The sequence below is a fragment of the Maylandia zebra genome, linkage group LG17 (genome assembly GCF_041146795.1).
Source record: "Maylandia zebra isolate NMK-2024a linkage group LG17, Mzebra_GT3a, whole genome shotgun sequence".
Classification (NCBI taxonomy): domain Eukaryota; kingdom Metazoa; phylum Chordata; class Actinopteri; order Cichliformes; family Cichlidae; genus Maylandia; species Maylandia zebra.
In genome coordinates, this window is record NC_135183.1 from 2,712,437 (window position 1) to 2,783,880 (window position 71,444).

A 71,444-nucleotide genomic window follows, 5' to 3' on the forward strand; every position below is an offset into this window, starting at 1 on the left:
AAATAATTAAGACTATAACGTCAGAGTCATATAAGTGTGAGATTATGTTCACAGATAAAAACCACTAATAAGAATAAACTATAGCACACAGCTAAAGCAGAGTAAAGCTGTAAAGCTGAACCATCAAACACAGTGATGGAAAACATTGACAGCACAGGACAACGCAAAACAACCAGACACATTAGAACATTAGGACAACTCACTAGAAGCAAGGCGAGAATTTAACTGGTAGAAAAAGCAAGTTCAAACAGATATGTTTTAAGCCGTGATTTAAAAGATTGAATAGAATCAGACGCCCGGATGCCAATCGGGAGACTGTTCCACAGCTCAGGTGCAGCTAGAGCGAACGCTCGATCACCTCTAGACTTCAAGCGAGATCTGGGCTGAACCAACAATGACTGTGAGGAAGATCTTAAGGCCCTCGTAGGAAGATATGAATTTAAGAGTTCCTTAAGATAACTTGGCCCTGTGTTATTGGTAATTTTAAAAGTAAACAACAGAATTTTAAATTGAATACGAAATTTCACAGGCAACCAGTGCAGATCGGCAAGGACGGGAGTGATGTGAGCAAACTTCCTAGTTTTAGTTAGAATGCGTGCAGCGGCATTCTGGACTGTCTGTAATCTATGTAAAAGGGTAGAGTGGAGACCATAATAAAGTGAATTACAGTAATCTAGTCGTGACGTAACAAAGGCATGGATAAGCTTTTCCAAGTCATTGTGCGGGATGTAATGTTTGGCCCTGGAAATAAGGCGAAGTTGGTAGAAACTAGATCTGACGACAGCAGATACTTGTTTGTCAAGTTTAAATGAGCTGTCAAGTAGCACACCCAGATTCCTAACAGTGTCAGGGAAAGAGCTAGTGAGAAAACCAAAAGCATCATGAAGTTTGGCACGAAGAGCGTCACTGCCAAAGATCATAATTTCAGTTTTCTTATCGTTAAGGATAAGAAAATTTGCCAGAAGCCATTGCTTGACCTCACACATGCACTCTCGAAAGTTACTCACGGACATAGCTAGATCATCATTCAGCTCAAAATAGATCTGGATGTCATCGGCATAATAGTGAAAGGCAATGTGGTATTTCTCGAAAATGACACTTAAAGGAAGCATATACAGTGAGAACAGGGTAGGGCCTAGCACAGATCCCTGGGGAACACCACAGCAAACAGGTACAGCGGAGGAGGAGGAGGTAGCCAAGTGAACCGAAGAGAGCCGATCGGAGAGGTAAGATTTAAACCAATCCAAGGCAGTGCCCTTGATGCCTACAGTGTGCTCTAGTCTCGCCAATAGTATGTTATGGTCAACCATGTCAAATGCCGATGAAAGATCCAATAGCACTAGGACAGAGGGGCGTCCATTGTCAGCCATTAGTAAAAGGTCGTTAAAAACTCGAAGCAGTGCTGATTCAGTGCTATGGTGTTGTTTAAAGGCCGATTGATATTTATCATTAATGTTATTCTCATCCAGGTAGGTCTGAAGTTGAAGCAGAACTACCTTCTCAAGAATTTTAGCCACAAAGGGAAGTTTGGAAATCGGCCTATAATTGGCATAATCATTTTGATCGAGATTACTTTTTTTAAGAACAGGTTGGATTATGGCATGTTTAAGAGCTGATGGTACATAGCCGGACAGCAAGGAGGAGTTCAATATGGACAGAAGACAAGGTCCAATTGTACTAAAACAATCCTTGACTATACGGGATGGAAGAACATCATGTACAAGATTAGTATTATTGAGTTTCTCAATTAGATGCTTCAGAGTAGAGAGAGAAACAGGTTCAAATTGACAAAAAGTAGTGGAACAATCGGGGGTGGGCATACGGTCGGTCACCAAAGGAAGGGTAGATTTAAGAGATGCGACTTTATCCAAAAAATAACTTGAAAATTTTTCACAAAGGCCCGGGGAGCATGGCAGAGGCATAAAGGGGCAGGGGTTTACCACAGAGTTGAAAATTTTGAATAAAATTCGAGGCCTGTAAGGCCAAAAATAGAGAAGCTTACACTACAGCCAGAGCAGATCTATCATGGGCCATCAAAGACGCAAAGCGGCAGTATGCACATAAGATCAACACACATTTCACAAGTACAAAGGACACTCGGCGCACGTGGCACGGCATCCAAACAATCACGGGCTACAAGCCAACACCTCCAGCATGCAGCAGTGATCCCTCTCTGCCAGACCAACTAAATGACTTCCTTGCACGTTTTGAGACAGAGAACAAAGAGCCAGAAAGGAAGATGCCCCCCTCACCCAATGACCAAGTACTTTGTCTGTCCACAGCAGATGTCAGGATGACACTTCACAGAGTAAACCTGCGAAGGGCTGCAGGACCTGACAACATACCTGGCCAGGTGCTTCGGGAGTGTGCTGACCAGCTCGCAGGCATCCTCACGAACATCCTAAACACCAGAGGTGTGGACTCGAGTCACATGACTTGGACTCGAGTCAGACTCGAGTCATTAATTTTATGACTTTAGACTTGACTTGAAAAAATGTTCTAAGACTTGTGACTTGACTTGGACTTTTACACCAATGACTTGGGACTTGAATTGGACTTGAACCGGTTTACTTGAAAAGACTTGATATTTCACCCCAAATATAAAATTTAACATGCATATTATATAGAGATTGAAAATGTGACGTCATTCAGGGGTAAAACCGCAACGGATTCTGGGAACTCATGGCAAGAGGTACTAGCGCACGCAGGCTTTCAATTGAAATCAGTCACACAGTGATAAAAAGAAACACAAAAATGGCAAGAAGCTGTTGTATTATTAACTGCAATAGCCGGTCGCATGACAGCCACGGGAAGCCGACGGGTAAAGAGATCGGTTGTTATCGGATTACGTCGTTGAAGAGAAATTGTTCAGCCATGTTTCCGAAGTAACAAAGACGCGATGGATGGCCTGGATTGCAGCCATTCAAAGATCAAATATAACGTCCCAGAACACTCCAGCTCACAGGTTAGTCTGCTCCAAGCATTTACATGAAGGTCAGTCTGCTGTTGTAGTTAATACGTCATTTTCATAACATAATTGGTGATATAGGTTACAAGCAAGTCTGGCGCTGAACAGAAATTGTCGCGCTATGCTCCTTTGTTTATTGTGCATAAATAGTGAATTGTCCTGACACAATATTGTGTTTCGCTTCTGTTATTATGGTACATTGACAAAAACATATACTTTTATTCACAGGATAAAACAGGTTCTTTGTATCACTAATTGCCCAGTACGATTACAGCATACAGTATTATTGTCACTGCTACATTTCTGTGATGCTACCAGAAATTATTTCCACTGCTAATGAATTACCATTGAGCTCAAAGGTCCTATTAATAAACGGTTAACGAATGTGTATTTATGACGACGATTTGTGAGACTGGTAAACTTATGATACGTACGATGGTCTTTCGTTCTACACGGTGCATTTCAAGGTCCTGCACCCATCCGTCGGTAAACTGTACCTGGGCTTGTTGCAGTGACCTGAAGTTACTAAACTTCATGAGTGTATGCACTCACTCCAAGAACCGTATGATTATAAATATGCTACGATGAGATAGCTGACTTCATCTAACTAGCAAATGTTGTCCAGGCTACGTTGGTGATGCAGTTTTTTTTAATATGTATGATATTTTTGTCATGTGATTTTAAAGCCGGTCCTACAACCGCATCCAAGAATAACATGCAGCTTATCTCAGAACTGTCGGTGAAAATTATTCTTGGAGCTAGGTTTAATTGAGCTGCATTTTAAAGAGGTGCAATTTCACAATTTGTGTATATTTTCTAAGTTCACTATTTTGTCATGTGTTGAGAAAAACACAGATTTAAAAATTACATGGTCTAATATTTACATTTAGCATAACTGCAACATGCTTTTTTCGTTTTTTGTTTTTTTTTAAAGACTCGAAAGGACTTGAAATTCAAAATTTCAGACTTGTGACTTTACTCGGACTTTTACACCAGTGACTTGAGACTCGACTCTGACTTGCCTGACATTACTTGAGACTTGACTTGAGACTTGAGGATAAAGACTTGAGACTTACTTGAGACTTGCAAAACAATGACTTGGTCCCACCTCTGCTAAACACATCACTGAGCCCAGCTGTGGTACCTGCATGCCTCAAAACCACAAATCATCCCAGTGCCAAAGAAGTCCACTGTGTCCTGCCTCAATGACTACCGGCCGGTGGCACTTACGCCCATCATCATTAAGTGCTTTGAGAGGCTGGTATTGAGGCACATGAAAACTCAGCTTCCACTGAATCTGGACCCGCTACAGTTTGCTCATCACCAAAACCGCTCCACAGATGATGCCATCTCATCTGCTCTTCACCTTTCTCTCTCCCATCTCGACAAAAGGACACTTATGTCAGAATGCTGTTTATTGACTTCAGCTCAGCATTCAACACAGTCATTCCCCAGGAGCTGGTAAAGAAGTTGGACTCACAAGGAATAAACACCTCCCACTGCATTTGGATCTTGGACTTCCTAACTGACAGGCCATAGTCTGTCTTCATAGGAAATAAAACCTCCAAAGTCGTCAGACTGAGCACAGGATCGCCGCAGGGCTGTGTGCTTGGTCCACTGCTGTTCACCCTGCTAACACATGACTGTACTGCACAGTACAGCTCATTTTTACCGAAACATAGCATGTTATTTATTTGTAATTCCTAGTTATACATCTCTTGAAGATATATCCTTTATATATTTATAAATGCACCATGGGGGGCTTAGGGTGAAACAGCATTTCGGTACACTGCATACTGTGTATACTACTGTACTGACAATAAAGCTCTTGAATCTGAAGTAAGCCTGCAGTGTGAGAGCGAAGTCCTCTAATAGGGTGATATGGTACTACAAGGTCATTAAGATAAGATGGGGCCTGATTATTTAAGACCTTGTATGTGAGGAGCAGGATTTTGAATTCTGGATTTAACAGGAAGCCAAAACAGGAGAAATATGCTCTCTCTTTCTAGTCCCTGTCAGGACTCTTGCTGCAGCATTTTGGATTAGCTGAAGGCTTTTCAGTGAGTTTTTAGGACTTCCTGATAATAATGAATTACAGTAGTCCAGCCTGGAAGTAATAAATGCACGAACTAGTTTTTCAGCATCACTCTGAGACGGGATATTTCTAACTTTAGAGATGTTGCGCAAATGGAAGAAAGCGGTCTTACATATTTGTTTAATATGTGCATTGAAGGACATGTCCTGGTCAAAAATGACTCCAAGGTTCCTCACAGCGTTACTGGAGGCCAAGGTAATGCCATCCAGAGTAAGAATCTGCTTAGATACCATATTTCTAAGATTTTCAGGGCCGAGTAAAATAACCTCAGTTTTATCTGAATTAAAGAGCAGAAAGTTAGCATCCATCCAGGTCTTTATGTCTTTAAGACATTCCTGCAGTTTAACTAAATGGTGTGTGTTATCTGGCTTCATGGACAGATAGAGCTGGGTGTCATCAGCATAGCAGTGAAAATGTATGCTATGTCTTCTAATGATGCTGCCTAAGGGAAGCATGTATAATGTAAACAGAATTGGTCCTAGCACTGAACCCTGTGGAACTCCATAATTAACCTCAGTGTTAAGCTTGAACATGAACAAACTGTAAATGACTTGTGGTTCAAACTAGCCTACCATCTATTACCATTAGTTCATCTATAAATTCAGCATCAAAAGTAACAAATTCTTGACTTTGACATAATTATGACATTTACGGGTCAATGTGAAGCACTTCTGTTTGAACTGAGGTGGAAAATGGGTGCAGCTACTCTGCTGTACAGGAGGAGGTGTTGTTGCATTGTGCATCTCCCATAGTGGGATTTATAATAAAAGAACACCAGAGGTCTGGACCCTGTTAAACTGATGAATATATAACACCATCATAATCTCATGTAAGCTTGTCTACTATGTGCAATGATCACAAAGCAAAGAGCCAAAACAGTGACAGGAAAGCCAGTAGCTGTGCTGAATAAAACTTGCAAAAATAAAAAACTGAATCCAAACAGTCTCAGCGAATCAAGAGTTTATGAAAGGATGGCAGGTGAATGATACAGAAGTAAATATCTGACAGCATTCTAGTAGTTATGCATGTTGTTGCTGAATCACTTAAGATGTAATCACAATAAAACAATAAATTATTTTCCCACGTGAATTTTTCATTGTTGACATAATGCTGATCAGTTTTTACATTGTTTTATGCGACAGAAGAGGAAAGACTACAACCACTAGCAAAAACATTTCAGGATGGTCCCATAGTCAGTCACGACCCACAGATTGCCACGATCATAGCTCACATGGTTGATGCGAGAGGGCATTGGTATTTTGGTCCAGCTCGTGCCTTGTGGAGTGCTGCTGTCGATGCCTTGTCTGTAGAGAGAAGACATTGATACTTAAATCATTGGATCTGTTTTATTTGTGCAATTGAGGGTTTGGCCTCAGCTCCTCGCCATATTATCTATCCTGAGTTAAGAGTTGTAAGTCTCATGGTTGCTCGGTCTGGTGACCCAAATATAATGTTTTTGATTACTTCATGTTCTGTGATTTGGGGGTTTCTCGTGGTCTAGTCTGTTGCATTTCTAGCTCCTTTGGTTATTCCTTAGTATTGTTGGTGATTTCTAGACTTTAGATTTTGTTAATGTTCTGTGTTACATCTAGTTATCTAGGTTTCTATGTTCGTGTATTTCCTGTTTTACTTTGGTAGTCTCATGTCCTGTGTTAGAGTTTTCTTTTTTGCTTCCTTCCTGTCTCGTGTGTCAGATTAGGTTAAGCTGTGTCTCTCTTCTGTATTTATTGTGTGTTTTCCTTTGTTCTTTGTCGGGTCGTCTGCATTTCCTCTGCTCTTCTTCACTCCACATTTTCAGGTTTCATGTTTTCTAGTTCAATGTTTCATGTTCACCTTTTCCCAGTTTAGGTTTTGTTAGATTCCTTTCTGCCATTTGTTTTGTAATATTTGTTGCAGGCCTAAATAAAGGCTTGCTTTCTGTTAACATCCATCTCATTTGTCCGCATTTGGGTCCGCATTCTCTTCTCTCCACGCCGTCTGCCTTAGCAGGCGTGACAGGAAGAGGTAAATATGTTTAACAGATGTGAAAAATGAGATTTCTATGATTTCTTTTAAGTGAACACCTAAATGTATTATAGAGGAGAGACAGATCATTCAAAGAATCCACAACTGAAATCTGAAAATTCTTAGTTACTGAGTTTCTGAGTTACAGAAACTATGATGATTATAAGTAAACATTACTAGTTTTCTTTTGTAGCATTTGACTGGTGATTCTACACATGAACATTGTATGGCTCAGTGATCATTACAATGAAAATCGCTTCTAGAAAGATTTAAGCACAAATTGCCTTCGTGAGCAATTTGTTATTCATTTGTGGAGAGGTCATTCTAAGGTTGAAGAGCAAAATAGTGGTTGATCCATTGCATGGATAACAACAGAGGAGTCAAAAACACAATAACCTGATTCAAACAGAGACTGAAAGAGTCAAAGCAAAAAGAAAGAAGAAAGAACAGAAATACTGCCAGGGCTAGTTAAAATGCTTTCAGACTAGATTAAGTGTTTACCTTTGGAAGACTTCTCCTCCTCTAGTTACAACAAAGACGCTTCCATCAGTCCCAATTTCAACCATTACTGCAAGACCATCCACTTGTATCCAGCCACTGATGCCACAGGTGCTCGGTGTTACTCTCTGTCATGAAAAGCAAATATGGTGAGATGTCTTGATCATACAAATAACAACACAAATGATCATTAAAATAAAAAATAATTTACTGTGAAGTAGATGTTTTGACCCGAGTTCACTCCCCAGCATCCATATTTTGTGCTGCAACTGAAATACATTAAAAGCCCAGGCAGGGTTGTCCAGTTCAGGGTGCTCCGTTCCCTGTAGGCTGAGGCAATGGTGCTTTTCAGACAGTGGATGGTGGAGGGGTAGGTAACTCCCACCACCTGACCATCACCTCCAGCATCCACCTGCTGTAAACTCTCACCTGAAGACACAGAGGTACAGATCATTCATTCAAACAGCTGCTACCGCGCACACTCTACTGTCTTAAGTCTGTGATAAAGCTCACCAGCATAAACAAAGCTGCCAGCTACGTATTTGTAGACGTCGTTGTCTTTGAGGGCAACACCCCAGATTCCTGCAGGTCCCACTGAGACATGCTTCAGGGTGAGTGAGCCCATTTTGTACCACTGTGATCCAATCAGAAAGTATGCATAATTGTTGCTGTCTGTCATCACAACGTTCCCCTGTCCAGCATCAATCTGTACAGCAGGAAACTGTTGTGGACCCTCCGTGCAAGTGCAGCCTGTGAAGAGAAAACCATCAGTCATATGAATGGAACCTTTATTTATTTTAAGGATAAAAATAATTTGCTTCTTGGTTGGTTTAAACAAATATAGTAAATGATAGTGTAGTTTTATTTTGAAAAACTGGACTTACCATGACTGACTGACAGGTAGTTTAGCATTAGCAGCAAGGCTGCGATAGCTTTCATCTTGTTTCTGAGTCTGTCTGCTGCAGGACTCTTCTGGGTGTGTTACTGGATGTTTGCTGAGCTACAAACCTTCCTGGGACATATTTCTATTAGTTGGGGAAAGTTACTAGTGGCAACTTAACTTTACTTTGAAGTTATTCCATCTTATTAATTAGTATTAGGTCCAAGCTACTCATGATTCATAATCATCTTTTGGTTGTTTATATATTGAAAACCCTGTTTGTGCAGCTCTCTTGAAATATATACTCTAATCTCTGTTCCTTTCATGGGGTCTTACTTTAGATCCTGAGTTCCACCATACTACTGCAGGTAAAGTTGTTAATAGTACAACAATAGCTGAGGCTGTGATTATGACTCAATTCCAGATTCTGTAAATCCAAACCAAATCATGGCTGATTCTGTAAATGTCTTTGATTATGTAAGAAGTCTGTGTAATTTGTTTGTCTTCTGTAGAAAATAAAAAGAACAATATCTGTTTTGTCTCCTTTTGCCAAATGAACTGCTGCTCTAAAGAAAATTCAAAGAGGATGGAAACAGTTTCTTTTAAAAAGCTGTACAAATGCATTAGTTTGTCTTTTTAGAGGCTTTGGTATATTATGTATGTTATTAACTTTAGTTTTTATTTGTAAATATAATGATAATCTTCAATACTAGTTTGTGGACGGAGACCTCCTCCCTAAGGCTGAAGTTTGCCCCTGCTCACTGAGGATGAGGGTTATCCAGAATAATGAGTTAAAAATCTAGGTATACCATCAAAGACTGACTGAAAAACACTGGCTACAAAACACTTTTAAAAATAGTTCAAAAGTGCTGTCACGAATGAATAGCACATCCCAAAAGAGAAAGCCACAGATGTGGAAAAAATTTGGATTTCTAGAATATCAGTATGAAAGCCATGAATAACTGTTTAGAACAATAGCTCATATCACGATCATTTTGCTTTGTGTTGTAATCAAAAGATGAAACAGAAGTAAAGAATAAAAGGAAATGAATCAAAGATTTTATTGAAGATATAATCAAGGGGAAAAAATGCCCACTCTGGGTCAGGGACGAGTTCCTGCCCCAAGTGGAGGAGTTTAAGTATCTCGGGGTCTTGTTCATGAGTGACCGGAGAACGACAGACAGATTTGTGCTGTGGCTGCAGTCATGTGGACCCTGTACCGATCCATCAGGGTGAAGAGGGAGCTGAGTATAAAAGTGAGACTCTCAATTAGCCGGTTGATCTACATCCCTACCCTCACCTATGGTCACCTAAGCTGTGGGTAGAGACCGAAAGAATGAGATCGCAGATACAAGCACAGGAAATGAGCTTCCTCTGAAGGGTGGCTGGACTCTCACTTAGAGACAGGGTGAGAAGTTCAGCCATCCGGGAGGGGCTCAGAGTAGAGCTGCTGCTCCTCCACATCGAAAGGAGCCAGTTGAGGTGGTTCAGGCATCTGACAAGGATGGGCGCCTCCTGGTGAGGTGTTCCGTGCATGTCCCACCAGGAAGAGGCCCCGGGGCAGACCCAGGACATGTTGGAGAGTCTCTCAGGTGGCCTGGGGGAGGTGGCTGGGGAGAGGGAGGTCAGGCTTCTCTGCTTAGGCTGCTGCCCCGGTGACCCGGCCCTAGATAAGCGGAAAAAGATGGATGAATAATCAATAACAGTTTTCATAATAAGTCTTATTTATATATATATATATATATGTATATGTGTATATATGTATATGTGTGTATATATATATATATGTATATGTAAAAATTAATGTAAAATTAATCAGCGAGCTGTCGGCTTTCAGCCCCGACCGTGTCCGTGCCGTCGGGTGAGAAAGGCGACATTTCACTGATTCTGATCCGCTGGTCGGCGCTTTGTGTCTACGTCTTTGTGCAGAAGCCGTGTTCCTGCTCTCATTTACTGTTTTAGCTGTTTGGTGGTTGTCAAAATTTTGTGACGTTTCACCTGAGATTCTGGAATTTCGGGCAAAATGCATTTATATTAAAAAATCGATTCAGGATTTTAATGAATCGATATCACGTTATCCAAGCCAGAATTGATTTTAATCGATGAATCGATTATTAAAACCCACCCCTAATTTCCACGTTTAGAGTTTTGTTTGTTTTTATGCTTGCCAGGGTTTTTCATAGTTCGTGTTTCCTTTCTAGCTTACCCAGTTTAGGTTATTGCTTAGTTTGCATTGTTTTTGCCCTTTTATTTTGTACAATTCTGTCTGCCTTAATAAATGGCTCATCATCAGTTAAGTTTGAGTTTTAGAATGTCTGCACCTGAGTCCACTCTTCACACTCCACACAGTTTGCCTCGGCAGATTGTGACAGAACGATCCGACCATTACATGGACCCAGCAGACAGTGAGCTGTATGAGCGCCAGGAGGAAGCCATCGCCCAGCTGGAGGAGGAGTTCCGCTGGAAGCCGTGGCGTGCTCCGGATTTGTGGCATATGGCACATACCACTGCGAGCAGCTCCCGCCTTGTGACACAATAGCGGCGTTCAGCTTTGTTGAAGGCCCGATTATGGTATGCCACCACTTTCTCCCCGCCGGGTGTCACCTGGGCTAGCACTGCACCAGATCCGACACTGCTGGCATCTGTGTCAAGGACAAAGGGCAGAGTGGGGTCAGGCGGAGAGAGCACTGGGGCCCCCACTAGGGCTCCCTGCAGTGAGGTGAAAGCTACCTGGCAGCCTGCTGTCCACTGGAAGGTCACTGTCAGGGTCTTGGGAATGGGCGACCCAGGATCCCTGAGCAGTTATTTATTATTATTATTATTATTATTATTATTATTATGTGTATTTTGGTGTTGCTGCTGCTCTTCTCCATGCTTGTAGATGTGTGTGTGTGTGTGTGTGTGTGTGTGTGTGTGTGTGTGTGTGTGTGTGTGTGTACGTCTGCGGGTATGCTTGGAGGATGGAGCTCAGCCACCTGCAGGCCTGAGGGGTGTGGCCCTGTGGAAGGACTGGCCACACCCGAAGCCACACACCTGCCGCTGATCAGGGCTCGTCGGGGGAGCTACTTAGGAGAGTCTTGGAGCTCCCACCGACGCGGGATCATTGCATGAGACTCCACGTTAGTCGTCCTGTTACCGAGTTAGTGTGTGTATGCCCGCAAGTTGTATGTGTCCTGACGGCTGCGTCTTTTGTTTCCCGCAGGAGGAGCGTGGAAGACACGGGAGCAGCGAGCACCGGGGGGTGCTGACACGGGAGCGGAGAGCACAGAAACACGGAATATTCACGGGGAGACACGACACGGGAGTCTGGGAGAACACGGGGATTTATTGCTACGTTGTTTTTCACTTTGTAAATAAACGCACTGCTTGAACTTTGAGCTCCGCGCCTGGGTCCTCCTTCCCCACTTCCCCACGGTCTGCCAGCCAGACTGTGACAGTCACACCCTTTTGGAGCAGGTGGAACAGTGGCGCGGCTATGCAGGAGAAACCCCTTACAAACCGTCTGTAGTACGACGCCAAGCCCAGGAAGCTCTTTAACTACTGCACAGATTTTGGGGCGGGCCAGTCCTTAAGAGCTTGGATCTTATCATCCATGGTGCCGACCCCCCCGGCCCCCAGTCGGTGGCCCAGGAATGCAACCTCACGTCGCATTAAGCACCATTTCTTTGGGTTGAGTTTTAGCCCTGCTGCCAAAACCCTCTCCAGGACCCGTCTGAGGGCCCCAAGGACAGCGTGGAAAGAAGCACCATGGACCAAGATGTCGTCCAGGTACACCACACATTCTCCGCGGGAAATTCCAGTGAGCACCTTATCCATGAGTCTCTCAAACGTGGCAGGGGCATTGCAGAGGCCAAAAGGAAGAACTTTAAATTGCCATAAGCCTCCGCTGGTAATAAATGCAATCTTTGGTCTGGCATCTGATGCGAGGGGTACCTGCCAGTACCCGCTGCGTAGGTCTAGGGAGGAGAACCATGAGGATCCCGCCACAGTGTCAAGGGTCTCATCTATACGCGGTAGAGGATATGGGTCCAGCCCCTCAATGTCATTAGCTAGGTCCCTAATGGATTCTCCTGGTCGGCAGCGGCGGCGGCAGCTGCACAGTTCGGAGCGCAGCAGGCTCAGAGCAGAGCAAGAACTGTGCAGCCGCCTCTTCAGAGCCCCGACCAAAGCATCATAATCCCCCCTGCCCTCTGGGTTCAAAAGCAGCAAGCTAGACAGGGCATCGCCAGTAAGGCACATAGCTAGCTGCAGGGATTTCTCTTCAGCAGACCACCCACCAGCCCTGGCCAACAGTTCAAATTGTGCATGAAAAGCTTCCCAGTCAGCCTTGCCATCATACCTGGGGGTCTTCATGGAAGCGTGGACAGTGCCTCTATACGTCAGCATGTCTTTCTCCGCCGCTGTAGAAGTCCCCAAAGAGCTCTGCCGGCCACCCGAACGGTGAGAGGATGCAAAGCCGGCTTCTCTCACCATATCCGCTGTCGTTTGTCCCTGGTCCCTGGCGGAGTAGTCGTGTCCGTGAGCTTCTGATGTAGGTTCTCGCTTGATCTTGGAGTAATTTATCGGAAGCATTCCGCAAAGTCCCGCAAAAATCTCCAGCGTCCACAGCCAATGCCGTGAGTCGGGGCGACACGAGCGCAGATAACTCAGGAGGCGAAAGCTTCACTTTCACTTCTGACAGCAGTGTAGCGTCCCTCCGACAGAAGACGCAGACGATCAGCGTTCCGGTTACCGGTGTTTATTCAGAATAGTAACACGGGCTACTGTGGGCCGTAGCCAACGCCAAAACAACAGGGAAAAAGCGGGCTCTCCAGCAACAACCCCCGACTCTCTCCTCTCTTCCGCCACACACACACCCCCATTCTCTAACCCCGTCCCCCGAACACTCTCAGCCAACCACATACATACTCTTCTCCAGACTCTCTGTGGCCCTTTCTCAATATGCGTACTTGTGCGTACTTGCGTTCTCGTGTACTCGTGATACGTCATCAGTCAGAGACCAAGTACTGTTCCAATTCGAAGTATGCATCAAGCCGAGAATGCGAAAAAGTCTCGATTGTGTTCTCGCTCCGCCCGTTTTATCGAGCATGCATCGGTGGTGACTTGTGTGGACTTGGTATCCGAGAATGCATTTCGTCCAAAACTCAAATGCGGCAATGGCGGACGAGCGCGGCTAAAAACTTTTAAATATTACTCTTTCTGCGTCACAAAATAAACTTTTAAGTTATTTTCAAGCGAGAATGTAGCTGTGTAAACTTCAAATATCTGCTCGATTTATCAAGATATCATATATTTCCAAACGCGCTCCGATGTTTTCGGAGACGTCTGTGACCCGCCAGCTCCATAGCAGACAGCGAGGTCGAGGATTATTAGAGCCGGCGAGAACAGCGGACTCCCGGTACTTCGTTTTCAACCCCCCCTGAGAAAGGGCCTGATCGGATTGACAGGCCAACTGGCCTCTAGACTACTGCACATTCAAGGACACTCAGTAAATCACCATGCTGCGGGTGTGGTCCAAATATGCCATAAGTAACTGATAACACAACAGTCAACTAACTTGTAACCCAGTCCGTTACAGTATCATGCTACTGCAGATTAAGCACTGCAGATAGTTAGGATGTACTTAGTAGATTGTTTGGCTGCATCAGATATAAACAACATATGCTGTTGTTTTACTGTTATTAACAAAACAGCAATCTATTAGCCTTAAAGGGTGCGTGGGTATTTAAATCTACTGTAGATTTCAGTAAATTAACTCCAGGAAGTTATCAGTTCTTGTCTTTAGTTTCCAGTAAATGCTAAAACATTTCCTCCTTTATTAGTTATGTGGAACTTTCTGAAAAACCAGTTCAGTCTCATAGTTCGAATGTGTCAGTGTGGTATAAAAGTAACACACGTATCAAAGGGCAGTAGCTCAACAAAGATACAGAGATTCATTCCTTTAGCAAACGGACTCACAGACAATATGAAATCTTTTGCAGTGTTCTTGTTGGTGCTGAGGTACCTGTCTGTCAGTCATGGTAAGTCCTGATTTTAAAATGTGACACTGCACATTTTACCTTCATTGAATTCTATGAAGCGCCTTGAGGCGACTTTTGTTGTGATTTGGCGCTATATAAATAAAATTGAATTGAATTGAATTGAAGCCAATGAAGGTAAAATAAATAGAGCAAAACAAAAAGTTCCCTTTAAAAGTGATACATCATGCATTGAGTTAACTTGTGCTTTTTTCTTCACAGGCTGCACTTGCATGGAGGGTCCACAACAGTTTCCTGCTGTACAGATTGATGCTGGGCAGGGGAACGTTGTGATGACAGACGGCAATAATTATGCATACTTTCTTCTTGGATCACAGTGGTACAAAATGGGCTCACTCAACCTCAAGCATGTCTCAGTGGGACCTGCAGGAATCTGGGGTGTTGACCTCAACAACAGGGTCTACAAATACGTAGCTGGCAGCTTTGTTTTTGCGAATGGTGAGCTTTATCACAGACTTAACACAACAGAGTGTGCACAGTAGCAGCTGTTTGAATGAATGATCTGTACCTCTGTGTGTCTTCAGGTGAGAGTTTACAGCAGGTGGATGCTGGAGGTGATGGTCAGGTGGTGGGAGTTACCGACACCTCCACCATCCACTGTCTGAAAAGCACCATTGCCTCAGACTACAGGAAACAGAGCACCCTGAGCTGGACAACCCTGCCTGGGCTTTTAATGTATTTCAGTTGCAGCACAAAATATGGATGCTGGGGAGTGAACTCGGGTCAAAACATCTACTTCACAGTAAATTATTTTTTATTTTAATGATCATTTGTGTTGTTATTTGTATGATCAAGACATCTCACCATATTTGCTTTTCATGACAGAGAGTAACACCGAGCACCTGTGGCATCAGTGGCTGGATACAAGTGGATGGTCTTGCAGTAAAGGTTGAAATTGGGACTGATGGAAGCGTCTTTGTTGTAACTAGAGGAGGAGAAGTCTTCCAAAGGTAAACACTTAATCTAGTCTGAAAGCATTTTAACTAGCCCTGGCAGTATTTCTGTTCTTTCTTCTTTCTTTTTGCTTTGACTCTTTCAGTCTCTGTTTGAATCAGGTTATTGTGTTTTTGACTCCTCTGTTGTTATCCATGCAATGGATCAACCACTATTTTGCTCTTCAACCTTAGAATGACTTCTCCACAAATGAATAACAAATTGCTCACGAAGGCAATTTGTGCTTAAATCTTTCTAGAAGCGACTTTCATTGTAATGATCACTGAGCCATAAAATGTTCATGTGTAGAATCACCAGTCAAATGCTACAAAAGAAAACTAGTAATGTTTACTTATAATCATCATAGTTTCTGTAACTCAGAAACTCAGTAACTAAGAATTTTCAGATTTCAGTTATGGATTCTTTGAATGATCTGTCTCTCCTCTATAATACATTTAGGTGTTCACTTAAAAGAAATCATAGAAATCTCATTTTTCACATCTGTTAAACATATTTACCTCTTCCTGTCACGCCTGCTAAGGCAGACGGCGTGGAGAGAAGAGAATGCGGACCCAAATGCAAACAAATGAGGTGGATGTTAACAGAAAGCAAGCCTTTATTTAGGCCTGCAACAAATATTACAAAACAAATGGCAGAAAGGAAACTAACAAAACCTAAACTGGGAAAAGGTGAACATGAAACTTGAAACATTGAACTAGAAAACATGAAACCTGGAAATGTGGAGTGAAGAAGAGCAGAGGAAATGCAGACGACCCGACAAAGAACAAAGGAAAACACACAATAAGTACAGAAGAGAGACACAGCTTAACCTAATCTGACACACGAGACAGGAAGGAAGCAAAACAGAAAACTCTAACACAGGACATGAGACTACCAAAGTAAAACAGGAAATACACGAACATAGAAACCTAGATAACTAGATGTAACACAGAACATTAACAAAATCTAAAGACTAGAAATCACCAAAAATACTAAGGAATGACCAAAGGAGCTAGAAATGCAACAGACTAGACCATGAGAAACCCCCAAATCACAGAACATGAAGTAATCAAAAACATTATATTTGGGTCACCAGACCGAGCAACCATGAGACTTACAACTCTTAACTCAGGATAGATAATATGGCGAGGAGCTGAGGCCAAAACCTCAATTGCACAAATAAAACAGATCCAATGATTTAAGTATCAATGTCTTCTCTCTACAGACAAGGCATCGACAGCAGCACTCCACAAGGCACGAGCTGGACCAAAATACCAATGCCCTCTCGCATCAGCCATGTGAGCTATGATCGTGGCAATCTGTGGGTCGTGACTGACTATGGGACCATCCTGAAATGTTTTTGCTAGTGGTTGTAGTCTTTCCTCTTCTGTCGCATAAAACAATGTAAAAACTGATCAGCATTATGTCAACAATGAAAAATTCACGTGGGAAAATAATTGATTGTTTTATTGTGATTACATCTTAAGTGATTCAGCAACAACATGCATAACTACTAGAATGCTGTCAGATATTTACTTCTGTATCATTCACCTGCCATCCTTTCATAAACTCTTGATTCGCTGAGACTGTTTGGATTCAGTTTTTTATTTTTGCAAGTTTTATTCAGCACAGCTACTGGCTTTCCTGTCACTGTTTTGGCTCTTTGCTTTGTGATCATTGCACATAGTAGACAAGCTTACATGAGATTATGATGGTGTTATATATTCATCAGTTTAACAGGGTCCAGACCTCTGGTGTTCTTTTATTATAAATCCCACTATGGGAGATGCACAATGCAACAACACCTCCTCCTGTACAGCAGAGTAGCTGCACCCATTTTCCACCTCAGTTCAAACAGAAGTGCTTCACATTGACCCGTAAATGTCATAATTATGTCAAAGTCAAGAATTTGTTACTTTTGATGCTGAATTTATAGATGAACTAATAGCAAAAGATGGCAGGCTAGTTTGAACCATACGTCATTTACAGTTTGCTCATGTACTTATAGCTTACAAGCTGATGTCCTCATGTTTCCTATTCATGTTTTACATCACAATGACATGAGGCTACATCTGTTCTGCAACATGTAAAAAGTTCTGTTATTGTATATCCTCCGTGGTAACGGTATAAACCTGAGATTATGGGACTTGAAGTAAGCACAGTCATGCTCATCCATCATGCTGTCATCTGCACTTTTATCTCCAAGCTATTCCTTATCCTTCCACACTGTTGGGGTTTCCTGAAGCCTCGCATACACATTAGGTTTTTACTTGTGTTTGTGTTCAGATATTTCACCTTGGGTGTGAGAAAACACTGGCCAGGGTCTGCTTTTATAAGACATGAAATCCTGCACCAGAGCTCATCCTAATCTATTCATTGTCACTCTGGGCCTGCTCACATAAATGTCAGAGTAGTTCTCATACACTAAACCTTACAGGGTTAAAGTAACAACTTCTCTCTGGATAAAGTGATTCAGCTGAAAGATCAAAAAGTAACATGCCACTTTGTCTTACTAGACAAACTTTCACCATATACAGTAGCACTTAATATGCGAGAATGGACATCCATAAGTAAATTATACAGGGTGGGCCATTTACATGGATACACCATAATAAAATGGGAATGGTTGGTGATATTAAAGTCCTGTTTGTGGCACATTAGTATATGTGAGGGGGCAAACTCCTCAAGATGGGCGGTGACCATGGTGGCCATTTAGAAGTCGGCCATCTTGGATACAACTTTTGTTTTTTCAATAGGTAGAGGGCCATGTGACACATCAAACTTATTGGTAATGTCACAAGAAAAACAATGGTGTGCTTGGTTTCAACGTAACTTTATTCTTTCATGAGCCTCTGTCAGTGCGCCCCAGGGTGGCTGTGGCTACATGTAGCTTGCCATCACCAGTGTGTGTGTGAATGGGTGGATGACTGGATGTGTAAAGCGCTTTGGGGTCCTTAGGGACTAGTAAGGCGCTATACAAATACAGGCCATTTACCATTTATTTACAAGTTTCTGACCACTTATAAAATGTGTTCAGTGTGCTGCCCATTGTGTTGGATTGTCAATGCAACCCTCTTCTCCCACTCTTCACACACTGATAGCAACACCGCAGGAGAAATGCCAGCACAGGCATCCAGTATCCGTAGTTTCAGGTGTTGCACATCTCGTATCTTCACACCATAGACAATTGCCTTCAGATGACCCCAAAGATAAAAGTCTAAGGGGGTCAGATCGGGAGACGTTGGGGCCATTCAACTGGCCCACGACGACCAATCCACTTTCCAGGAAACTGTTTATCTAGGAATGCTCGGACCTGCACCCATAATGTGGTGGTGCACCATCTTGCTGGAAAAACGCAGGGAACGTGCCAGCTTCAGTGCATAAAGAGGGAAACAGATCATCATGTAGCAATTTCAAATATGCAGTGGCCTTGAGGTTTCCATTGATGAAGAATGGACCCACTATCGTTGTACCCCATATACCACACCAAACCATCACTTTTGTTGTTCCAACAGTCTTGGAGGGATCCATCCAATGTGGGTTAGTGTCAGACCAATAGCGGTGGTTTTGTTTGTTAACTTCACCATTCACATAAAAGTTTGCCTCATCACTGAACAAAATCTTCTGCGTGAACTGAGGGTCCTGTTCCAATTTTTGTTTTGCCCATTCTGCAAATTCTGTGGCCGATCTGGGTCATCCTCGTTGAGATGCTGCAGTAGCTGGAGTTTGTAAGGGTGCCATTTGTGAGTAGCTAATATCCGCCGAAGGGATGTTCGACTAATGCCACTCTCCAGTGACATGCAGCGAGTGCTACGCTGTGGGCTCTTGCTGAACGAAGCTAGGACAGCCACTGATGTTTCTTCATTGGTGACAGTTTTCTTGCATCCACATTTTGGCAAATCCAACATTGAACCAGTTTCACGAAACTTGTAAATAACTCATGAAAGAATAAAGTTACGTTGAAACCAAGCACACCATTGTTTTTCTTGTGACATTACCAATAAGTTTGATGTGTCACATGGCCCTCTTCCTATTGAAAAAACAAAAGTTGTATCCAAGATGGCCGACTTCTAAATGGCCACCATGGTCACCACCAGTGTTGGGACTAACGCGTTATTAAGTAACGCGTTACAGTAACTACGTTATTATTGTGGTAACGAGCACGGTAACTAGTTATTATGCCAAAATCAGGAACGCGTTAGTCGTTACTGGGATTTAGATAGGGTCGTTACTCGTTACTTCGTGTGCTGGCTATCGCGGAGCTTCCACAGATTCAGTAACGTTAGCAAGTGGTGGAGGCCAGCAGGTGGATAAAGGAAAAGGGGACGCAGAAGGAAAAGAGACCCGAGGCGGCCGCCTCGGGTTCAGTGTGAACTGAACTTCAGGTAAGAAGTTATGACCTGCAGTCTCTCTGGGTCAGATATAAACCAAGTTTAGGTGGAGTTTATTTTCGTTGTGCTGACTTTTTCCGTACTGCATGCTAGCTAGCATGACGGAGTTTCTATACAGCTGGGTGGTGCTATGAAGTTAATGATGTTGCACTTTATTTTGTTCATAAGTTATTAGAGTTGCCAACCGTCCCGTCTGGTATTCAGAGAAAATATTACGCGTTTCTTATTGAGGTGAAAAGGAACAGTTTGTCCCGTAATTCAGCTACAATGAAAAAGGCACAAAGCTGGAGTTATTCTGTGTCTTTGCTGCACAGCTGCCTCTTCTTCTCTCATCCTCCCCCCTCCCTCTCCCGTTTCTACTTCAATCATGAAAACTGATCAGTGATCGGCTCTCTTGTTTGTTTATTGCTCACTTTGCGCCGAAAGAGGAAACCAGCGGATGTCGCGCTAAACAACAGCAGCACGTTTAAGCTTGATCAGCTGTTGTTAGAATTTATTTAATATTACTTTCTAGTATCAGCTGATGTTTGCTGGAGCCACAGCTGCAAAAAAGCTGCTGGTCATTGTTGTGATATTTTGATACCATGGTAGCATTTACAGGATATTGTTTTATAGTGATATTATACAGGAAAACTGTTACTCAATAAGGCCCATTTACTAGTTGTTTTTCTCTTTCTCTGTGACCCAAGAATTAATGTGTAAGAATCACAGGCTGGTACCTCAAGGTCGAAAATACCACAGAGACCACTTCCTTACTCCCATCCTCCCTTCCTTATCTCTTAGAAAGGAGCTTGTTAAAGGCCAGGTGGTTCGTTTCAGAATTCACTAATGAAAGAACTCTGTATTCTATGTCTAGGAGTGTATTTTGCTGGGATGATCATAAATTGTAGCTGAACTGATAAACTACACAAAGGATACTTCTTTGCTCACAAGGCAGGAAGACGTTCCCTTATTTGGTCTGTACCGGTTTGAACTGAGAATCTGTTGACACACGAACCTTTTTCCTCTATATATACTGTTGCACAGAGAATAAACCTTTGAGTCAGTTTGGAATGACACCTAGAACAGTCTCCGCGTCTTCTTGTTTTTCCAAACTGCTCCCGGTACTCCAGCTGGTACCGTGATTAACCATTGATCATGCATGAGAATATTTTAATTTTGTTTATGTTAAAGGATGAACTCTGCTTATCGCTGCCCATGTCTCGAAGGAAACCCGATCCACGGACGGAGATTTCTTTCAGTCATGATATCGGTTTGGTTATCTGGTGAGAGGGAAACATGAAGATGAAACCAGGAGATGTCCTTACTGAATCATCAGAGCTGAACAGGTGATGGAGAAACAGGTTTACCTTTTAGGTGACATGAATGAGTTGAAGGGAAGTTATGAACTGTTTCTGAGAGACAAATAACCCCAGGATCCTTTTCTAAGTAGCTGACAGCTTGTTACTGTGCAGGTGCGGATCTAGCAAAGTGTTGCCAGGGGGCCATGTAGGGCATTAACAGGGAGAGGGGGGCACAAAGAAATACTTTTCTTTCTTATTCTCATTTAAAATGTCTAGCTTTTAAAAAATAATTATCTGAATCTTACAACAAATGATTGATAGATTGATGCATATATACCATCAGAACAGTGTACATCACTGTCACAACAGTGTTTATTTTCTTTTTTTTTGTTTATACAATTTTTATTCATTTATCAAGAATAGCATAAAACAACACAACCAAACAGAAGAAAGAAAAAAAAAACCACCCCCAAAAAAACCCCCCACATCCACACAGACACAAAAAAAAAACACATTTTCACTCAATTACCCACAGATATAGAAAGAGAAAAAGATAAACTCCAAGAATGAATTGTCCTTTACACTTGCTTCCTATTTGACTGAGAGCATCTTAATCGCAACCACCCCCCTTCAACAGTTGGGATAAATCATTTGGCAAATAAGAAAGCAAAGGGGACCAAACATTGAGAAAGAGACCCTCATTTCCTCCTAAAATAGCAACAGTTCTTTCGTAAGGAATAACTTTAAATAATTCTCTGTACCACAACGTCACAGAGGGAGGTTTATCCTTGACCCAATTAATGAGAATACATTTCCTAGCTACCAGCAATAGTTTGTGACATAATTTGCGCTGCAAGTGATTCAATGTTAATTGTTTTGAGGGCAGGCCAAGAAGAAAGTACCCGGGGTCCCTTTGAATCAGGTTGTTAAAAATATTACTTAGTTCTTGAGATATGAAGCTCCAAAATCTTTTGATTAATTTACATTCCCAAAAGTAATGAAAAAAAGTGCCAGTTTCTTTTTGACATTTACTACAAAGATGGGAAATATGAGGTGCAATCTTATGCAAGACATTAGGAACTATATAAAGGCGATGTATAATTTTGTATTGGGTTTCTCGCAAGCGGTTACAAGTAAAAGTGGAACTACTCATGTTAATGGCTCCTTTCCACTCCTCTTCGGTATATTGATTATTAAGATCTCTCTCCCATTTATAAATAGCGCTCAGTGTGTTGCTACTAAGACTATATAGGAGAGAGTAAAAAGCTGAGATAAAATGAGTTCTGTCTTTTCGCTTAATGAGAAATGTCTCAATATCATCATATATAACTATTTCTGAAGACTGTGAAATTCTAGAATGAACGAAATTACGAACCTGGAGAAAGCCAAAAAAGTGGTCTCTAGGAATATTAAAATTTGACTGCAATTGCTCAAAGTTCATCAGTGTGTTGTTTTGATACAAATCGCCAATTACCCTTAATCCCTTTTTGTGCCACTTATCGAACATGCTACAAGACATTCCTGGAACAAAATCTTTGTTTCTCAGTAAAGGAGTCAAGAATGAAGTGCAATCTTCTCTACCCAACCTTTTACGCATTTCCCCCCAGACCCTTATTGTATTATAAATGATTGGGTTATTCTTAATCCCCATTTTTAATATTGTTTTTTTGTCACAGACAGCTAAGCTCCAAAGGGAATAAGGTAAAGTGGACCAAGAGTCTAGGTGAGAGTGAGAATTTAGATAAGCATGTAGCCACTCCCATAAGATACGGCTATGACATGCCCAGTTATAAAAAATTAAATTTGGTAAGCCTAAGCCTCCCCTATCTATAGGCAATTGTAGAGTTCCAATCCTTAATCTAGGTTTCTTGCCACGCCAGATAAATTTTGAAAAGGCTTTTTCTATATCACAAGAAACTTTCTGAGTGATCAGTAAAGGTAGCATTTGTAGGGGATATAATAAACGCGGGAGAATACTCATTTTGATTAAATTCACATGCCCCATAAGAGAAAGCGGCAGTTTTTGCCATCTATCTAAATCTTTTTTAATTTTTATTATAACGGGTGATAAGTTCAGTTTCCATAAATCTTTAAGAACTGGTGGAATGTTTAGCCCAAGGTATGAAAAGCCGCTGGGGGACCATTGAAATGGATTAGAGATATCTGGCAAAGAGTTAATCTGATCACCCAGCGGCATAACTTCTGATTTCCCAAAATTAATTCTGTAACCAGAGAATGAGCTGAACTCATGTATGGTGGACATAATAGCTGGTATTGATTGTTCTGGTTTTGATAAGAACAGCAAAATATCGTCAGCGTACAATGCTATCTTATGATTTGTTCCACCCACTGTTATACCATGCACATCTTGGTGCTGGCGAATAGCCTCAGCTAGAGGTTCAAGTGCTAATGCAAAGAGGAGAGGGGACAGGGGACAGCCTTGCCTCGTACCTCTTTGCAATGGAAACGCTGAAGATTGTACACCATTAGTTATGACACAAGCTTCTGGAAGTTTGTAGATAGTTTTAATCCATGCAATAAAACCCTCGCCTAAGCCAAATCTCTCTAATACATTAAATAGATATGTCCACTCGATTCTGTCGAATGCCTTTTCGGCATCTAAAGATATAACATAGGCTTTATGATTTGTCTGATTCAAGTATTGTATAATATTTAATAGTCGTCTAATATTTGTAGATGAGAAACAATTTTGGATAAAGCCTGTTTGATCAGGGTTTATGAGCAGTGGGAGAATGCCCTCAAGCCTCCTTACTAATAGCTTGGAGAGTAATTTAGCATCGACATCGATGAGACTGATCGGTCTGTATGATTCACACCTATCTGGAGATTTATTTTTCTTTAGAATTAACAAAATATTAGCCTGTCTGAGTGTTGGGGGCAATTGTTTATTCTTAAAAGAATCTAAAAACATATCAGTCAATGGTCCTACAAGAAGGTGACTTAGTTTTTTATAAAGCTCTGGGCAGAAACCATCAGGCCCTGGTGCTTTTCCTCCTTTAAGGGAGTTAATAGCAAGGCGCACTTCCTCCTCTGTCACAGGGTTATTTAACTCTTTTCTGTGACTTTCTGATAACGATACAACAGGCACCTTCTCTAGAAATTCCCGCATCTTCCCATCTGTATTACTACACTCTGATGAGTATAAGTGTGTATAAAACTGCTTCATAATTCGATTAATATCCGTTGTTTTATAATGCTTAACATGTTTATTATCAAACAGTGATTGTATAACGTTTGTATCTGTCCTGCCTTTTGCTATTTTTGCTAAGAGACGGCCAGGTTTATTCCCAGATTCATATAATTTATGCTTAGCAAAGAAAATTGCTGCCTTTGCTCTTTTAGTCAGTAATTGATTTAAAGCTGAGCGGGCTGCTTCTAACTTCTTAAGTATAGTTTTGGACCTGGAGATTTTAAACTGCACAGTGTTTATTTTCATTCAAAGGCTTTATGATTTTTCCTATAATGGTGGGCCGGTCTCTAGTCAAAATGCCCGGGCCAATTTTCTGTCCCAGTCCAGCCCTGTATGCAGCTCATCTGCAGTCTGGTGTTGCCTACATCTTCCTATTCAGAAGGCAGAATTTCCGAGTTCTGAGTACAATCAAAGCACCACGACTGCAGTTTTTGTGTTGATGTAAAAGGCGCACATGACGCTGTGACGTAGGCTAGAATCATGGCAGCAGTCAATGACGGTCCAGGCGTGGGATTTCTCTCGTGGAAATGTGCACATTATCTTTTCCTTTCTATTGGTAGGTGGCACAGTGCACTTGTGGCAAGTAATCAAGCTAGAAGACTGGCAAAGTTATGGAAGCAACACGTTAACAAGAGAATTCTGAGTAAAACCAAAGTTACTTTCCCTAGTAACTAGTTACTTTGAAAGTAACGAGTAACTTGAAGTAACTGAGTTACTTTTGAGAGAAGTAACTAGTAATGTAACTAAGTTACTATTTTAAAGTAACTTACCCAACACTGGTCACCACTCATCTTGAGGAGTTTGCCCCCTCACATATTCTAATGTGCCACAAACAGGACTTTAATATCACCAACCATTCCCATGTTATTACAGTGTATCCATATAAATGGCCCACCCTGTACTATAAGGAACTTGACACACAGTCAACATGCTAACATTATTACCACATAGCCATTGGATGCATTTTTGAAATCCATTTTTCTCCTTGAAAATAAAAATATCAGAGTCCAGAGGTAGCTCTCCTGGGAGGTGATATACAGCGGCTTGCAAAAGTATTTGGCCCCCTTGAACTTTTCCATTTTGTCACATTACAGCCACAAACATGAATCAGTTTTATTGGAATTCCACGTGAAAGACCAACACAAAGTGGTGTACACGTGAGAAGTGGAACGAAAATCATACATGATTCCAAACATTTTTTACAAATAAATAACTGCAAAGTGGGGTGTGCATAATTATTCAGCCCCCTTTGGTCTGAGTGCAGTCAGTTGCCCATAGATGTTGCCTGATGAGTGCTAATGACTAAATAGAGTACACTCGTGTGTAATCTAATGTCAGTACAAATACAGCTGCTCTGTGACGGCCTCAGAGGTTACCCATATGGACATTGAGATATGTTGACGTAGACCGATAATTAATGGACACTAAAAAGCGGAAATTGACCACAGATATTTGTCAAAGATTTTATAACAGATTGGAGAGCAAATACAGTGAATTTTTACAGGTTTTTACAGATGGGTCAAAAGATCCTAAGACTGAAGCAACTAGTGTAGCAGTGGTAATTCCGGAGTTAAATTTCAAGATTGCAAAAAGAACATCAACTCGTCTGGGTGTATATGCAGTTGAATTGTATGCCATACTGCTGGCGCTAGAATGGGTGGAAGACAGCAGAGTCTCAAAAGTACTGATATGCAGTGATTCATTGTCGGCGTTATTAAGTATTGAACAAGGATACACAACTACCATCCATCCATCCATCTTCAACCGCTTATCCGAGGCCGGGTCGCGGGGGCAGCAGCCTAAGCAAAGAGGCCCAGACCTCCCTCTCCCCAGCCACCTCCTCCAGCTTATCCGGGGGAATACCAAGGCGTTCCCAGGCCAGCCGAGAGATATAATCTCTCCAGCGTGTCCTGGGTCTTCCCCGGGGCCTCCTCCCGGTGGGACATGCCTGGAACACCTCACCCAGGAGGCGCCCAGGGGGCATCCTTGTCAGATGCCCGAACCACCTCAGCTGACTCCTTTCGATGTGGAGCAGCAGCGGCTCTACTCTGAGCCCCTCCCGGATGGCCGAACTTCTCACCCTATCTCTAAGGGAGAGGCCAGCCACCCTTCGGAGGAAGCTCATTTCCGCCGCTTGTATCCGCGATCTCGTTCTTTCGGTCACTACCCACATCTCGTGGCCATAGGTGAGGGTAGGGACGTAGATCGACCGGTAAATTGAGAGCTTCGCTTTTACACTCCCTCTTCACCACGACGGACCGGTGCAGCGTCCGCATTACAGCAGCTGCAGCCCCAATCCGTCTGTCAATCTCCGGCTCCCTTCTCCCATCACTCGCGAACAAGACCCCGAGATACTTGAACTCCTCCACTTGGGGCAGGAACTCATCCCCGACCCGGAGAGGGCACTCCACCCTTTTCCGGCTGAGAACCATGGCCTCAGATTTGGAGGTGCTGATCCTCATTCCCGCTGCTTGACACTCGGCTGCGAACCGTTCCAGTGCGAGCTGGAGGCCCTCACCTGATGAAGCCAACAGAACCACATCATCTGCAAAAATCAGAGATGAGATTCTGAGGCCACCAAAGCGAAAGCCCTCCGCCACTTGGCTGCGCCTAGAAATCCCGTCCATAAAAATTATGAACAGAACCGGAGACAAAGGGCAGCCCTGGCGGAACCCATCACCCACCGGGAACGAGTCCGACTTATTGTCGGCAATGCGAACAAAAGCTCCTGCAACGGTTGTATAGGGATCGAATGGCCCGTAGCAATGGGCCAGACACCCCATACTCCCGCAGCACCTCCCACAGGACACCCCGAGGGACACGGTCGAATGCCTTCTCCAAGTCCACAAAACACATGTAGACTGGTTGGGGAAACTCCCATGCGCCCTCAAGTACCCTCGAGAGGATAAAGAGCTGGTCCAGTGTTCCGCGACCAGGACGAAAACCGCATTGTTCCTCCTGTATCCGAGGTTCGACTAGCGGACGAACTCTCCTTTCCAGCACCCTGGCATAGACTTTCCCAGGGAGGCTGAGGAGTGTGATCCCCCTGTAGTTGGAACACACCCTCCGGTCCCCCTTCTTAAAGATGGGGACCACCACCCCGGTCTGCCAGTCCACAGGTACTGCCCCTGATCTCCACGCGACATTGCAAAGGCGTGTCAACCAGGACAGCCCTACAAACGTCCAGAGCCTTCAGGAACTCGGGGCGGACCTCGTCAACACCAGGGGCTCTGCCACCAAGGAGTTGTTTAACTGCCTCAGTGACCTCGCCCCCGGAAATTGGCGGGTCATTCCCCTCATCTCCAGACTCTGCTTCCTCCTCGGAAGACGTGTCAGTGGGATTAAGGAGGTCCTCGAAGTATCCCTTCCACCGCCTGACAATTTTCTCAGTCGACGTCAACAGCGCTCCACCAGCACTATACACAGTGCAGGTAGAGCACCGCTTTCCCCTCCTGAGACGCCTGACGGTTTGCCAGAATCTCTTCGAGGCAGTCCGAAAGTCTTTTTCCATGGCCTCTCCGAACTCCTCCCACACCCGAGTTTTTGCTTCAGCCACTGCCCGAGCCGCATTCCGCTTGGCCTGTCGATACCTGTCAGCTGCCTCCGGAGTCCCACAGGCTAACCAAGCCAGATAGGACTCCTTCTTCAGCCTGGTGGCTCCCTTCACCTCTGGTGTCCACCATTTGGTTCGGGGATTACCACCACGGCAGGCACCAACCACCCTGCGGCCGCAGCTCAATGCAGCAGCTTCGGCAATGGAGACGCTGAACATGGTCCATTCGGACTCAATGTCCCCAGTCTCCCTCGGAATGCTGTTGAAGCTCTGCCGGAGGTGTGCGTTGAAGATCTCACGGACTGGGGCCTCTGCTAGACGTTCCCAGCACACCCTCACTACGCGTTTAGGTGTACCAGGTCTGTCCAGTGTCCTCCCCCGCCACCTGATCCAACTCACCACCAGGTGGTGATCAGTTGACAGCTCAGCCCCTCTCTTTACCCGAGTGTCCAGAACATATGGTCGCAGGTCTGGTGATACGATTACAAAATCGATCATCGACCTACGGCCTAGAGCGTCCTGGTGCCACGTGCACTTATGGACACTCTTATGTTCGAACAGGGTGTTCGTTATGGACAAACTGTGATTAGCACAGAAGTCCAATAACAAAGCACCGCTCGGGTTCAGATCAGGAAGGCCGTTCCTCCCAATCACGCCCCTCCAGGTCTCGCTGTCGTTACCCACGTGAGCATTGAAGTCTCCCAGCAGGACAACAGAGTCTCCAGGTGGAGCACCTTCCAGCACCCCTCCCAGGGACTCTAAGAAGGCTGGGTACTCTGAACTGCCACTCGGCGCATAAGCGCAGATGACAGTCAGGACCCGTTCCCCGACCCTAAGGCGCAGGGAACAAACCCTCTCGTCCACCGGGAAAAACCCCAACGTACCGGCAGCACAACTACCCATCAGCAAATTAGGTATGACATTCTTTTTGCTCATCATAGACTGTCTGACCGAAATAAACATGTAGTAATAATGTGGACTCTGGCTCATGTGGGTATTTTGGGTAATGAAAGTGCAGATAGGTTGGCCAAAGCAGCTGTTAAAAGAGTCGATATAGATGCACAGATACCACTGTCAAAATCTGAAGGGAAAAGTGTAGTTTGGACAGAAAGTAGGAACTTCTGGCAAATGGCATGGGATAATGAAACAAAAGGGAGACATTTATATGGGGTGCAAAACACAATAGAAGCTAAGAGGAGTGGCGGATTGCAGAGACAGGAGGAGGTTGTTGTCAGTAGAATACGAACAGGCAACCGCCTTTTAAATGGTACTCTTTTTAGGATAGGAAAACATCCGACTGGGTTGTGTGATGGGTGACGGTTGAGCATGTACTCCTTAGTTGCAGGAAGTATGCAAGTCACAGGAGGGTGATGTGGGGTAAAATGAGTGGTGGAAGGGAACTTACGTTTGAACGAGTGGTTAAAGAGTTGAGTCATGGTGAAGGGAAAGTGGTGGTTTTTCGTTTTTTGAGAAATACTGGTCTCATCAAGAGGATCTGAGGATTCAGGAATGACGGACGATTAACAGCCAGGAGGTGGCAGTAATGCAACAGTTTTGGATGCAAGCTGCTATTAAACTTGACAGAAGAAGAAGAAGAAGAAGAAGGCCTCAGAGGTTGTCTAAGAGAATATTGGGAACAACAACACCATTAAGTCCAAAGAACACAGCAGACAGGTCAGGGATAAAGTTATTGAGAAATTTAAAGCAGGCTTAGGCTACAAAAAGATTTCCCAAGCCTTGAACATCCCACGGAGCACTGTTCAAGCAATCATTCAAACATGGAAGGAGTATGGCACAACTGTAAACCTACCAAGACAAGGCCGTCCACCTAAACTCACAGGCCGAACAAGGAGAGCGCTGATCAGAAATGCAGCCAAGAGGCCCATGGTGACTCTGGACGAGCTGCAGAGATCTACAGCTCAGGTGGGGGAATCTGTCCATAGGACAACTAGTCGTGCACTGCACAAAGTTGGCCTTTATGGAAGAGTGGCAAGAAGAACGCCATTGTTAACAGAGAACCATAAGAAGTCCCGTTTGCAGTTTGCCACAAGCCATGTGGGGGACACAGCAAACATGTGGAAGAAGGTGCTCTGGTCAGATGAGACCAAAATGGAACTTTGGCCAAAATGCAAAACGCTATGTGTGGCGGAAAGCTAACACTGCACATCACTCTGAACACACCATCCCCACTGTCAAATATGGTGGTGGCAGCATCATGCTCTGGGGGTGCTTCTCTTCAGCAGGGACAGGGAAGCTGGTCAGAGTTGATGGGAAGATGGATGGAGCCAAATACAGGGCAATCTTGGAAGAAAACCTCTTGGAGTCTGCAAAAGACTTGAGACTGGGGCGGAGGTTCACCTTCCAGCAGGACAACGACTCTAAACATAAAGCCAGGGCAACAATAGGATGGTTTAAAACAAAACACATCCATGTGTTGGAATGGCCCAGTCAAAGTCCAGATCTAAATCCAATCCAGAATCTTTGGCAAGATCTGAAAACTGCTGTTCACAAACGCTGTCCATCTAATCTGAAAATCTAAAATTGATTCATGTTTGTGGCTGTAATGTGACAAAATGTGGAAAAGTTCAAGGGGGCCGATACTTTTGCAAGCCACTGTATTTCCCAACATGAATCCTCGTGGTTAGTTTGGCTGAAAAGACAAATGAACGAACAAAAACATTTATATCTCAGAGAAGAGATCTCTATTAGATATTTTTTTACCCACTTGAATGGGAACTGTTGAATGATAACATTTCATACGGTCATTGTCAGCACGACGTGATTATATCGCAACAATAGAAGAAGAAAATAATCTGTTTAGCACAGATCACTACACCATGAGCCGATTTAAATCCATTGTAGATTCTAGTAAATAATCTCCAGGAAGTTATCACTTATAAGTTCTTATTCTTAGTTTCTAGTAAATGCTAAAACATTTCCTCCTTTATTAGCTCTGGAAAACTGCCTGGAAAACCAGGTCAGACTCACAGTTCTAATGTTTCAGCGTGCTATAAAAGTAACACAAACCCACCTATCATAGGGCAGTAGCTCAGCAAAGATGCAGAGATTCATTCCTTTAACACACAGACTCACAGACAATATGAAATCTTTTGCAGCCTTCTTGTTGGTCCTTAGTTACCCGTTTGTCAGTCATGGTAAGTCCTGATTTTAAAATGTGACAATGCAATATTTCTTGAAGCCAATGAAGGTAAAATAAATAGAGCAAAATAAAAAGTTTCCCTTAAAAGTGACAGATCATGCATTGAGTTAACTTGTGCTTTTTTCTTCACAGGCTGCACTTGCACGGAGGGTCCACAACAGTTTCCTGCTGTACAGATTGATGCTGGACAGGGGAACGTTGTGATGACAGACAGCAACAATTATGCATACTTTCTGCTTGGATCACAGTGGTACAAAATGGGCTCACTCACCCTGAAGCATGTCTCAGTGGGACCTGCAGGAATCTGGGGTGTTGACCTCGACGACAGGGTCTACAAATACGTAGCTGGCAGCTTTGTTTTTGCGAATGGTGAGCTTTATCACAGACTTAAGACAGTAGAGTGTGCGCGGTAGCAGCTGTTTGAATGAATGATCTGTACCTCTGTGTGTCTTCAGGTGAGAGTTTACAGCAGGTGGATGCTGGAGGTGATGGTCAGGTGGTGGGAGTTACTGACACCTCCACCATCCACTGTCTGAAAAGCACCATTGCCTCAGCCTACAGGGAACAGAGCACCCTGAGCTGGACAACCCTGCCTGGGCTTTTAATGTATGTCAGTTGCAGCTCAAAATATGGATGCTGGGGAGTGAACTCAGGTCAAAACATCTACTTCACAGTAAATTATTTTTTATTTTAATGATCATTTGTGTTGTTATTTGTATGATCAAGACATCTCACCATATTTGCTTTTCATGACAGAGAGTGACACCGAGCACCTGTGGCATCAGTGGCTGGATACAAGTGGATGGTCTTGCAGTAATGGTTGAAATTGGGACTGATGGAAGCGTCTTTGTTGTAAATAGAGGAGGAGAAGTCTTCCAAAGGTAAACACTTAATCTAGTCTGAAAGCATTTTAACTAGCCCTGGCAGTATTTCTGTTCTTTCTTCTTTCTTTTTGCTTTGACTCTTTCAGTCTCTGTTTGAATCAGGTTATTGTGTTTTTGACTCCTCTGTTGTTATCCATGCAATGGATCAACCACTATTTTGCTCTTCAACCTTAGAATGACCTCTCCACAAATGAATAACAAATTGCTCACGAAGGCAATTTGTGCTTAAATCTTTCTAGAAGCGACTTTCATTGTAATGATCACTGAGCCATACAATGTTCATGTGTAGAATCACCAGTCAAATGCTACAAAAGAAAACTAGTAATGTTTACTTATAATCATCATAGTTTCTGTAACTCAGAAACTCAGTAACTAAGAATTTTCAGATTTCAGTTGTGGATTCTTTGAATGATCTGTCTCTCCTCTATAATACATTTAGGTGTTCACTTAAAAGAAATCATAGAAATCTCATTTTTCACATCTGTTAAACATATTTACCTCTTCCTTTCACGCCTGCTAAGGCAGACGGCGTGGAGAGAAGAGAATGCGGACCCAAATGCAGACAAATGAGGTGGATGTTAACAGAAAGCAAGCCTTTATTTAGGGCTGCAACAAATATTACAAAACAAATGGCAGAAAGGAAACTAACAAAACCTAAACTGGGAAAAGGTGAACATGAAACTTGAAACATTGAACTAGAAAACATGAAACCTGGAAATGTGGAGTGAAGAAGAGCAGAGGAAATGCAGACGACCCGACAAAGAACAAAGGAAAACACACAATAAATACAGAAGAGAGACACAGCTTAACCTAATCTGACACACGAGACAGGAAGGAAGCAAAACAGAAAACTCTAACACAGGACATGAGACTACCAAAGTAAAACAGGAAATACATGAACATAGAAACCTAGATAACTAGATGTAACACAGAACATTAACAAAATCTAAAGACTAGAAATCACCAACAATACTAAGGAATAACCAAAGGAGCTAGAAATGCAACAGACTAGACCATGAGAAACCCCCAAATCACAGAACATGAAGTAATCAAAAACATTATATTTGGGTCACCAGACCGAGCAACCATGAGACTTACAACTCTTAACTCAGGATAGATAATATGGCGAGGAGCTGAGGCCAAACCCTCAATTGCACAAATAAAACAGATCCAATGATTTAAGTATCAATGTCTTCTCTCTACAGACAAGGCATCGACAGCAGCACTCCACAAGGCACGAGCTGGACCAAAATACCAATGCCCTCTCGCATCAACCATGTGAGCTATGATCGTGGCAATCTGTGGGTCGTGACTGACTATGGGACCATCCTGAAATGTTTATACTAGTGGTTGTAGTCTTTCCTCTTCTGTCACATAAAACAATGTAAAAACTGATCAGCATTATGTCAACAATGAAAAATTCACGTGGGAAAATAATTGATTGTTTTATTGTGATTACATCTTAAGTGATTCAGCAACAACATGCATAACTACTAGAATGCTGTCAGATATTTACTTCTGTATCATTCACCTGCCATCCTTTCATAAACTCTTGATTCGCTGAGACTGTTTGGATTCAGTTTTTTATTTTTGCAAGTTGTGATCATTGCACATAGTAGACAAGCTTACATGAGATTATGATGGTGTTATATATTCATCAGTTTAACAGGGTCCAGACCTCTGGTGTTCTTTTATTATAAATCCCACTATGGGAGATGCACAATGCAACAACACCTCCTCCTGTACAGCAGAGTAGCTGCACCCATTTTCCACCTCAGTTCAAACAGAAGTGCTTCACATTGACCCGTAAATGTCATAATTATGTCAAAGTCAAGAATTTGTTACTTTTGATGCTGAATCTATAGATGAACTAATAGTAATAGATGGTAGGCTAGTTTGAACCATAAGTCATTTACAGTTTGCTCATGTACTTATAGCTTACAAGCTGATGTCCTCATGTTTCCTATTCATGTTTTACATCACAATGACATGAGGCTACATCTGTTCTGCAACATGTAAAAAGTTCTGTTATTGTATATCCTCCGTGGTAACGGTATAAACCTGAGAACCTTAGTTCAACCTGATCTTGAACTAAAGTTATCTTTAGTTCAAGATCAAATTTCCTCATTCACACACTGCAGGCTGTCAAAATGGTTGATTTGGTGTGTCAGTTCTACCATTTGACACCTGATGCTGATGTGATTTGACATCAGTTTCGACAAGCTTTGCCACACTCCTTTAAATAAACTGACAACTATCTAATGTGGTGTCTTGATGCATGCTCAGTCATCCAGGTAAGGAAATGCAGAGAGTTGATTCTGTTCATCTGGGCATTGCATTTTGAGTGGGAGAAACATTTTGTAACTCAAATGACTTCTTCATTGACTGAAGATTCCTTTCGAATGAATCAGTTCATTTTTTTGGCTGCATTTTTACCTGTCAAGTTGTCTGAAAAAGTTTCAAGCAATGCCTTATCCTCTTGAATATTGAGAATTTGTTTTATTTATGGGCCAATGGTATATATTTTCAGAGAGATCTTTAATGCAAGCTGGAGAGGAAATAGCGTGTCACAAATTTAGAAGATCTGTCTCCACAGACCGTGCAGTGGTGTGTGTGGTGGACCCAGGTGTGAACACAGGTGAGGAGACGGGGGTGAACTTAAACTGAAAGCGAGCCTTCATTATGGCTGATGACATAGAGTTCAAACAAGGCAGAAGCACAGTGACTGAACTAAACTATAACTAAACTGGGAAACTGATACTGTGATAAACTATGAAGGCTCAGAAAACTATGACTATGAATGCAAAGACTGGCCGTGAAAACATGGAGGGTGGGAACACAGACGACACGGCACAGACTGTGTCCAAATTAAGGCTCTGCACGCTTGAAGTACGCATTTTAAGCGCGGTTACGTCACCGCCACGCGACGATGGCTGTCCCAATTCGAAGTGTACTTCAAATGCATACTCCAAATGCGCTGTCGGTTTCCCCAAATATCAAGCGTAGTCCGGTGCACGCTTCGTGGTCCCATATATCCCACAATTCATAGCGCGGCGGTGGGTGGGTGTGGAGAATTTTGCCGCAAAATACGGCAGAAGGGAGCGGCCGAAGAGGTTTTTTTTTTTTCTTCCAAACTTTATTGAAATCATAAAGCGAACAGTCAGTCATTCCAGTTCAGTTTGCACAGTAGGCATACAAGGCAAATAAGAGTAACAATATACAGTACAATGAAATAAGAAGGATAAATAAATAAAGGAAAAAAAGGAAAAAAAAAAGGGGGGGGGGGGGGGGATGTGACAGACTTCATAACAACTTTGTACTTGAAAGTTGTGGCAGCTCATTCCTTAAACATTTCTGAATGAATTTCAATCAATGATAAACCGTTTTTATTGGAAGTTAATTTAAGAGAGTTTAAGTAATATTCATTTTCAATCAAAAACAAATTAAATGATGGGGTTGAGTTTTGAAATTTACATTTATGTATGTGGCATTTCCCTAATAAGATGGAGCGGCCGAAGAGTGAACTGTCAAAAGTACTGAATATGATGTCACTTATTTATGTGCGAATGTTTAATAATTAAAGTCAGTCATATATCCACAAACACAACAAGCTGAAAGTCAGTGATATATGTATATATGTGTATATATATATATATATATATATATATATATATATATATATAAACACCCAGCACGCCCCTGCGGGCGGTTTATCCTTCAAGCTCGGGTCCTCTACCAGAGGCCTGGGAGCTTGAGGGTCCTGCGCAGTATCTTAGCTGTTCCCAGGACTGCGCTCTTCTGGACAGAGATCTCCGATGTTATTCCCGGGATCTGCTGGAGCCACTCGCCTAGCTTGGGAGTCACCGCACCTAGTGCTCCGATTACCACGGGGACCACCGTTGCCTTCACCCTCCACATCCTCTCGAGCTCTTCTCTGAGCCCTTGGTATTTCTCCAGCTTCTCATGTTCCTTCTTCCTGATATTGCTGTCATTTGGAACTGCTACATCGATCACTACGGCCGTCTTCTTCTGTTTGTCTACCACCACTATGTCCGGTTGGTTAGCCACCACCATTTTGTCCGTCTGTATCTGGAAGTCCCACAGGATCTTAGCTCGGTCATTCTCCACCACCCATGGGGGCATCTCCCATTTTGACCTCGGGACTTCCAGGTTATACTCGGCACAGATGTTCCTGTACACTATGCCGGCCACTTGGTTATGGCGTTCCATGTATGCCTTGCCTGCTAGCATCTTGCACCCTGCTGTTATGTGCTGGATTGTCTCTGGGGCATCTTTACACAGCCTGCACCTGGGGTCTTGCCTGGTGTGATAGACCCTAGCCTCTATGGATCTTGTACTTAGAGCTTGTTCTTGTGCTGCCATGATTAGTGCCTCTGTGCTGTCTTTCAGTCCAGCTTTGTCCAGCCACTGGTAGGATTTCTGGATATCAGCCACCTCCTCTATCTGCCGGTGGTACATACCGTGCAGGGGCCTGTCCTTCCATGATGGTTCCTCGTCTCCCTCCTCTTTCTTGGGTTTCTGCTGCCTGAGGTATTCACTGAGCACTCGGTCAGTTGGGGCCATCTTCCCAATGTATTCTTGGATGTTCGTTGTCTCATCCTGGACTGTGGTGCTGACACTCACCAGTCCCCGGCCCCCTTCCTTCCGCTTAGCGTATAGCCTCAGGGTGCTGGACTTGGGGTGAAACCCTCCATGCATGGTAAGGAGCTTTCTTGTCTTTATGTCAGTGGCTTCTATCTCCTCCTTTGGCCAGCCTATTACCCCAGCAGGGTACCTGATCACGGGCAGGGCGTACGTGTTGATGGCCCGGATCTTGTTCTTACCATTCAGCTGACTCCTCAGGACTTGCCTGACCCTCTGCAGGTACTTGGTGGTTGCAGCTTTTCTAGCGGCCTCTTCATGGTTCCCATTCGCCTGCGGGATCCCCAGATACTTGTAACTGTCCTCTATGTCTGCAATGTTGCCTTCTGGTAGTTCAATCCCCTCAGTTCTGACTACCTTCCCTCTCTTTGTTACCATCCGACTACACTTCTCCAGTCCGAACGACATTCCAATGTCATTGCTGTATAGCCTGGTAGTGTGGATCAGTGAATCGATGTCTCGTTCACTCTTGGCATACAGCTTGATGTCATCCATGTACAGGAGGTGGCTGACAACTGCTCCGTTCCGTAGTCGGTATCCGTAGCCAGTCTTGTTAATGATCTCACTGAGGGGGTTCAGGCCTATGCAGAACAGCAGTGGGGACAGAGCATCTCCTTGGTAGATCCCGCACTTGATGGTGACTTGTGCTATGGGCTTGGAGTTGGCCTCTAGTGTTGTACGCCACATCCCCATTGAGTTCCTGATGAAGGCTCTTAGGGTCCCATTGATCTTGTACAATTCTAGGCATTCCAGTATCCAGCTGTGGGGCATTGAGTCATAGGCCTTCTTGTAATCAATCCAGGCAGTGCACAGGTTGGTCAGTCTGGTCTTGCAGTCTCGGCTGACTGTTCTGTCTACCAGTAGCTGGTGTTTTGCGCCTCTGGTATTCTTGCCAATTCCTTTCTGTGTCCCGCTCATGTATTGACCCATGTGCCTGTTCATCTTAGCCGATATGATGCCTGACAGGAGCTTCCATGTAGTGCTGAGGCAGGTTATTGGTCGGTAGTTGGAGGGGACCGGTCCCTTCTTGGGGTCCTTGGGGATCAGGACCGTCCGACCTTCGGTTAGCCATTCCGGGTGTCTCTCGTTAACTAGCAGCTGGTTCATTTGTGCTGCCAGACGCTCGTGGAGTGCAGTCAGCTTCTTTAGCCAGTAGGCGTGAACCATGTTGGGCCCTGGTGCTGTCCAACTCTTCATACTGGAGACCCTTTCTTGGATATCTGCCACTGTGATGGTTACTGGACCCTGTTCAGGGAGGTCGCTGTGGTCTGCCCTCAGATCCACTAGCCACTGAGCATCGCCGTTATGGGTTGCGTCCTTCTCCCATATGCTCTTCCAGTATTGCTCCGTCTCCAGCCTTGGTGGTGCTGTTCTCTTATTGTTCCCTTGCCACTGAGAGTACACCTTTGCTGGTTCTGTGGAGAACAGCTGGTTTATTCTCCTGCCTTCTATCTCTCTGGTGTACCTCCTCAAGCGGCTGGCCAAGGCTGTGAGTCTTTGCTTGGCAGTTTCCAAGGCCTCAGGTATGGCCAGCTTGCTGTATTTCTTATGCACCTTCTTTGTCGCACCTTTCTGCAACTCCGTTAGTTGGCTGACCTCCCTCCTTGCTACTTTGATCTTGCCCTCTAGCCTCCTTCTCCATGGAGGGTACTGCCCCTTGTGGCTGTTCAACTTGTAGCCAAGCATCTCACTGATCACTGCTGCCGTATTGTAGATCAGCTTGTTAGTGTCGGTAATCGTGGTTGTAGGTATTGTCCGTAGTGCTGCATTAACATCATCTAGCAGACCTTCTGAGGGTACTTCACGTAATCTTGGTAACCGGCTACGGGGGATCCAGGTTTCAAGCTTGGCCATGATCCTATTTTTCAGGTCAGTTCCTCTCGCACTCAACGATTCTTCTCCTATCACACTTGGGGCTATGTACCCAATCTCGGGTGGGGGTGATGATATCTCCCCCCTGACCTGGCGTCCTGACTCCTCCTTGCCGTAGCATTTGTGTTGTACCTCGTCAATCTCTAGCTGTGAGAGCAGTCCCTTCTTTCGAATGTTGGAACACTGAGCTACTAGTTGTTTCGCCGTCATTGTGGAAGTTGGGTATCGAAGAATCCATAGGTCCCTCATCCTATTCATGTAGCCCATTCCGCCGGGGTTACTTGCATAGTAGCATACTATAATATTGGCCATATTATATTTACATTACCACAGTGAGATGACTTTAGTCTCATGAACAACATTAACTAATTGTTATTTACTAACTAATCTTAAATGACTGTTCAGCACAGAAATGAAGCCCAACAATCATGTTTTACAGTCCTGTGGTCTCAGCCTCTGATACTCAACTAATCAAAGTGATGTCATGACAAAAATGAATGACCAACAAAACATTTTTCTCCTTCATTTCTGTCAAACAATGCTGTATGTAACGTGTCTCGCGGTTAGTATCATGGTTGCTAGGCAACCTGAACAGCGCGACGAAGCGTATACCGTCCCATTTCACAAGCCTCTCACTTCCGCACTTCTCGTACTTATAGTACGCACCGTACGTAGTACACGTAGTGCGCGTATTTCAAGCGTGCAGACCCTGAATTGGGACACAACCACAGACTGAATGAAACACAGAAACTAAATACACATGAGGGATGATCAAGGGAAGTGGCCACACATGGGATCACAGCTGACACACATGAACCTAAAGACAGGACAGGAGAAGTGAAACTAAATACACTGACATTGGACACAGACTTTGAAAGTAAAACAGGAAACATGGAGATTAGACATGACATGAACTTAACATAACCACACAGACATGACTCATGACAGGTAGACAGGACGCACGAACCAGGGAGACTGAGTACAGGAGGAGATGACATAAACAACTAAGAAACAAAGGACTAACCAGCAACCTAGAAATTAACTAGATGAACTAAACTAGGGCACAAATGAATACCAAAGATACATAAAAAACTCAAACACTGGGTCACATGACCCAGGACCATAACAAGATCATCATTTAGCCTGGAGAAATAGTTTGTTGCTTTATAAGAAAGCCCTCCGCAAAGCCAGAACATCTTACTATTCATCACTGATTGAAGAAAATAAGAACAACCCCAGGTTTCTCTTCAGCTCTGTAGCCAGGCTGACAAACAGTCAGAGCTCTGTTGAGCCAACCATCCCTTTAACGTTAACTAGTAATGACTTCATGAACTTCTTCACAAATAAAATTTTTATCATTAGAGAAAAAATTACCAATAATCATCCCACAGATGTAATATTATCTACAGCTACTCTTAGTACCATTGATGTTAAGTTAGACTCTTTTTCTCCATTGATCTTTCTGAGTTAACTTCAATAATTACTTCCTCCAAACCATCAACGTGTCTTTTAGACCCCATTCCTACAAAACTGCTCAAAGAAGTCCTGCCATTAATTTATTCTTCGATCTTAAATATGATCAACCTATCTCTAATAATCGGCTATGTGCCACAGGCCTTCAAGCTGGCTGTAGTTAAACCTTTACTCAAAAAGCATCTCTAGACCCAGCAGTCTTAGCTAATTATATGCCAATCTCCAACTTTCCTTTCATATCAAACATCCTTGAAAGAGTAGTTGTCAAACAGCTAACAGACCATCTGCAGAGGAATGGCTTATTTGAAGAGTTTCAGTCAGGTTTCAGAGCTCATCACAGCACAGAAACAGCTTTAGTGAAGGTTACAAATGATCTTCTTATGGCCTCTGACAGTGGACTCATCTCTGTGCTTGTCCTGCTAGACCTCAGTGCAGCGTTCGATACTGTCGACCATAATATCCTATTAGAGCGATTAGAACATGTTGTAGGTATTACAGGTACTGCGCTGCAGTGGTTTGTATCATATCTATCTAATAGACTCCAATTTGTACATGTAAATGGAGAGTCCTCTTCACACACTGAGGTTAATTATGGAGTTCCACAGGGTTCAGTGCTAGGACCAATTCTGTTTACATTATACATGCTTCCCTTAGGCAGCATCATTAGAAGACATAGCATACATTTACACTGCTATGCTGATGACACCCAGCTCTATCTGTCCATGAAGCCAGATAACACACACCAATGAGTTAAACTGCAGGAATGTCTTAAAGACATAAAGACCTGGATGGCCTCTAACTTTGTGCTCTTTAATTCAGATCAAACTGAGGTTATTGTACTCGGCCCTGAAAATCTTAGAAATATGGTATCTAAGCAGATTCTTACTCTGGATGGCATTACCTTGGCCTCCAGTAACGCTGTGAGGAACCTTGGAGTCATTTTTGACCAGGACATGTCCTTCAAAGCACATATTAAACAAATATGTAAGACCACTTTCTTCCATTTGAGCAACATCTCTAAAGTTAGAAATATCCTGTCTCAGAGTGACGCTGAAAAACTAGTTCATGCATTTATTACTTCCAGGCTGGACGACTGTAATTCATTATTGTCAGGATGTCCAAAAAACTCACTGAAAAGCCTTCAGCTGATCCAAAATGCTGCAGCAAGAGTCCTGAGAGGGACTAGAAAGAGAGAGCAGATTTCTCCTGTATTGGCTTCCCTTCATTGGCTTCCTGTTAAATCCAGAATTCAAAATCCTGCTCCACACATACAAGGTCTTAAATAATCAGGCCCCATCTTATCTTAATGACCTTGTAGTACCATATCACCCTATTAGAGCACTTCGCTCTCACACTGCAGGCTTACTTCAGATTCAAGATTCAAGAGCTTTATTGTCAATACAGTAGTATACACAGTATACAGTGTACCGAAATGCTGTTTCACCCTAAGCCCCCCATGGTGCATTTATAAATATATAAAGGATATATCTCCAAGAGATATAAAACTAGGAATTACAAATAAATAACATGCTATGTTTCGGTAAAATTAAGGGATAAAAGGGTACTAACTATACAATTCTATACAATACTATAATGGTAACTATACAATATTAACTGTATGATAAACACAGACAGGACAGAGAAAATACAAAGTGGAATGTGCCAGTAGGTATTTAATACCAGTTTCAAGTTATTGTCGGGATATCATTGACGAGACATGACAAAGACATGTGCAAAATGCAAAATGTGCAAATATAATATAATTTAGATGTGTTCAGAACTATGTTACTGAGTGTGCAAATAAGCATGCTGTTCCCAGGTCCAGTTTGTAGTGGATTTGTGGAAGTTTTTGTTGTTTTTGAGTCTTTTGATCAGTATTGTAAGGTGTTTGTAAAGGCGTATGTGTATATCAGTCCTTTTGTGGTAGTGAGTTGAGGGCTCTGACTGCTTGGGGGAAGAAGCTCTTCCAGTGTCTGGTCATCACGGTTTTGATGCTGCGAAACCGTCTGCCAGATAGAAGGAGGGAGAACAGTGCATGTGAGGGGTGGAGAGTGTCCTTCACTATGCTGTTCGCACGTCGGATGATGTGTCTGTCATAGAGTTGGGAGGTGGATGTGAGAGGGCCTCCAATGATCCTCTCTTCTGTCCTCAATATGCGCTGCAGACACTTGTTTTCAGCGAGGGTGCAGTTCCCGTACCACACAGTGATGTAGCAGCAGAGGACGCTCTCAATGGTTCCCCAGTAAAATGATGTGAGGATAGGAGGAGGGAGACTGGCCTTCTTCAGTTTCCTAAGAAAGTGAAGACGTTGTTGGGCTTTCTTCATGATGGTGGTGGTGTTCAGGTTCCAGGAGAGATCGGCTGACCCAGGAACTTTACACTGTTGACCATCTCAACAGCAGATCCGTTGATGTGCAGAGGGGTGTGAGCCATTGAGGTCTTCCTGAAGTTAACAACCATCTCTTTAGTCTTCTGAACATTTAGAGACAGGTTGTTATTCTGACACCAGTCCACCAGGTGTTGTACCTCCTCTATGTATTCACACTCATCGTTGTTGGTGATGAGACCCACCACTATTGTGTCATCTGCAAACTTGATGATGTGGTTTGAGCTGTACTGTGCAGTACAGTCATGTGTTAGCAGGGTGAACAGCAGTGGACCAAGCACACAGCCCTGCGGCGATCCTGCGCTCAGTCTGACGACTTTGGAGGTTTTATTTCCTATGAAGACAGACTATGGCCTGTCAGTTAGGAAGTCCAAGATCCAAATGCAGTGGGAGGTGTTTATTCCTTGTGAGTCCAACTTCTTTACCAGCTCCTGGGGAATGACTGTGTTGAATGCTGAGCTGAAGTCAATAAACAGCATTCTGACATAAGTGTCCTTTTGTCGAGATGGGAGAGAGAAAGGTGAGGAGCAGATGAGATGGCATCATCTGTGGAGCGGTTTTGGTGATGAGCAAACTGTAGCGGGTCCAGATTCAGTGGAAGCTGAGTTTTCATGTGCCTCAATACCAGCCTCTCAAAGCACTTAATGATGATGGGCGTAAGTGCCACCGGCCGGTAGTCATTGAGGCAGGACACAGTGGACTTCTTTGGCACTGAGATGATTTTTGTGGTTTTGAGGCATGCAGGTACCACAGCTGGGCTCAGTGATGTGTTTAGGATGTTCGTGAGGATGCCTGCGAGCTGGTCAGCACACTCCCGAAGCACCTGGCCAGGTATGTTGTCAGGTCCTGTAGCCCTTCGCAGGTTTACTCTGTGAAGTGTCATCCTGACATCTGCTGTGGACAGACAAAGTACTTGGTCATTGGGGGAGGGGGGCATCTTCCTTTGTTCTCTGTCTCAAAACGTGCAAAGAAGTCATTTAGTTGGTCTGGCAGAGAGGGATCACTGCTGCATGCTGGAGGTGTTGGCTTGTAGCCCGTGATTGTTTGGATGCCGTGCCACATGCGCCGAGTGTCCTTTGTACTTGTGAAATGTGTGTTGATCTTATGTGCATACTGCCACTTTGCGTCTTTGATGGCCCATGATAGATCTGCTCTGGCTGTAGTGTAAGCTTCTCTATTTTTGGACTTAAAGGCAGAGTCTCTGACTTTCATCAGGTTGCGTAGCTTTGCAGAGAACCAGGGTTTATGGTTCGGATAGGTGATGACGGCATTAGTGCTAGCACTAGGTGGGATGTAAACAACAACGATGATCATCACAGTAAACTCTCTTCGGATGTAAAACGGCCTGCATCTGACTGCCAAGACCTCCACAAGTTCTGAACAGTGCACAGATACAGTCGCTGCATTCTTACACCAGCTGTTATTGATGTAAACACACAGTCCACCGCCGCATGTCTTACCCGATGATAGGGGATCTCTGTTGGCATGGTAGCTGGCTAGCACGTCTAGCTGGATAGAGCGGTCTGTGATGCCTCTGTGTAGCCATGTTTCAGTAAGAATAAGGACGCGGCAGTGTCTTATTTCTTTCCGGGTGTTTAGCAGCAGTCTCAAATAGTCCAGTTTGTTTTCTATGGAGCGCACGTTGGAGAGCAGAAGTGATGGGGGGGTGCCGGTCGACTACGGTTGGCTTTTAGCCTAGCATGGATACCGGCACGCTTACCGCGCTTCTGCTTCCTTGCACACCGTTCTCGATGTACTTCCGGGCGGATGCTGAGATGTTGTGGCTCCATAGCCCGTTTTTTTCGGCGCTTGCAGAATGCCGCTGCGGCACAGTTTCTCCAGCGTGTCTCCATTTGGCTGAGTTTGGTGGCGTTTTTCTAAATCCAGAAGTTGTTGATGATTGTAGATGTGTTTGACTGTTGTTCCAATGCACATTACAGCTGTATAATAGACCAAATTCGAATAGAACTTGAGTTAAAAACAAAATTGCACCATGGTTTTGGACCCGGTGTGGCCGCTGCGACCTAGTGCGCCGCCAATCTTGGCCTGCCAATCTTGGCCTGCCAATCTTGTTGTTCCTAGAGTATTTAAAAGTAGAATGGGAGGCAGAGCCTTCAGTTTTCAGGCCCCTCTTCTGTGGAACCAGCTTCCAGTTTGGATTCGGGAGACAGACACTATCTCTACTTTCAAGATTAGGCTTAAAACTTTCCTTGTTTCTAAAGCATATAGTTAGGGCTGGACCAGGTGACCCTGAATCCTCCCTTAGTTATGCTGCAATAGACGTAGGCTGCCGGGGATTCCCATAATGCATTGAGTTTTTCCTTTCCAGTCACCTTTCTCACTCACTATGTATTAACAGACCTCTCTGCATTGAATCATATCTGTTATTAACCTCTGTCTCTCTTCCACAGCATGTCTTTTATCCTGTCTTCCTTCTCTCACCCCAACCGGTCGCAGCAGATGGCCCCGCCCCTCCCTGAGCCTGGTTCTGCCGGAGTATTCTTCCTGTTAAAAGGGAGTTTTTCCTTCCCACTGTTGCCAAAGTGCTTGCTCATAGGGGGTCATATGATTGTTGGGTTTTTCTCTGTATGTATTATTGTACGATCTACTGTACAACATAAAGCACTTTGAGGCGACTATTGTTGTGATTTGGCGCTATATAAATAAAATTGAATTTAATTGAATTAAAAATAATAACTTTCATTATTTCATTATTAATCTGTCTGTAGTGTACAGTATTCTGCATTTTCTGTGAGTGTCCTAAAGTGTGGCAAAATTGAATGACAGCGGGAGAAATGTGCAGTGAGTTGAGATTTTTGACTGTATTCTGCCCAGAATGTTTTCTGTCAATGAGGATAAAGTTGCTTTGTAAAATCTGAAAATCTATAAATTGAGTTGACACAAATCCAGTTTTAAACTGAGGGTGGACAAACTAAACTGAAGCAAGATGGCATACAGGCTGTATGTATGTGATACAGAGGCAGGAGTAACACTGATTGTACCTTATGTGACAACACCAAGGTGATCCAGACATCGTGGTGAAACGGTGGTCTGAATGTTTTTCCTGGATGGGTGTACGCTGGTGAAGATGTGGTGGTGGCACAGGAGGAAGAAAATCAGGAACTTCAGCAGAGGCACATGGACCTGAGAAAGGGGAAGTATTGAGTGAGGAGTCCACAGCAATGCAGGACAAAATGATTTTGTACAGTCGTCGCAGCTAAACCTTGACCTTTCTCTTGGTAGAATCAAGATCAGATATCCTCTTTAATAGCAGTTCTCTCATGATGCATATATTATGAAGTCAGTTTTGATTCAAGTTTACCCGTAGTATATTTTGCCATGTTTTTTTTTTAAGCACAAGCACATTTCCTCTGGCTGGTTTGTTTTCGACGTCTTTGTAATGCCCTTTTCACCACATGGTTATTTGTTTGTGGTTTGAATGAACCTTTCCCTAAATTCCTGGACAAACCCGACTCATTTTAGTAACATGGTAGATAAATGAGCTTCATGGCAGACTAATAAAACCTGCAAAAGTATCCATGTCAGCATCAGGTCAGATTCTTTTTTATTGTTAATTGTCAACTGTTTTAAGTATTCTTGGAAGAAAAGAGTAATGGGCAGTAGCCCAATGAGCCTCACTTTGTAAATCCAAAATATTTATTTTTCCAGCATGGTGTTATATAACTGGGGTATGTTTCTTTGCATATACCAGGCATTTACTGTCTCACTAGTTATGAAATGCACTGAGGATGAAAGTTGAATATGTTTAAAAGCTGACAGTCACATACAGTGGGGCAAAAGAGTATTTAGTGAGCCACCGATTGTGCAAGTTCCCCTACTTAAAATGATGACAGACGTCAGTAATTTGCACCAGAGGTACACTTCAACTGTGAGAGACAGAATGTGAAAGAAAAATCCATGAATCCACATGGTAGGATTTGTAAAGAATTTATTTGTAAATTAGGGTGGAAAATAAGTATTTGGTCACCTCAAACAAGGAAAATCTCTGGCTCTCACAGACCTGTAACGTCTTCTGTAAGAAGCTTTTCTGTCCCCCACTCGTTACCTGTATGAATGGCACCTGTTTGAACTCATCATCTGTATATGTAGCCTGGCTAAATTAACCAGCCCAGAACACAGATTATCTTTGGGGTTCTTTTAATCTGAATGATAAAGTAAGTGCTCAGAAGAAAATAACAAGGTTGTAAAAATAAAGAAATAAAATTGTTACAGACAGCTCCTATCCAGTAACAGCTTTGTGCTCTGGTAACCCACTGCTACTGCAGGTTATTTCCCCAACTTTATCAGCATCTGGAACTCAAGGACATCTAGCGTCATTTCGTGTCTGATATAAACCCAAACATAAATAAAACAAAACTTAGCAGTGCAAAAATAACTGTAGTGGCTTCTCCTGCATAGATACAGAGCCAAGATTAAACAGTTAACACGGTACATTTCCCTCTTACCCACAGAGATAGTATAATACAAGTGTGAACTCAAATACATACAGTGCATTAATCCAGCAGAAAACGGAATATGGATCCCTCTGAGACGAACGGCGAAGTTGGTGGCAGCTACTCCTGGTGCCTTAACTGTTGCACACTTTGCGTTCAAAACAGATCACGCAGCGAAAAAAGGCATTGCACACCCACATAACACCAATGCAAGCTAGCACTCGTGCATGTCTCCGTAGATCCCCATGATCCCTTCCGCTCTCAGAGGTACCCCAAAAGAAAAACAGTGCCATCCAGTGGCATGTCCCATAATATCGAACTTCCACCCGGCTACATACTCCCCTGCTTAAGAGTCAACGTCCCCGGTGACTCAATTGGTATATCTCAACTCATGCACTGCTTCCTTAAAGAGAGCAGTACCCAAATTAGTCAACAACTGAGACAGTACCTCAGGGCTCAAGGTGATGGCATGACATGCTGATACAGGGACATGGTAAGGGTTTGAATGCACTCCAGCATTAGCTCTTTTACTCCGACGGGGCACTGGTGTTGGTGGAATGACCCCAATATCCCTGTTAGTTTCAGTAGCAACTGTCTCTGGTGTGGACACCTGCTCAGAGTCAGATGGTACAGTAACACGAGCATCATCAGTGTTTACAGACTCAGAAATGTCACTGCTTTGAACTGCTTCATCAGACCCCTGCTCTGCACTTGGGTATGAGGTTTCTCCGAACAACACATACTCAGGATCTGGATCTGAACAGCCTGTTTTCTCTTCTGTCCTAGGACTCACTACCACAGGGGATTCATTATTTTTCTTTTTCCTGGGTGCAGGAATTGGGCCAATACAAGGTCTAAGGTTAGCTCTGTGAACCCGTTTTACTGGCCCACCCTCCACCGGCTCCACTGCATGTGTGCTGCCCTGGACTTCGACAACCCTATAAACCACAGGGCTCCAGGCGTCCTGAATTTTGTTCCTGCCTTGGGGCCAGTGTCGCAGATAAACTAACTGACCTACTTCAACAGGGGGGCAATAGACTCGGGTTTTGTCCAGCTCAAGCCTTTCCGCTGCTTTCTGCTCCGTGTACTGCCTTGCTCTGTTATGTGCTTCATTTAAGCGCTGCTGATGCACAACCAGCCAGTCATGTCTCTTATCAAGCACCTGCTCCTGCCCCAGTAAAGCATCTACAGGAAGGTGGGGGTGCACTCCAAACATGAGGTAATACGGCGAGTGCCCTGTGGTGGCATGGGGAGTCACATTGTACGCATAGACCAATTCTGGCAAATACTCAGGCCAATGGCGTTTCTTGTCAGGTGGGAGGGTACGCAATAGGTCATGAAGTGTCCTATTGAAACGTTCACATTGTGCATTACCTTGGGGATGATGTGGTGTAGTACGGCTTTTTTTAACCCCATATAACTTGCACAGTTCCTGAATCACATCACTTTCAAAATTTCTGCCCTGATCAGAATGTAACCTCTCTGGTACGCCATACCTCATGAACCACTCTCTAAGCAAAATCTTAGCAGTTGTATCAGCTTTCTGGTCGCGTGTGGGGAAAGCTTGTGTGAACTTGGTGAAAACATCTGTAACCACCAACACATTTTCCCGTCCATCTGAGGCTGGCTCCAACATGCTAAAATCTACTGCAACCACTTCAAGAGGTCTAGTGGCCAAAAAAGGCTTGACAGGGGCATGAATCTTGGGCTGTGGCAACTTAGTAAGCACACATCTGTAGCATTTCTTAATCCACTGGTCCACTTCTTCATACATACCAACCCAAAAACATCTCTGTCTTAACAGATTCTGGGTCCGCTCCACCCCCTGATGCCCCATCTGATCATGCACACTCCCCAGTACAGCTTCCTTTAAACAAGCTGGCAAAAGGAGCTGCTGACACCTCCCCAAATGTCCATCCTCAATGACCCGATACAACAATCCCTCCAACTCCATGATACGTGACCACTGCCGGAGCAGAGAAATCACAGACTTAGCCAAACCTCTCCTCTGCTGGTGTGTGGGTTTCTTCTTTTTGTCCCAAAACTGCCTAAAGGACTTGATAGTAGGGTCAGAGCACTGAAACTGTCGCAACTCTTCCTTAGAATACCCTGGCAGAGTGGGTGTATTCCCTTGGGAATCAGTAAAATGGGTGTCTTGCTCAACTGCTGTGACCCGGGCCTGCCTCACCTGACAACATTTTACACCTGCACTTACTAAGTCCAGGCCTAGCGTTGTCCCTCTGCTGACAAGGTTACAGATGGATATGCATCCATCAAACTCCTCCTCATCTCCTGCAGGCTGGGGCTCCCCTGCTAATGGCTGTCTAGAGAGGGTATCGGCTGCTGTGTTACACCGACCAGGACGATACTGCACCTCAAAGTCAAATGGCGCTAACTGGGCAACCCAGCGCTGTTCAATGGCTCCCAGCTTTGCTGAGTTCAGGTGGCAGAGGGGGTTGTTATCTGTCACAACTGTGAATTTGGAGCCTAAGAGATACCCCCTAAACTTCTCAGACACAGCCCATTTAAGGGCGAGGAGCTCTAATTTCATGCTGCTATAGTTTCTGTCATTTCTCTCTGCATTTCTCAACCTTCGGCTGGCGTATGCTATAACACGTTTCCTGCCACCCTGCACCTGATAAAGAACTGCTCCCAGTCCTAAACTGCTGGCATCCGTCTCAACAACAAATGGCAGTGAGAAATCAGCATAAGCAAGTAGGGGGGCACTCGTGAGCTTCTCTTTCAGCTGTTCAAATGACTCTTGACAAGATGGCGTCCACACACTTTCCAGCAAGTTTTTATATTTAGCTGGACTGTCCTCCTTGCCCCATGCATTAATCAGATCATGCAAAGGACCTGCCAGCTGCGAAAATCCATGGAGAAATCTCCTGTAATAACTGCAAAAACCCAGGAAGGATCTCAGCTCTTTAACTGTGGTGGGTACTGGCCACTGCCTCACTGCAGCTATCTTGTCTGGGTCCGTACCTATCCCTTCAGCTGAGATCTGGTGACCCAAAAAGCGTACACTAGATTGGAGAAAATGACATTTCTCCACCTTAACCTTCAGCCCAGTTTCCCTGAGTCTCTGCAACACTGTCTGAAGACGTGTCAAATGGTCTTCAAAAGTTGATGAGTAGACTAATATGTCATCTAGGTACACGAGCATGATCTGAAGGATTAAGTCACTCATAGTGGCCTGCATGAGTCTTTGGAAAGTGGCTGGACCGTTACACACACCAAAGGGCAATCTGGTATATTCAAACAACCCAAATGGGGTTGTAAAAGCAGTCTTGTGCCTGTCTCTTTCGTGAACTGCCACTTGATGATAGCCACTTGCCAGGTCGATAGTCGAGAAAAACCTTGCACCATGTAATGCATCAAAGGATTCATCTATACGGGGCAAAGGAAAGGCATCACGTCTGGTCTTGGCATTTAGCCGCCTGTAATCGACACATAACCTCAAGCTGTTGTCTGTCTTCCTCACCAGCACAATGGGCGATGCATAGGCACTAGTGCTTTCTTTGATCACACCCTTTTTCAGAAGCTGGGTTATGTGTTCTCGCACCTCTTTGTACTGTGTTGGAGGTATCCGTCGGTAGGCCTGAGTGACCGGGACATCATCGACTAGGTGTATCTCATGACTGATCTTCTCTGTATAACCTAGATCTTCATCCTTGAAAGCAAAAACATCTGCATACTGAGCCAAAAGTGCAGCTAATTTGGTCTGTTCCTCTTGGGAGCCACTAATGCTCAGCTGCTCTATCAGCAATTTCAGTTCACCATCAGATTCTTTAGCCCCTTCCTTATTCAGTGACACTTCCTCGTGGTCAGCAGAGATACGATTAAACTGCACCTCAGCTGCATTTTCAACACACTCCACTACAGTAAGCATACCAAGTCTGGTCCGGGGAGCCAACCACACATCTTCCTGAGAGAAGTTCACAACTTGAACTGGAAACACGTGCCTGTCAGTTTCAACAAGAGTAGGAACAACAACCAAACCACTGGGAACGAGCGTGTTGGTTGGCTCAAGTAACATTAAGGTCTGGTCATCTGAAACTTTCCCAAGCCCTCTAGCAAATACTGTGGCCACGGATGATGCTGGCACGTGTACAGTATTTTTACCAGCTAACCGGGCGATGGATGACCTCTCTAATACTTCGCAGGCTTGCACCCTCTGAAAAGCTTCTCCCCAAGCAGCATTTAACTCTCCTCCGAGAGTTGAATCAAAACTAGCAATGGCTAGCTCCTTACATCTCTTTATTATGTTCATTCCAACAAGAACAGGGGGGGATCCCTCTAGTCTGCTGGCACCTTTTCCCACCTGCTGTTCCACATCATTTTCCTGCACCTTAACTTTAGCTGACATTAGCTCTTGGTCCTGTGGCCCTCCTGGTTCTGGGGCGGGGTCCCTGACTACCAAAAACCCACACTCCTGCGCTGTTAACCCCATGACCTGCACATCCAGCTCAATGTAACCTATATAAGGAATTGGCAATGAGTTAGCTGCAGTCAATTTAAGCCATTTAGCTGTAGGGGTTACATCATCATCTTCACCCATTAGGTGTTGTCGGAAAAATGCCTCTGAGATGGTGCTAACCTGGCTCCCTGTATCCAAAAGGGTTCTAGCCTTAATCCCTCCCACCTCAATTTCAACTTCAGGACATTTACCAACTGCTCTGTCAAAAAATCTCTCACGAGTTAGGGTCTTTGAGCCAGTAGTCTCCCCTCGAATTGCCCGGCTCTTGGCAACCGAGGTGGCTAGTTTCCCTGACCAGGTGCAGGAACAGAAACTGGAGAAGCTCCTTGCTTAAGGGTTTTGCACTCCCTAGCAATGTGTCCAACTCCCTTACACTTGAAACAGATGGGCTTCCCATCATCAGTGAACTGGAACTTTGATCTGGGAATCCCACGTTTAGGGGCCCTTTCTCCGGATGTAACACTCTCCCTAACCACACTGAGTAACTCCCCAATAGCCTTGCCCTGCTCAGAAACCACCTTAAGGATTTCATCTAGAGTTGCAGATGACCTATCTGGAGCTTCACGGGTACTCTGATCCCTTGCAACCGCACTGTCACTTAATATGGGCCTGCTCTTGGCAACTCTGGTGCCACTAGGTTTTTCTTCCATCGACCAAGCAATTGCTTCCTGACGTACATCAAAAAGCGTAGACTCTGGCTTTTCCCTCACCATCTTGCGAAGCTCCCTTCGCAGAGTGGAGTCTCTTACTCCCTCCACAAACTGGTCTCTAACTGCCATCTTTGTGTCTCGTACTGCATCAGGCCTTTGTTTAAGGGCTAAGCGGAGGATCTGGGACAGAGCGTGTGAGTACTCAAAGAAATCTTCACCTTCTAGCTGGAAACGGCTAAAAAAGGTTTGCAGTAACTGTGCTACACTGCGCCTCTCACCATAAGCTTCTCTGAGAAAACAAAATATTTCTTCGGGTTCAATTTGCTCTCCCCCAGTACATAACTTGATCTCTTCAAGTGCAGAACCCCTGAGGAGGGAAAAAATGAAGTCAACCTGATCATCATTACCCAAGCCTCTAGTTCTGATACCCCTCTGTACTTCATCAATAAACTCCTCTACAGAACGTCCATCTACGGTTGCATCCCCACTAAAGGGTTGAATAGGTCGCTCTCGCGGCAGATATACATATGACCTACTTGCCCCGTCACTCAAAGCAGTTATCCTGGCCATAGCCTGGTCATGTTTGTTACTCAGTTCTGACAATTTTGCCTGAAGCTCAGTGACAGGGTCCCTTGCGGTGGCCCCCGCCAAACCCTGGTCATCGTCACTGTTTGTGTCTGACATAATGAAATGTCTGTGTCCAGATTAGTCTTTGGTCAGGATGCAGAAATTGCCTTAGCAGTCTATTCAGCTAGGTGCCACTGATGTCCTCTTCTCCTCTGGAAAGAATCCTTCCCTCGATCGAAATCACCCTCTTCTGGAAAGACTGGCCACTGCTCCTCTGCACACCTCTGGTATGGCCTCAATCGTCCGATCCTTTCCAATCCCTCGCGTCGCAGGTGACCACCACTACAGTTATTTCTTGCACCGTAAAATAACCTACTTAAACGGAAACCCATAAAAAACTAAATCGCTGAGCTGCCACTTTTGCAGATACCCCACTCCTGGTACCAAATTGTGTAGCCTGGCTAAATTAACCAGCCCAGAACACAGATTATCTTTGGGGTTCTTTTAATCTGAATGATAAAGTAAGTGCTCAGAAGAAAATAACAAGGTTGTAAAAATAAAGAAATAAAATTGTTACAGACAGCTCCTATCCAGTAACAGCTTTGTGCTCTGGTAACCCACTGCTACTGCAGGTTATTTCCCCAACTTTATCAGCATCTGGAACTCAAGGACATCTAGCGTCATTTCGTGTCTGATATAAACCCAAACATAAATAAAACAAAACTTAGCAGTGCAAAAATAACTGTAGTGGCTTCTCCTGCATAGATACAGAGCCAAGATTAAACAGTTAACACGGTACATTTCCCTCTTACCCACAGAGATAGTATAATACAAGTGTGAACTCAAATACATACAGTGCATTAATCCAGCAGAAAACGGAATATGGATCCCTCTGAGACGAACGGCGAAGTTGGTGGCAGCTACTCCTGGTGCCTTAACTGTTGCACACTTTGCGTTCAAAACAGATCACGCAGCGAAAAAAGGCATTGCACACCCACATAACACCAATGCAAGCTAGCACTCGTGCATGTCTCCGTAGATCCCCATGATCCCTTCCGCTCTCAGAGGTACCCCAAAAGAAAAACAGTGCCATCCAGTGGCATGTCCCATAATATCGAACTTCCACCCGGCTACATATAAAAGACACCTGTCCACAGCCTCAAACAGTCAGACTCCAAACTCCGCCATGGCCAAGACCAAAGAGCTTTCGAAGGACACCAGGAAAAGTATTGTAGACCTGCACCAGACTGGGAAGAGTGAATCTACAATAGGCAAGCAGCTTGGTGTGAAAAAATCAACTGTGGGAGCAATCATCAGAAAATGGAAGACATACAAGACCACTGATAATCTCCCACGATCTGGGGCTCCACGCAAGATCTCATCCCGTGGGGTCAAAATGATCATGAGAACGGTGAGCAAAGATCCCAGAACCACACGGGGGGACCTGGTGAATGACCTGCAGAGAGCTGGGACCAAAGTAACAAAGGTCACCATCAGTAACACACTACAACGGCAGGGAATCAAATCCCGCAGTGCCAGACGTGTTCCGCTGCTGAAGCCAGTGCATGTCCAGGCCCGTCTGAAGTTTGCCTAAGAGCACATGGATGATACAGCAGAGGATTGAGAGAATGTCATGTGGTCAGATGAAACCAAAGTAGAACTTTTTGGTATAAACTCAACTCGTCGTGTTTGGAGGAAGAAGAATACTGAGTTGCATCCCAAGAACACCATACCTACTGTGAAGCATGGGGGTGGAAACATCATGCTATGGGGCTGTTTTTCTGCCAAGGGGACAGGACGACTGATCCGTGTTAAGGACAGAATGAATGGGGCCATGTATCGTGAGATTTTGAGCCAAAACCTCCTTCCATCAGTGAGAACTTTGAAGATGAAACGAGGCTGGGTCTTCCAACATGACAATGATCCAAAACACACCGCTCGGGCAACAAAGGAGTGGCTCCGTAAGAAGCATTTGAAAGTCCTGGAGTGGCCTAGCCAGTCTCCAGACCTCAACCCCATAGAAAATCTGTGGCGGGAGTTGAAAGTCCGTGTTGCTCGGCGACAGCCCCAAAACATTACTGCTCTCGAGAAGATCTGCATGGAGGAATGGGCCAAAATACCAGCTACTGTGTGTGCAAACCTGGTAAAGACCTATAGTAAACGTTTGACCTCTGTTATTGCCAACAAAGGTTATGTTACAAAGTATTGAGTTGTATTTTTGTTATTGACCAAATACTTATTTTCCACCCTGATTTACGAATAAATTCTTTACAAATCCTACCATGTGGATTCATGGATTTTTTTTTCACATTCTGTCTCTCACAGTTGAAGTGTACCTCTGGTGCAAATTACTGACCTCTGTCATCATTTTAGGTGGGGGAACTTGCACAATCGGTGGCTGACTAAATACTTTTTTGCCCCACTGTATGTCAACGTCCACTGTGGTTTGCATGGACGCACCACTTGTTCTGCTACCTCTGCAACCTCACATGAGCTGTAAACAGCTGGTGGGTTCTTCTGGGATTTTCTCTTTCTGTTGTTTATGGCAGTTTTCTCACTTTTTATAGGGAACCCAAATATTTTGGCACACAAGCTTCTTTAGTGAGTTCCTCCATCCAAGGTAATTTACTGATGGGCCAGAAGGGTGGCAACTGATGATCTTTCTAGAAGAACAGTTTTCCTCATAATATAAAGAATGAAAACCTGGTATCCTCCCTGTTTTCCTGTTTGTGCACATTTTTTCTCCCTGAATGTTACATTTAGTTTATGAAGATCCACTTCATATTATCTATGTTGAACAGTGTGGTGGCAGATTTCTTTTCTCATGTATTAATCGCATATTTAATCATATCACATTAGTTATAGTAATGTCACTTTCTCACTCTAGTATAGTAAGAGCACTCCTGTCACCAGTTTGTATGCATGTGGAATGTGATCACAAGTGAGGGCCAAGTTTTATTTCACCTTCACAGCAGACTCATTTTCCTCTTGAGGGCTCTGGACATCCTGTTGCAGATGAGGTGACGGTTGGTTGGAGCTTTTCTTTGATTGAACAGTTAAGGATCTGCCAATAATTGATCTGCTGTGGAATGTTTTTTGTTTAAGAGCGTCTGTGTCTGCGTATATAAGATGTAAGGGTGGTGGCCACAATTCAGAGAGCATCCCAGTGTTTCACTGGGATGCTCTCTCCACATTGCAATGTGTTGATTAAACCCACTTCAAATCAAGCTCACTGGGTGTGTTGCCGGTTCCATAACAACAGTTACAGCTTCATTGGTACAGCCTAAGTCCACAAAAATGATCTTCTTCTGTAATAAGAAACTACACTTCCTGCAAGTTTAATGGTACTAGTAATAAAAATATTAGTAAACAAACTGTTAAAATCCACTGATTATTCTAGTTTGTGTGTCACTTTAAGGGTTCAGTGTCGTCATTAATTGGAATCGTCTCACAATTCAGGATAAATGAAATCATTGCTATCCTTGGAACTTGTGTTGCTAACAAACATGTGATTGAGGCTCCATAACCTTCATGGGAATTAAACTTGCTTGGGATTTGTGCTTCCAGACACTCTGCATATTTTCCATAGGTACACCAAAGCAGGGCTCTGTGATTCTGCCCTTTATTTTTGAGGGTGCTGATGAGATAACTGAAAGCCTCGAAGAAACAGTTTGGGAACAGTCTATTAAATGATAATGGATACATCTGTGGAATTTGCAAGTCTAAAAACAATTATCTCAGTTTGTCTCTTGCATTAAAATGCTCAGAGGAAGCAGGAGTCTCTTCCTATTAAAAAGCCTACAGAGACTTTCCCAAAAAGAGATATACCACTTAAGGGAAATAGTACTGTAAGAAAATATTAGCATTTTGTAGTGTTGCTAAAAAAAAAATTTGAATGGGTATGTGAATAAAGATGCTTTCCTGATACTTTTTACTTTTAGTCATTGGTGCTTTAGCTGACAATGTTAATTAAGGTACCAAGGCATGTCAGTTTCAATCTAGAGCTCCACATCCATGAGCATTTCCAGTAACAGACATTTTTGAGTCTTTTGTTGGTTGTTGTAAAGTTTGTTGAAAGGTTCACATCAGTTCTATGGACACATATATGTATTATGAGCTGAAGGTCAGGGAACCCCTGGGTTTATCAAACATGGAACGTATCAAAAAGCTTAGAAAAGGTTTACTTGAGAAGTCTGGTGCAGAGTCAAACTGCAAACCTTGCACACTTTAAAAGTAAATGCTTTCTAAATGCTTTGCCTAATGAGGCAAAGCTGCACAAAAAACACTGGGCATGCCTATATAGTAAAGAAGCAAATTTGCCCTTTGTTCTCCTTATCTAATGCTTGAACTAGTTCTTGCCAAAGTAGCTGTATGGCTGCCAACCAGTAGGGTTACACTTTATATACTCATCTGTCTGGGTTCATATAGCAGGCAGACACCAAAAATACTGCTCATAAAATGAATAAACACTTTTTAAATCACAGTATAGTATGATTATAATTTAGTACATTGAAGTATATAGTTTCTAAAATTATATATACATATAAAATATAAAATTAAACAAAATTACCTCCAAAAGGCCATCAGTGTAAATGCCTTTGACCAGACCATCTGCACCGGCATACATGAATGTGGGGGCCACACTGAGTACTATTTTGAGATGCTGTAATGAAGTTTTGGCAAAATGAACTAGCCTGTCTTATTTTTTTTCTACTTTGATTTCCTGTGTGTCTTTGAATTCATCCCTCTTTCAGTAGAGATTGAAAATGTGATGTCATTCAGGGGTAAAAACAGCAAAGGATTCTGGGAACGCGTGGCAAGCGGTACCAGCGCACGCAGGCTTTCAATTGAAATCAGTTACACAGCGATAAAAAGAAACACAAAAAATGGCAAGAAGCTGTTGTATTATTAACTGCAATAGCCGGTCGCATGACAGCCACGGGAAGCCGACGGGTAAAGAGATCGGTTGTTATCGGATTACGTCGTTGAAGAGAAATTGTTCGAGCCATGTTTCCGAAGTAACAAAGACGCGATGGATGGCCTGGATTGCAGCCATTCAAAGACCAAATATAACGTCCCAGAACACTCCAGCTCACAGGTTAGTCTGCTCCAAGCATTCCCACAAAGGTCAGAGTTTTGTAGTAGTTAATACGTCATTTTTCATAACATAATTGGTGATATAGGTTACAAGCAAGTCTGGCGCTGAACAGAAATTGTCGCGCTATGCTCCTTTATTTATTGTGCATAAATAGTGAATTGTCCTGACACAATATTGCGTTTCGCTTCTGTTATTACCATGGTACACTGACAAAAACATATACTTTTATACACAGGATAAAACAGTTGTTTTGTATCACTAATTGTCCAGTACGATTACAGCATACAATATTATTGTCACTGCTACATTTCTGTAATGCGAACCAGAAATTATTTCCACTACTAATTAATTACCGTTGAGCTCAAAGGTTATATTAATAAACGGTTAACGAATGTGTATTTATGAAGATGATTTGTGAGACTGGTAAACTTATGATACGTACGATGGTCTTTCGTTCTACACGGTGCATTTCAAGGTCCTGCACCCATCCGTCGGTAAACTGTACTTGTTGCAGTGACCTGACGTTACTAAACTTCATGAGTGTATGCGCTCACTCCAAGAACCGTATAATTATAAATATGAGCGTGGTGAAAGTTGGGCAGCACGCTAACGTATTTTGTCCCTCTGTGTGCTCGTAAGGGTCTAACTCGTTTGATTTTTTTCCTCATATCTTTTCTTTGACTTTTCATCAAGTCTGTCTTTGTACGGACCGGCATTGTTCTCCTTCATTTTGTACATACCTTTTTTGGGGGGCAAAGAAAAAACAAGAAGGTATTGGAACCGGAGAATGAACGTTTTGCGGTGCTGCAAATGCTTGCGTTTGATGCATTGCTTTGATTGTTTTGCCACTAGTACCCGGCATGCAATGCGTGAAAGTCACGTGGTCTGTCAATCTCTGTTGATAATTTTAATTTCCATCAAACAATGAGAGATCCTTTTGTACTTCACACATTACCGAGTCCATATCAATACAGATTTTCTCCCCTATGATTTCTAACATTCACAATGTGTTTCTTTAATTTGTTTGAGGAGTAAGATATGATCACAATCTCTACTTCTGTGTCACATCACCCTCTGCAACCCAATATGATTCCACCGTGTCATATTCATGGTTAGCTTGACCTGTTGGCACTTTTTGGTCCTTTTCTCTCCATCTTCTCTCTATTTCAGTTCTGTGTGTGTGTTGTGTGCACATGCTTGACTCTTTGCTGAAGGACTGGAGATGCATTGAGGTTTTGCTTTACATCAGCACAACTGACCAGTAGCAGAGCCTCAAAAGCTGCGTCTTATCACAGTAATAACAATAATAGCAATATTACAGTTTATTTATAGGTGCCTTTTAAAACACTCCAGGCAGCCATATTTCATCTAGTCCTTCTGTTCATCATCTGTTCGACAGTCGGGGGGGACTGTCGAACAGTCTGAATTTACTCTCTGATTGCTGGGCTCCACCTCTGGCTCAGACTTCCTCACTCTGCCACTGGAACCCAGCAGTAGTTATTAGCTCAGTAACGCCAGTTATGAAGCATATGTGTAAGTTCAGTAAGGAGGATCCTGTTCTGTGATATGGGTCATTAGAGTCTAATCACCAGTCACTTTCTCTAAATCGTAGGTGTCAAACTCTGGCCCGTGGGCCAAATTTGGCCGGCAGCCTAATTGCATTTGGCCTGTGAAGCCATACCAAATTACTATTAGAGCTGGCCTACTGGTATTATACAGCTAATATATATATTGTTTAGTATTAAGCTTTGCTTGTTCCATATTCAGTTTTTCAGCAAAATGTGTTTGAGTCCATAAGAAAAGATTCATTCTTATATCTGGAGGATTAAATATATTTCAATAAATATTAACGTTAGCCCGTGACTTTGTTCCTGTTTTGAATTTTGGCCCACTGTGTATTTGAGTTTGACACCCCTGCTCTAAATGATATATCCTTATTGAAATTCTTTCAATAGTTTTGAGGATGACCAATTAAATAAATAAAGTAAGATCAACACATACGGAAACCATTTCTCCCAGTAGAAAGCTGCAGATTGGAATCTCCTCTCCCAGCATCTTTGTGAGAAAGTGTCTGGCAGTATAATATTGTCTGCAATTCTGAACTTCTTTTCAGTGTAGATGTTATGTTAGACATGAAGAGTTTGTGGGAATAAGTTTAGATGCAGTAATAAGGACAACATGCCCTCCTGACTGATGCACTGACCTCTTCACAGCTAAAACTATGGAACGCCAGGACTGCCATAATGAATTAATTAAATACACCATTAAATAATTAATTAAATGTGGCAATAATTAATTAAAATTGGAATTAATTAATTAAATAAATAGTTATGACACATGTAATTAATTAATTATTGACACATTTAATTAATTATTTATGTATTTCACATTTTAATAAATTATTGACACATTTAATTAATTAATTATTGACACATTTAATTAATTATTTATGTATTTCACATTTTAATTAATTATTGACACATTTAATTAATTATTGACACATTTAATTAATTATTTAAAGATATATTTATTTATTTCATTTTGGCAGTCCTGACGCCTGGCTCTCATCATGAAATAATTTTATCTGTCAGCCTCACCCATCAAACTCAGGGGGCGGGGTTAACGCTGATCGAGTCAAAACCATTGCTTAGGCCTGGTGGCCATTGTTTCTAGCACACAACAACCGGCATGTGGAAGCTAACAGAACTGAGCTTTGAAAAACCCTGTTTGTGTGTTACCAAATACCGTTTTAATATTTTTTTAGCCGAGAATGTAGTGGTTTAATCTTCATGTGTCTGGTCGGTTTGTCAAGATACAGCCTCTTTGCAAAAGTGTTTCGATGATTTCGGAGATGTCTGCCCAGTCTCACGGCAAAGCGTGGGATAGACCCGCTCGCCTCGCAAGCAATCCCACCGACAAAGCGCAGGCCCCGGTACACAGCTGTAGTAACCCCCGCTGACTTCTTTTACTGAGGTTATATTTATCGGTGTTTTATTTCCTGATGTTCTTATGTGTCCTACGTGTTTCAGTCGCCAATTCTGAATTATAACTAACATTAAAAACATGTTTAAGGAGGAGAGAGAGCAAATAAATCTGTTTAACATCTGATCTTTGGGTTTTTGTTCAGTAATCAGCGTGACCTGTGTATAAACACATAAAAGAGATAACGTTGGTGTTTCCGTCATGTAGTAACTGCTGGCTTTAACTGTACAAAGGTTGTTCGACACTATGAAACACATACAGACTTCATGATGTTCGGCTAATATTTTTATTGTGAATATTAATCATGCTGACCTCTCTCAATTATGGAGACAGACAAATGGTTCATTTATGTTTGATGTGTGTTTATTCCTCCCTAAATATCGTCGGTGAAGTTCGCCATGCACGTCAGATTTTCCTGCGCATTTTTATACCTCTGCCAACAGAGAGAGAGAAAAAAATCACATTCTAACAGACAGCTGGTGCTTAGAATACAGTTGAATAACTATTAAAAAACAGATGATATTTAGATGATAGTTCAGTCTAACACATGTGCCACTGAACCATTAAACGTCTGTGAAACTATGCAGTTATGAAACGTAACTTTAACCTCAGCCAAACCGATTTGCTCAGTTGTAAATAAAACAGCGAAGTAAACGTGACCCGACAGACAGAACCTGAGTGAATGAAGTCCAGCGTTTAACCACTGAGAGCTAAAACTCAGCTGAGGTTTGAAAGCTGTGTGCCGGTGATTGGACATCAGCCGCTGATAAAGCTGTTCGCCTATAAAGTGCTCTGTAAGGAAACGAGCTCCAGCAGCTCTGCGCTCGGGGAAAACACTATATTTACTTATCTTGTGCAGAAAAATGCGCTGACATTGCGTTATATCGAGCACCGGCTGCCCAGTTAAACTGTGACTATCACCAGGTAACTAGGCGTGTTTCTTGAATTAGCAGCAGGTGTTAAACAGCTGACAGATGAGGAGGAGGATGCATGCAGGTAAACTGAGGGTCTGTTGAGCTGATCGCTGGTTTCGTGAGAAAAATGTCAGCTCGTTCTTTATGTTACAGAAGCACAGAGACACAAGACCAGGCGGAAAGAGACGATCGTTCGGTGAAAATGAGAATCTGCGAATGCAACATGTGGAACACGGAGAGTGGAATATGTAAACAAACCGGTTAACGTAACCCCCTCGGTGCACTCTGCATGCTAACTGTTAGCAGAGCTAGTGAAATCTCTGAAAACATCTGAGCACTTTTGCAAACATGTTCTATGTTGACAACCTGACCAGACATACGTCGCGACATTCGCGGCTAAAACACTGTTAAAAGTGTAGCTGGTGACAGAAAAACGGGGTATTTTAAAACTACACCACCACCATTGCTGCTTGTGATTTGATCTGCATTCTGGGATAACTGGCTGCCCCAAGTCTACACAAGCAATCGATTTTCTAGGATCGACCTGTTTTGACTTACTTTGCACGGCAACCAATCAAATGTTAGAGAAGCTGCATGGGCAGCGTTAACCCCGCCCCCTGAGTTTGATGGGTGAGGCTGACAGATAAAATTATTTCATGACGAGAGCCAGGCGTCAGGACTGCCAAAATGAAATAAATAAATATATCATTAAATAATTAATTAAATGTGTCAATAATTAATTAAATGTGTCAATAATTAATTAAAATGTGAAATACATAAATAATTAATTAAATGTGTCAATAATTAATTAATTACATGTGTCAATAATTAATTAAAATGTGAAATACATAAATAATTAATTAAATGTGTCAATAATTAATTAATTACATGTGTCATAACTATTTATTTAATTAATTAATTCCAATTTTAATTAATTATTGCCACATTTAATTAATTATTTAATGGTGTATTTAATTAATTCATTATGGCAGTCCTGGCGTTCCATATAAAACTCTGGTCCTGTGATGAATAGTCTAAATCAGAGATAGTCATCATTCTAATAACCCTCACTGGCTGTCTGTGAGGTTTTGCGAAGCCTCAAATTACATCTGTGCTCTTCCCTGAGATATGTGAAGTCATTCGGCCTCATTGGAATTGGAGGTTCCCATTAAAGCTGACGTCAACTATCAGTCTGTGGATGTGAAAAGTGAAAGGACATTGCGCATATAAACTTCCTGACATGTTTTTCAAGATACATGTTCATGTATGAGAGCCTGTTAAAACTTCTAAAGGTACCAAATTAAACTAACTACTGCATTATAAATGGAGAAGAAGAAAAAGACAAAGCTAATAAGAATGTGACCTGCAGCACAGTTCAAACGCTAAAATGGTGCAGTGCATCCTGGACGATTTATGAGTTTATACCTGACACCTTATAACTGCTGCGGTGCCCATTAAAAGTAAGGCTGTTTACTCTTAAAGAGTATGTAGCTGTGTTTGTGTTATACAGAATCAAGGTAAAGAAAAACATATATCACCTTATTACCCTCTACGAAGGAGACAGAAGGTGAATAAATTAGATGTGTGGAACTGCAGAAATATGATAAGAGAAGTCTTTTATCCTTGAAAAACTGAGGTTTAATGACCTTTACTGAACTCATTTGACCCTTATAAGATGCATGTGCACATACATACATCTACCATAAAAGAGAAATGTTTAGGTCTGGCAGTGCCAGCAGAGATGTGTAGATGGAAAAGGAGGAGGATGAGGAGGAGGTGAAGGACTGCAGTCTCTCTAGTAAGCCAGCAAGAGCCCAAATTAAAAATTAAAAAGCCAAAGCAAGTCCAGGACACCTGCACCGACTCGCACACTTCTGTCAAACTCCAAAACAAAGTTCTGCTGTCCCCAGGGTTGGCATGTGGAGCTCAGTGACCATGGACCCAATACTTCTGTATAAATGGAAGAGAGTATGACAAAACTTGGTGTTCGCTTGATGAATTTGTTGTTTTGTTTTCTATGTAAATGTGTGCCTGCTTTTCCATGCTTTCTTTCTGTGTCTGTACTATGATGATAAATGTGTGCTGGCAGTACAGAGGCACTGTACTGTATTGCATTAAATAAATATACCACTTTTGTAAAGTGTGATTACTTTCAAGTTACTTTCCTTTCAATGCGTTTTTTAAAATGGGCTTGTCTCAGTCCATTACTTCGACATTTAGCGTTGCTGTGAGGACATATGCTTTACAGATGGGGAAACTGCTCATTTACCACAAACATGACTCTATTTCTTTAATATTTTAAATCTTTTAACAAGCCTCCTCTCAGCCTAATGCCAAGATTGTCTTTTGCCTGCTGCATTTATGCTGCAATTATAGACCAATGCTGCTGATTTTCAACAATTTACCATTTTATTATATATGAGTCAAGTGAGTCAAAATCAAACATAATTTTAGAGTTTTCTCATATATGATGGCATAATTTGCTTGATATAAATCATATCATTATATGTATTGAGATGCACATTGGAAAAAATATTCCAAAATGAGATCACGACCAAGCATCAGATGACTGTGTCTGTAAAAATAATGTGTTTTTCTGTAGAGCTGGTTGTAGAACAGAGACAAGCTGGTATCACATAGTTCCTGCAGATTTTTCAGCTGCACATCCAGGATAAAATCCTTTCAAAAACAATATAATTCAACATTCAGTATTCATTTCCAAGGGATCAGCTTATAGATATATTACACAGATTACGGTGAGTGTACATGTTTTCAATATACAAACATTAAAAATGTTTCAGTCCTTTACAAAAATGCAGACAAACTACTCACTCGTCAGAACTTCATCTTTTAGGTCATGCACTCAGCAGGTCATTGCCATCACTGCTCAAATCTAAAGCCCTGGTTGATCTCTCATCCTGCTCTCTTTCCCCCATTCTTTCTTTGACCACCACTTTTTACTTTGGCTTCCTAAACATAATTTATATTGCCACTCCATCACTGCACTAATTTACAAGACACTTGCCAACAAACAAATTGTTGCACAGCTGAGGCTCAGACACTTTTTCCACAAGACGTAAAGTAAAAGTAATCTACTTCCTAGCAATCATAACTTTTTTCCAAATGCCCTTATTTTTAATCGATTGAGTGTCAACTGATTGAATGAATATTTGCAACTTAAATTCACTTTATACGGAAAATGTGTACTGTATAAATAAAGTTAGGCTTTGGATCACAAGGTAGACCCAGTTAACCTGGAATCTGTCCAACTTTAACAACAGTAGTGTATGCATGCTTTATAACAGAGGGGCTAATTAAACTGTGATGTTAACTATTGTTATTCCTGCCCCAAGTGGAGGAGTTCAAGTATCTCGGGGTCTTGTTCGCGAGTGATGGGAGAAGGGAGCCGGAGATTGACAGACGGATTGGGGCTGCAGCTGCTGTAATGCGGACGCTGCACCGGTCCGTCGTGGTGAAGAGGGAGCTGAGTGTAAAAGCGAAGCTCTCAATTTACCGGTCGATCTACGTCCCTACCCTCACCTATGGCCACGAGCTGTGGGTAGTGACCGAAAGAACGAGATCGCGGATACAAGCGGCGGAAATGAGCTTCCTCCGAAGGGTGGCTGGCCTCTCCCTTAGAGATAGGGTGAGAAGTTCGGCCATCCGGGAGGGGCTCAGAGTAGAGCCGCTGCTGCTCCACATCGAAAGGAGTCAGCTGAGGTGGTTCGGGCATCTGACAAGGATGCCCCCTGGGCGCCTCCTGGGTGAGGTGTTCCAGGCATGTCCCACCGGGAGGAGGCCCCGGGGAAGACCCAGGACACGCTGGAGAGATTATATCTCTCGGCTGGCCTGGGAACGCCTTGGTATTCCCCCGGATAAGCTGGAGGAGGTGGCTGGGGAGAGGGAGGTCTGGGCCTCTTTGCTTAGGCTGCTGCCCCCGCGACCCGGCCTCGGATAAGCGGTTGAAGATGGATGGATGGATGGATGTTAACTATTGTTAGGAGATGGTTGATAAATGCATGAAGTTTAGTTTTCAGGTAGGCTGTTGCATTTAAATGATTCACAGCTCTTAGTAAGTGGCCCAACGTGTGCCAAGAAAATATTCCCTCCATCACTCTGCCACCAGCCTCAACTGTTGATACATGGCAGGATGGATGAGGAGGAACTCCTGAGGAGAATGTAAGCCACACCTCTACCCTCTTTTTCCCTCTAACCTTTTAGATGTGTTTTAATGTCAACTTCACAATGAACAGACTCCCACACACTGTGAACCTTAATTACATTTCATTACTAAACATCCTTTGTGCAAAATAGGTATTTAAGTGAATAATTGCCTCATAATTGTCTAGTATCAAAACATATACAAAAGAGATTTGCTAAACAGATGCTGTGCTGTGAGTCTGTTTCCATTGCTGGGCCTGTTTATTCCTCTGCTATGCATCTGTTTTCTGTAATAGATGTAAAAGGCATCTCCAGCACCACATTTTGTCGTTCAAACTGGGAAGACTGTACTTGTGAACTGGGGCTATATAAATTGAAATGAAATGAACTGAAAGCACACAATTTCGGCATGTTGGGTCTAAATTAATACATGGATTAATAACTTGATTTTATTGTCCAGCAGCTTACAATAAAATGGTAAAGGGCCTGTATTTGTATAGCGCTTTACTTAGTCCCTAAGGACCCCAAAGCGCTTTACACTACATTCAGTCATTCACACACTTCCCCAGGGCGGCTGTGGCTATAATAACGCACTGACAGAGGCAAGGCTGCCAGACACTGGCGCTACCAGGCCCTCTGACCACCACCAGTAGGCAACGGGTGAAGTGTGAAGTGGCTTGCCCAAGGACACAACGACTGAGACTGCCGGAGCCGGGGCTCAGATTTTAAGGGAATTCTTACTGATTCAGAGGTTTTTGTGTCAGTCTCACATTGTAATCAGCTGTAAATGACTGGTGACATTTTTATATTGACATAAACAATGATGTTGGTGTTTCAAACCTGTCAGTGTTAGCAGACATATTACAAGACTTCATAAAATATGATACAAAAGCATGATTACAAATACAATAAATGCTTCTGGATGGCAAATGCTCTGTTCAGTACACACGTTTTACTTTGAACACATAGGTATGCAGCATGCACACAACATGCATTCATCCTTTTTGGTTGAGTCCATGGTGATGGCCTGTGTCTTTCCGAGTTCTCCTCAAACACTTTGGCTTCCCTCTACAATGTTAGGCCTCTTATTAACCTTTGTCATGTCATGCACACATTGCTCAAGAGCTGTTGCCATATTGGATGTGATAACCTGTAGCGATCACATCCAATAACTCATGTGTTGTTTACATACAAATGATCACTGCTTTTTTTTCACTGCTGTGCTGCTGGTTGCAGCAATCACCAGGGATAGAGAATCTTTTTTGTTGCCTTTCAGGTGATTTGGATAGAAGAGGAGCATCACATAAATGGTACTATCAGTTCTAAATTATTTGAAATCCAAGTATCTGTTTCAAACAATATTTGACTGTGAGGCTTGGTTACCGGTTGTTGCTGGTTCTCACTGGTTGTCACTAGTTGTTACCGCTTGCTGCTGGTGCAGCAGCACTGACAGCTAACATGGCGGTTAAATCGACACATTTTGCTGCACCCATTTTTAGTTTTAATTGTTTTATGTCAGCTTTTCAGCTCCACCTTCTCCACTTCTTCCACACTAAACTTTTTCTACAAGCTGCGTGAGCGCACACCAAAGGTAGGGGAGGTGCTCAGGTTCACTGTCATTGATCATAATCGATCGATAGTGAAAAGTCCCCGCTCAATGCTCAGCTCAAATGCACAAATATATACAATTATGAGATATTCATGAAGTATTTTTATTTTATTTTGCCATTTATATATGTTGGCACTAACAGTGCTCAAGACAATACTTATATACTGTCAATATGTGACATATTGAAATCGCGTTTGAATTTGCGCTTGTTTTTTGCTTTCACTTTGCAATCGCACGAACTGTGTATAGAGAGCGACAGCACTGATTGGTGAGTGATGATAATTTGTGCACCAATTCCTCTGACATCGTCTTATCAATCGTTAGCTTACTATGCAAACATGACAAGTGAAATCTCCTGCAGCTTAAACATGTGAGAGGTTGATCGCGCAGAGAATCGCTGAGCGTTATGTGAGTGCGTGTGTAAAAGCAGCAGGATATATATTTTAGTTCTGCTGAGCCAAATAAGACAGGTCAGGGTGAAGAAGTGACAGCCAAAGAAAAGCTTACCACAAAACGGAGAAGTTATGACAAATCAGACTATAAGGCAAAAAGAAAGTGCAGCTTTATGGTTTCATGGACAAAAGAATTTCTGTGGCTGCGATATGATGAGCTAAATAACCAGGGCTGCACATAAGTGGTCCGCAGGTGCGCATTCGCTGTCAAAATAAAAAACACGCACAAGGGTTAGGGTTAAATTTAAAAACTGTACTTTTGAGTTAAAATATATATTTATAATTTTAATAAATGACAAATTAAAAAGGCATGAACATTTTTTTTGTATCGAAAAAATATCGAACCGTGACACCAAAGTATCGAACCGAACCGTGAATTTTGTGTATTGTTGCACCCCTAATATATATATATATATGTGTGTATTTTTAACAAGAACTTTATTGAACAATCAGTGAGTATACAACATACAAACAGATGAGGTATACAAGTGGAACATAAATATGAACAACCAGCGGTTAAAGAAAAAAAGAAAAAAAACCCCACACCGATAGAGTTGGGAAGCAGGTACCATGCTTGTTACATCAGCTAACAATACTAACTTCCACAACACTCACCAAGACAGTCGGAGGTTAGGTAAAACAGAGCAAATAAATTATTGAGAAATTATAAGAAAATACATTAGGCAGGAAAGGAAAAAGAATAACTGTGGAAGTTCAAATTCACTGGGCTACACGTGCTTTCTTTCTATAGCCTTTGAACCTTGAAAAATATAACCTCATCACAGTAACGCATAATTTTATTATGCATTACATCCAATACTGCTCATACATTTAGTGAGTAACTAGTCACAATAATGCGCACAGATACGATTTATAGATCAGTCAACACATTCCAGCACCTTTAGGCAACTGTTTTTGTGATTTGGTGCTGTAAATAAAACTGAAATCAAGTGAATTTTGACTTAACCTGTGCTGCTAGCTTTTAGCCTGCAAAGCTATCCATTAGCCTTCACTACTGCCTTACAAGTAAATGCTGCCCAAAGAGAGTCCTTCTTGTTGGTATAATAGCTACAATATTATCTATAATATCCATTGCTTGTTCCTAACTAGTTTTATGGCCTTTGTTGTAGAAGCACAGTTCCCACCTTGAAGCAGCCCTCTATAAACATGCATTTATGCAGCTGCGCTACAGTTTTTGCAATATTGCACCCCTAAATAAATCTTTACAGAACTTTGCCTTCACCAGAAACTACTGCCTAGCCCAGGCTGATGTTCTGTAGCTATGGAAACCAAGAATTCCAAAATCTTGTGATGTCATCACCTCGTTGTTATAAGACATTGTTATAAGACACTAAAGATCATAGTTCTCACACACAGCTCATTGCATCTTTGCAGAGTGAAGAGTGAAATCCTGAAACTAAATTAACCTAAATGAATCACACAATGTCAAAGTCTTGGCCAACTTATACTGCACCACGTCCTGTGGATCTGAATAACCCTCTAGGTAAGTCAAATGGGATTCATATGGTAATTATGCATGCTTCTGGGTTTTTATTTGAGGCAACTGAATTTGACTTAAACAAAATCATCTTTTGTTGATTTCAGGACACCAAACAGAGCCTTGCATCTCCACACTGGTGAAGATGACTCCAGATGGAAGAATAGAGGGAAGAAAGAGAAGGGACTTACCTGAAAGACTGGACAAATCCCCCAAAAAAAGCAAAAGCAGTGGAGGTCCAAAACCGGGTCCCAGCCACTTTGTTTCTGGGGAATCCAGTTTGAAATGTAAGTGATAAGACCTGTTTTAGCTGTGACATTATCTTGGCTATGTAGTTTATTTTGTGACTTTAACTGTGTACTTAACGGTCTTTAACTTTGTAGTTGGTTCATTTAGCCTTCTTTGTGTTGATTTTCAGTGTGCAGTTATTGCTTTAATGCACGATTGCCAGACCTTAGAAAGTCAGTAGAAAGCAGTTGACACAGAGTTGGACTGAAAATGCTTAAAGTCAAACTACTTTTTCCATTTTAGTTGGCCTTCTCATAGTGCCTTCAAGCGACTCTAGTATAATTAAGAGGAGCAACAAACGGAAGAGCACTAGTGACGAATCTGAGGGACCATCCAGCAAAAAAAGCAGGACAACGAGCCCAGAGGAGAGTCCCACCCAGGAACCCTCTGAAACATGTGACTCACCGAGGATATCCGGCACTGACAGAAAAGGTAAGATAATGGCAATATTTCTGAGCTGGATCACAAGATCCTTTAGAATTTGTCCTGGGGTTTGAGATTGGGTTTGATTCCTGTGGGACCAATCGACAATAAGAGACACTCTGGGCAGTAATGACGTTACCTACCTACTAATCTGCTAAAATGTAGCTGCTATTTACCAATTAATAGAAATGTTATAGCAAAGCTCTATAGGACTGTGCCAGCTGTTTTCTGTGTAACAAGTCATAACCTGTATGTTTTTCCTGTGTGTCTGCAGAAGACTTCCTGGAAAAATATCAAGAGCTGGAGGTGCTGGGTCATGGAGGCTTTGCCACCGTGTTTTCTGGAATACGCATAAAAGACAGTTTTCCAGTATGGCTTCTTACATTTGCATTTCACAGATCTTCAGTTTATTCCTGTTTGTACTTCTCTAACCCAGAAAATGTCTTTAATGCAGGTGGCAATCAAACATGTTCAACAGCGCAGACTTGCGCGCACAACAATGGTAAGCGTCTTTTCTTATTCCAGCAGGTATTTATATTATTTCAGGCCTTCTCAGGCATCAAGCATAAGGCACATATTTCCTCCGTGCATGAACCAGACTGGTCTCACAGTTGTGTGTGAAATCGTCAGGAAATATGGTCGAATTCTATGAACAGTGGGTCACCTTATTGTTTAAACTGACATGTTTCAGTGGAAAGAATGCTTTTTAAAGATCAGGTCATTTTGTGACTATTTCAAAACTGTCTGTACGCTGATAGCTACTTTTGTTGAAATTCTGAATACTGACCTGAAGTAACTTTCCTTCTGAAGGATTGGAATGGGAAAAGTACTGATGTTCCCCTGGAGGTGGCGCTACTGATACAAGTTGGGGCTGGACCACACGATACGGAAAGCAGTATAACCCCACTTCTACTTGACTGGTTTGATCTGGAAGATGAGCTTATTATGGTTTTTGAGAAACCAGAAAATTGCATGGACTTAGACAATTACCTCAAAACTACAGATAAACCTCTGTCAGAGACACATGTTAAGGTAAGTGACGAGCATTTGGAGCTTACAGCAGTTTTTCATAGAGAATGTCCTGTGCTCCAAATATGGCTTCCTTTCTTTTAGGTCATAATGAAGCAACTAGTTGACGCAGCCATTACGATGGATAACAAGGGGGTTTTCCACCGAGATATTAAACCACACAACATTCTAATTGAAACATCTTCGGAGGAACCCCGAGTGCGATACATCGATTTTGGCTGTGGAGTCACGTTTACTCCGGGACAAAGGTTCAGGAGGAACGCAGGTATGTTTTCAGCCACAGCGTTGTGCTGTCATGAACTGTCTCCACATCATGTTCCCTCCCCATTAATTCTTCTTATCTTTGTGTTTTAGGAACCAGGATCTACAATAGTCCAGAGTGGTTCATGTACGGCTTCTGCTCTGCAGAATATACTACAGCCTGGCAGCTGGGTGTTGTGATGTACCAGCTGTTACACAACAAGTTACCATTTGACTGCGACTACAAGATCATCAACCAAAACCCACCGATTTTAGCTGACATTTCAAACAGTAAGATTTCTGCCAAA

The 71,444-nt window shown here is 42.9% G+C and overlaps 4 protein-coding genes and 1 long non-coding RNA gene across 8 annotated transcripts in view; 3 read left to right on the forward strand and 2 right to left on the reverse strand.

Moving 5' to 3' along the window:
* Nucleotides 1-6,008: 6,008 nt before the first annotated feature.
* Nucleotides 6,009-8,588, reverse strand: LOC106676875 (fish-egg lectin). Its single transcript, XM_024805720.2, has 5 exons — nt 8,450-8,588; nt 8,079-8,315; nt 7,777-7,994; nt 7,569-7,693; nt 6,009-6,367 (listed from the first exon to the last, which is right to left on the reverse strand). Exons 1-5 carry the CDS (start codon nt 8,502-8,504, stop codon nt 6,226-6,228), a joined length of 777 nt encoding a protein of 258 aa, XP_024661488.2. The 5' UTR covers nt 8,505-8,588; the 3' UTR covers nt 6,009-6,225.
* A 5,775-nt stretch (nt 8,589-14,363) lies between these two features.
* LOC101483675 (fish-egg lectin-like) lies at nt 14,364-17,002 on the forward strand. The gene is made up of 5 exons (XM_024805740.2): nt 14,364-14,465; nt 14,685-14,921; nt 15,008-15,225; nt 15,309-15,433; nt 16,642-17,002. The coding sequence occupies exons 1-5, from the start codon at nt 14,411-14,413 to the stop codon at nt 16,781-16,783; spliced, it is 777 nt and encodes a 258-aa protein (XP_024661508.2). The 5' UTR covers nt 14,364-14,410; the 3' UTR covers nt 16,784-17,002.
* Nucleotides 17,003-30,934: 13,932 nt separating this feature from the next.
* Nucleotides 30,935-33,464, forward strand: LOC101476529 (fish-egg lectin). The gene is made up of 5 exons (XM_004573972.4): nt 30,935-31,009; nt 31,147-31,383; nt 31,470-31,687; nt 31,771-31,895; nt 33,104-33,464. The coding sequence occupies exons 1-5, from the start codon at nt 30,955-30,957 to the stop codon at nt 33,243-33,245; spliced, it is 777 nt and encodes a 258-aa protein (XP_004574029.3). The 5' UTR covers nt 30,935-30,954; the 3' UTR covers nt 33,246-33,464.
* A 12,968-nt stretch (nt 33,465-46,432) lies between these two features.
* Nucleotides 46,433-48,033, reverse strand: LOC143413162 (uncharacterized). Its single transcript, XR_013093761.1, has 2 exons — nt 46,800-48,033; nt 46,433-46,702 (listed from the first exon to the last, which is right to left on the reverse strand). It is a non-coding gene; the product is annotated as an uncharacterized LOC143413162 (long non-coding RNA).
* A 19,112-nt stretch (nt 48,034-67,145) lies between these two features.
* The window catches only part of LOC143413297 (serine/threonine-protein kinase pim-2-like), a 6,220-nt gene continuing 1,921 nt past the window's right edge, over nt 67,146-71,444 (forward strand). For 3 of the 4 annotated variants that reach the window (XR_013093928.1, XR_013093927.1, XM_076876093.1), the window contains exons 1-8: nt 68,216-69,162; nt 69,264-69,443; nt 69,688-69,876; nt 70,142-70,236; nt 70,322-70,369; nt 70,678-70,899; nt 70,981-71,161; nt 71,251-71,427. Coding sequence is in view for 2 of the 4 variants with exons in the window: in XM_076876093.1 (XP_076732208.1) it covers nt 69,090-69,162; nt 69,264-69,443; nt 69,688-69,876; nt 70,142-70,236; nt 70,322-70,369; nt 70,678-70,899; nt 70,981-71,161; nt 71,251-71,427 (1,165 nt within the window). In the remaining 2 variants the exon portion in view is untranslated. Of the gene's footprint in view, nt 67,189-68,215; nt 69,163-69,263; nt 69,444-69,687; nt 69,877-70,141; nt 70,237-70,321; nt 70,370-70,677; nt 70,900-70,980; nt 71,162-71,250; nt 71,428-71,444 lie in introns of those variants that run through there. The other variant, XM_076876094.1, reaches the window with a different exon arrangement.

Bases quoted from the DNA above. Each gene is read 5' to 3' on its own strand.
- LOC101476529 (XM_004573972.4), top strand. From the start codon at position 30,955: ATGAAATCTTTTGCAGCCTTCTTGTTGGTCCTTAGTTACCCGTTTGTC. The intron at 31,010-31,146 runs GTAAGTCCTGAT...TTTTCTTCACAG, and splicing joins TTACCCGTTTGTCAGTCATG to GCTGCACTTGCACGGAGGGT. The intron at 31,896-33,103 runs GTAAACACTTAA...TTCTCTCTACAG, and splicing joins GGAGGAGAAGTCTTCCAAAG to ACAAGGCATCGACAGCAGCA.
- LOC106676875 (XM_024805720.2), bottom strand. From the start codon at position 8,504: ATGAAAGCTATCGCAGCCTTGCTGCTAATGCTAAACTACCTGTCAGTC. The intron at 8,316-8,449 runs GTAAGTCCAGTT...TTCTCTTCACAG, and splicing joins CTACCTGTCAGTCAGTCATG to GCTGCACTTGCACGGAGGGT. The intron at 7,995-8,078 runs GTGAGCTTTATC...CTGTGTCTTCAG, and splicing joins TGGCAGCTTTGTTTATGCTG to GTGAGAGTTTACAGCAGGTG.
- LOC101483675 (XM_024805740.2), top strand. From the start codon at position 14,411: ATGAAATCTTTTGCAGTGTTCTTGTTGGTGCTGAGGTACCTGTCTGTC. The intron at 14,466-14,684 runs GTAAGTCCTGAT...TTTTCTTCACAG, and splicing joins GTACCTGTCTGTCAGTCATG to GCTGCACTTGCATGGAGGGT. The intron at 14,922-15,007 runs GTGAGCTTTATC...GTGTGTCTTCAG, and splicing joins CAGCTTTGTTTTTGCGAATG to GTGAGAGTTTACAGCAGGTG.